Consider the following 72,089-nt stretch of genomic DNA (forward strand, 5'->3'; position numbering starts at 1 on the left):
GGTTTTAGTCTGTTGGGGCTGCTATAAGAAGCTACCCTAGACTGAGTGGCTTAAACAACAGACATCTATTTCTCACAGTTCTAGAGGCTGGAAGTCTGAGACCAGGGTGCCTGCATGGCTGAGTTCCAAAGCAAGCCCTCTTGCTGGCCTGGCCTCCATCCCTCTCTGTCCCCACACAGCAGAGAAGGAGACAGAGCATATATCTCTTACAACTCCCCTTATAAACGCACTAATCCTGTTCAGGAGGGCTCCAACTTTGTGCCCTAGCCTTTCCCCAAGGCTCCACCTCTAAGTACTATCACGTTGGAGGTATTCACACATCAATGTAGGGGCTGAGGAACAAACATAGTCTATAGCACTTAGGGTGGTAGCGGTGGGGATGGAAATGGGTGGCTGGATTTGGGATCTGGCTCGGAGGTTGAATCCATTGGGCTTGCTGAGGGTGGAACGTCATGACAGGATGGAGGAGAGGTCCAGGAGGACTCCCAGGACTTGGCTTTAGTTAGCTGAGTGGATAGTGGTTCCACCCTCTGACTGTGAGTTTCAGTGGGACTTCACTGGTGGTCCACCGGCTAAGACTCCACTCTGAATGCAGGGGACCTGGGTTTGATCCCTGGACAGGGAACTAGATCCCACATGCTGCAACTAAGAGTTCGCATACCACAACTAAAGATCCCGAATGCCGCAACAAAGATCAAAGACCCCATATGCTTCAACTAAGACCCAGTACAGCCAGATAAATAAATAAATACTTAAAAACAAACCACACACACAAAAAAAACTTGCATGCATGCACACAGGAGTGTGTACAGACACACAAGCACACTTAAGCATGGGCATGCACTTGCACCTGCACACATCTGTATGCATACACTACACACATAGGTGCACACTTGCAACTATACACACACACATCCACACACTCATGCACACACATAATCACACCCACACACATGTACACACACAAACCACTCTTTGTGGGCATTTCCCATCACTCGTATTACCATTTCAAGCACTCTATAGCCTTTTCTTACTTACTACGCTGGTCTTTCTCACTCCGCTAGAATAGGAGTACTTTAAGACCACAGACATCTGTCTCTCTTGCTTGCCGCTGTGCCCCCAAACCTAGAACAGTACCTGGGACACAGGAGGTGCTTAGCAAACATTTGGTGACCAAGTGAATGATGCCAAGGTGCTCAGCAAACACTTGGCAACGACGTGGTTGGTGCCATCAGAAGGGAAAGCTGGGACTTTTCGTCTCCCGTCCCCACCTGAGTCATGTCTCCAGATGCCTCTGGAAAGTGTGAGAGGCTCTGAGTGAGAGTGAGATGGGGCCAGCCTGGGGGTGGGGAGATGACAGGAAGGAGAGGAGGGCGTGTGGGGGAAAGGGGAGGGGCCGAGCCCCAGCTCTAAAGGCAGCCCCGGGACCCACGAGTGCCTGTCGGCAGTGTGAGAAGCCCAGGCGTGTTGGGCAATCGTGGTTTCCTCTCTCCTGGCCTGAAGGATTCAGCCAGGCCAGCCAGACCCCAAGCATCTTGGGGCCTCATCCACTCAGGCATGGAAGAGACAGTTGCAAGGCCCTCGGTGTTCGTGGTGGATGGACAGACAGACATCCCATTCAGGAGGCTGGGGCACAGCCGCAGGAGACAGCCCTGCAGTGCTGCCCAGCTGGGACTGGGCCTCATGCTGCTGTTGTTGGTGGCTGGACTGGCTGTCCAGGGCTGGTTCCTGCTGCAGCTGCACTGGCGCCTAGAGGAGATTGGTGCCCCGCTGCAGGTAAGCACCACTGGGGTGGGGGTGGGGATCTCCAAGCCAATGTCACTGAGCATCTGTACGTGTGTGTGTGCAAAGATGGAGGACAGACTAAGAGCAGTCCCAGGCAAGCTAATTCACCTCTGGGACCTCAGTTTCCTCATCCATGAAATGGGCATGATAATAAGAGTCTCCATAGGGAATAAAACAAAATATTGTGTGTGTGGCACAGGCAAAGTGAAGTGAAGTCACTCAGTCATATCCGACTCTTTGCAACCCCATGAACTGTAGCCTACCAGGTTCCTCCACCCCTGGGATTTTCCAGGCAAGAATACTGGAGTGGGTTGCCATTTCCTTCTCCAGGAGATCTTCCTGACCCAGGGATTGAACCCGGGTCTCCTGCATTGTAGGTAGACGCTTTACCGTCTGAGCCACCAGGGAAGCCATTCAATAAATGGGAACTGACTTTTTTTTAATTGAGATGTAATTGACATAGAACATTGTGTAAGTTTAAGATGTACAAACAACATATTGATTTGTATATAAATACTGCAATGGCATCACATAATTATAATTTCTTCTAGTGATGGGAACTAACAAAACCTAGGTGTTTAGGAGCAGACTTCTCAGGTGCCTCAGTGGTAAAGAATCTACCTGCCAATGCAAGAGACACAGGACATTCAATTTCGATCCCTGAGTCGGGAGGATCCCTTGGAGGAGGCAGTGGCAACCCACTCCAGTATTCTCACCTGGAGAATTCCATGGACAGAGGAGCCTGGTGGGCTGCAGTCCATGGGGTTGCAAAGAGTCAGACACAACTGAAGCGACTAAGCACACATACCTCTAGGAAGCTTAATGTTTTATAAAACAGTTGTGTTGTCTGTAGCCCCCAGAACCGCCATCCTGACATGGCTAGTTGTTTGTTTGTTTTTAAAATATTTATCTGATTCCTCAGTTTGACCACTTTTAAAAATATTTTAATTAAAAAAAATTTTTTGGCCACGTCGCACAGCACTGGGGTCAGACGTTCGCCCTTAAATTGGAAGTTCAGAGTCTTAACCGCTGGACCACCATGGAAGCCCCTGACCTAGCTAGTCATTATCAGCAGTACCCTGATCACCACTATCAGGGCTCTCACTAAGCCACTTGTCTCAGTCTGTGCGCATGTCTCTCTGCATCCGTTTCCTATGACCATGGATGTCTCTGCCACACCTGTAGGTCTGTATGTCCCATGCCATCCCCATGCAGTCTCGGCCTTTTTTGTTTCCGGGTCCTTTTCCTCCTCGTGGCTGGACCTGATGGCCACAGGCCCACTTGGACCTGTGCTGCTATCCCACACACGTGTACCAACACAGCTACTTCCTCACTCATCTACAGCCTGTGTATTGACGTTGTCTGTCTTTGTTACTGGGTCTCTGTATGCGCAGACCCAGGTGAATCTGTAAACCCTGCACCCGTGTATCTGCCTCCATGTGTGTCTTGTCAGTGTGTCCAGGTCTGTGTTCGTGTCTGTATTCATGTGTTTGCATTTATGTACAAGTGTCCAGCCATTCAGGTGACTGTGTGTCTTCTGTGGGTGTGTGTGCTAAGTTACTTCAGTCCTGTCCGACTCTGCAACCCCATAGACTGTAGCCTGCCAGGCTCCTCTGGCCCTGGAATTCTCCAGGCTAGAATACTGGAGTGGGTTGCCATTTTCTTCTCCAGGGATTAGCCATTGCCTTCTCCAGTGGGTTGCCATTTCCTGATCCAGGGATTGAGTTCCCTAGCACTTATGTAATAAACACTTCTATAGCGCTTGCTCTGTGCCAGGCATTGTAATACACTTTCCACATGGTAATTCAAACCAGGCGTTTTCCATGTGTCCATTTACAAGAGGGGAAAACTGAGGTACTGGCTGGTTAAGAGCCTGCTGGGTGGCAGGGAGTAGAGGCAGGGCATGCACGTGGCCTTGGAGTCAATGGAGGGCGATGTCTGTGCCCGTGGTCTGCGTGTGCCTCTTGGCCACGAGTCTGAGTGATACCAGGGCGTGGGCCCCACAGATCCTCACCATGGGACTGCTCTGTACTTTCAGGACAAAAGTGAGAAGCACTGGGAGGAGCTGCTGCAAGGTGAGTCAGGGTCCTGGTCCCCTCCCCCCCACCAGAAGGGGACGGTATGGTTCCCATGCTGCCCCCACCCCCTCACTCAGTCCATTGCCCAATGCAATTTGCACAACTGGCCCAAGCCCCACGGAAGCCCCTCCCCCAGGCCGGAGAAGCAGAAGTTTGGGTCACTCCGGAAAGGGTGAGGTTGACACCAGGAGGTGGACTAGATGACCCCTCTGGAGGCTGGCCCTTTACCCCCCACCACCACCTTCACCTCTGACCTCTGATTCTCTCTCTCCAGAGCAGAAGCCCAAGCAAGACAAACCAGCAGCACACCTCACAGGTGAGGGGGCCCTCAAGTCCTGGCAGGGGGTAAGAGGGTTCAGTGGGTCCTGGGGAGACCAGACAGACACCCCAATGGTGGCTGAGTACTCCTTTATTCATTAGTTCTTCAAAGCTGCCCAGAGCACAGACACTGCCTGAGTCCATGAATTTCTAATTTCATTTATTGAATAAACCCTTGTAGGGTGCTTACTCTCTGGCTCACACTGTGATGGGCTTTCCACCTCTTCATTCATTCGATCCTCAGCCAGGACTGTTCATAGCTCCATTTTCCAGAGAGGGAGACTGAGGCATACAGAGGTTATAAGGCTGCTGGGCCATGCTGTGTTTTGCTTAAATCCTTAGTTCTGCCACTTAACAATTTCTGACAGTTTGGGCGAATCGATTGCTCTGTGCCTCGGTTTCCCCACCTGCAAGAAGGGGGTGAAAGCGTTAAGATGGAGGATAAGCAAGTTATTTTGCCCCTTACTGTGCTTCAGTTTCCCTACCTGTAAAGTGAGGATAAAGTGAATGCATACATTTAAAGCCTAGCACAGAGCAAGGTGGCGCTCAGAGAGGGCTGGCGACTGGCCTGGGGTCCCACTGCAAGCAGGAGACGTGCGCTCACCAGCCCTGCTCTGTCTCCCTCCACAGGGGCCGACTTCAGCCTGACCAGCAGGGAAGGCCCGCTGCGGTGGGAGACGAAACTGGGCCTGGCCTTCTTGAGGGGACTTAGCTACCGGGATGGGGCCCTGGTGGTTGCCCAGGCCGGCTACTACTACATCTACTCCAAGGTGCAGCTGGGTGGTACGGGCTGCTCCCAGGGATTGACCGGCTGCCTGCCCATCACCCACGGGCTCTACAAGCGCACCGCCAGCTACCCCGAGGAGGTGGAGCTGCTGGTCAACCGGCGGTCGCGGTGCGGGAGAGCAGACGGCTCCCAGGTGTGGTGGGACAGCAGCTTCCTGGGCGGAGTGGTCCACCTGGACGTGGGGGACGAGGTGGTGGTACGCATGCCCGGCGAGCGCGTGATCCAAGTCCATGACGGCACACGCTCCTACTTCGGGGCCTTCATGGTGTGAAGGACGTGGTCGGGGCTAATCTAACGTGCGTCTTCGACAAGTAAGAGACCTCAGAGGATGCCTCTGGACACAGAAGAACACGAGCGGAGGTTTTTAGAGCGGGCCTGGGGGACACCCAAACTTGACAGGTGGAGAGCTCAGTGGGGACCAGCGAGGCCGAGAACCCAGCTGCACCAGGAACCAGCAGGCACCTCTGAAGGACCAAAGGAGACTGCAGGCTCTGCAGTGGACAGCACTGAGGGGGTCTGTTAGCCCCCAGGCAGGGGCTAAAGCTGGTCTTGATATTCAGGGAGGGGTGAGGGGTGGCTATTTATACTTCTGACTCAGATCAAAGGGACATGGTGATGGTGGTGGTGGTTGGCTAAGACAGGAAATTGTATTTATACTTTTGATTCAGATTAAAGTGGGACACTGGGGTCCGGGGAGTTGACTGAGAACAGAAAATTTCTTAACACCCTCTACCCTCTCACAAGTGTGGGTGGAGTCTGGGGGTTGGTGAGGATTTATCCTCAAGGATCACCCACCCTGGAGAGCCCAGCCCAGCCCAGCCCTACCCATGGTCATAGTCATGACCCAAGTTCCACCCATGGGGCTTGCGGCCACACCACAGCCTGGCCATGAAGCTACACTCAGAGAAGCAGGCGTAGGGACGTGCTGGGAGGTGTTCAACAACCAGCTGTCCCAGGAGGGGACACCCATTTCCTTGGTGTAAATATTCCCTCTGTGGTTGGTTTCTGGCTCCCAGTGTATATCATCCACAGGTTGGCTGACACCCAGCACCGCTGTTTCAGCACCCAAGCCAGAGGCTGGTGCACAGGCACTTAGAAAATGTTTCTAGAGAGAAAAAGAAAAAGAGAGAAAGAGAGAGTGAGAGAAGCAAGAGAGAGAAGGGAGGAAAAATTAAAGAAAGGTGGAAAGAAAGAAAAGGGGAAAGAAGAGAAAGATGGATAGATAAAGACAGAAAAGAAATAAAGGTGGAAAGGAAGGCAGGAACAAAGGGTGAAAGAAAGGTAGAAAGAAAGGGTGAAAGAAAAGAAAGATGGATTGATAGAGAAAGAAAGAAAAGGTAGAAATGAAGGAAGAGTGAAAGGAAAGAGAAAAGGCATAAAAAGTGAAAGAAAGAAACTGTCATCACAGCTACAGCATCCCAGAGAATCACAAGATCAGCCACTCCTTGACAACCATAGACACATACACACCAAACATCAGATTCTCACACAACCTGGAAGTCCTAGACAGCAGAGCAAAGCCTCAGTCACAGACACGCATCGCAACCACATACGACACAGTCACACACAAGTCATTGTCACAGCCTGTCACCCACACTGGGCCGTACAGTCACACCACGTATGACACACGGGATGCAATGCTTCTCGTGTCAGACTTCCACATGCTGCATCACGGTCACACCCATCATACACACTTGCAGCCTCACAATGACAAACACACATAGCCAGTTCTTCCCAGCCACCTCACATCCTGGGGTGAGGACCAGACTTAGTCTGTAGCCCTTGGACCACTGGCCTTGGAAATAAATGCTGAACATTGCAGCTGGTCTGTCTAGTTCTTAGGGGGGCAGGTGGCTCATGGAGGCCCAGGGACAGCTGGAATGACCCAAAGAGGTCACTTTTACAGCTGAGAACTCTGAACCCAGCTGACCCAACTCCATGCAGGAAGTTTAGCGGGGAAACCAGAGACCTGGTGCCCAGGTGTGCTTTAGCCTCAAATCCACAGTTCCTGAGAAAGCAGAGGCTACACACTTCAGTACCCTTCTTGCTGACATTCAGCACAGACTGGCACTCTACCCAGCCAGCTGGGAGCTTGGGGTAACAGGGCATCCAAGAGTGTGGGAAGGGACAGGTAATGATATGCTTACAGACCTGATGCTTTATGCAAATGAGCACGGACCCAGGAAGCAAGGTTTCCCTGGACCCTAGGAGCTCAGACCCCAGAGGAGAATGAATCACTCTTGTTATTGTTGACACAGTTGCCTGGTAAAGGGGTGAAGGGAACCGGCTTTGCTATCTGATGGTCTTGGGTTCCAAGTCTACTCTGTCATTTCCTGGCCATGTGACACAGGAGCAAACCCCGTCACCTCTCCATGCCCAGTTTCCTCATCTGTGAAATACTAGGTAACAAGGATTCTTACCTCCTGGGTTTATTATAAAGATGAAATCAGATGAGGGACTCCCCTGGTGGTCCAGTGGCTAAGACTCCGCAACTCCCAAAGCAGGAGGCCCCGGTTCAATCCCTGGTCAGGGAACTAGATCCCATATACCGCAACTGAGAGTTTGAATGCTGAAACTAAAGATCCCTCGTGCCACAACTAAGACCCAGTGCAGCAAAATAAATAATTTTTTTTTTCAAAAAGAAACAGTGAATTTTAAAATCAGATGAGGAAAAAAGCCACTTGGTATGGTGCCTGGTATGCAGGAAGAGATCCATAAGTACATGAGTGTCATTTAGAGATATTAAGGAGAGCATTTGTCAGGCATGTCCCCTGCACCAGGCATCTTGTGCAAGTCACATCTTTTTATTTTTTAAATGAAGGATAATTGTTTTACATAATTTTGTTGTTTTCTGTCAAACATCAACATGAATCAGCCATAGGTGGCGAGTCACATCTTTATCTGCACCTCTGGGCAGGAGTTGCTGTTGCCCCCACTTTCCAGATGCAGCAACCAAGGCTGGGTGCCTCCCCCACCCCACTCTGCCCACACCAAGGGCACCCAGCTTCATGCCTCTTTGGCTGGGCTGGTGGGAGGTGAAACAGCCCCAGGGGCCCAGCCTCCACCCATGCTGGAGTTTCCTTTACTCTCTTCGTGGTCGTTCTGTTTCCGTGGCTTTGATGAGAAGACCGGGGTGTGTGCGTGTGTGTCTGAGGGGGACTCATCAAAGTCACCAGCAGCCACCAACATCTGCCTGGGGATGGAACCTCTACAGAGTTGAGCCTCCTAAGATCACCTTTGGGAGGGGCTTTGATTTCAGATAAAGTGCGGGAGCAGGAAGCCCCCAGCCCAGGCCAGTGACCTATTTACAACTTCTTAGAAGTCTATCTACTTGATTTCCGCTACCACCACCGATATCTTTTCAGATTTCACCCTCTCCCCGCCCCATCATCTCTTTCTCAATACCCAAAGTCTCCTGTCTTCACTTGATACCACCCCACCCACCGCGCCTGCCCCCCCACCCCTGCCCTGGAACAGAAAACTCTTCTCCTTCTCCCCCTCTCTTGCCAGGATCCAGAGGTAATAGAAGGAAAAATCATAGCAATTAAATTGTTTCCTACTTTCCTGTGATGACACTATGCCCCTCCCTGCTGCGTTATTATGCCATACAAACAGAGATGCATCGTCTCCAAGAAACAGAACCTGCATGATTGGGGAAGAACCTGCATGCCATGTGGCCCAAACAAACAAACAGAAATAAAGTATCAAAACTTAAAAAAAATTTTTTTCCGATTCTTTTCAGTTATTACATAAGGTGATCTTACGTCTGTAGATGTAAGATCACATCTGATCACCGAGTGTGTTTTTTAAACAGCAATTAGTAGCCAGTGTTTAAAGGTTATGAAACTTTGCACATGGACAAATCGAGATTTCTGGGCAAGTTGGGGGCTGTGACGGCAACCCAGGTTGGGTAGCAGCTGTCCCCTGTGGAGAGGGTATCAGTTCATCAGTCTCCACCCCTCTCCATGGTCTTCCACTTGAAGACTGAGTGTCAGTTGCCTTTCATCATCACGTCTGCATGACTGTTTTTCTTAAAACAATAATGATCTTTAAGTATAGGTCATACTAATGCACGCACCGCATGCCAGGCACTGTGCTAAATGCATTGCTGTTGTTCACTCGCTAAGTCATTCATGTCTGACTCTTTGTGACCCCATGGGTTGCAGTGCGCCAGGCTTCCCTGTCCTTCACCATCTCCCAGAGTTTGCTCAAACTCATGTCCATTGAGTCAATGATGCTATCCAACCATCTAATCCTCTGTTGACCCCTTCTCTTTTTGCCTTCAGTCTTTCCCATCACCAGGGTCTTCCCCAGAGAGTCAGTTCACACAATTCGAAAGCATCAGTTATCTGGCATTCAGCCTTCTTTAATTCACAGTAACTCACTGAATTCTCACAATGACCCTATTGGTGGGGGGTGGGTACTGTTATAATACCCATTTGATAGATGGGGAAATCAAGGCACAGAGAGGTTAAATCATTTCTCCATCAAAGGTGGGAACGTATATGACAGCCTGAGATGACCATGAATTTCAAGAAAATTAAGAGTTCCTAGTTGTATTAGTTCCCTGTTGCTGCTTAAGGCAATACTAAATTGGTTATCTTACAGTTTTAGAAGTCAGAAGTCAGAAATGAGTCTTAAGGGACAAAATCAAGGCTGAGTCCCTTCGCTGTTCACTTGTAACTACCACAACATTGTTAATCGGCTACACTCCAAAACAAAATTAAAAGTTCAAAAAAAAAATAAAGAATTAGAAACATTAAAAAAAAAAGAATGAAGGAGGGATCTTCTCTGATTGTTTATTTTTAATTGAAGGGTAATTGCTTTACAGTATTGTGTTGGTTTCTACCAAACATCAGCATGAATCAGCCATAGATTACCTATGTCCCTCCCATCGTCTGATTCTTAAGCCGCGCACGCACACGGTGCCCAGCTTCTTCTGATCCACCCAGCCCCTGTTTGTGCCCCTATAGTCTCTCTAGAGTGGTGCACTCTCTGCTACTCCTGAGCCTTGCTCAGGAGGCTGGTATTCAGGCTGGGTTTAGGTACAGGAAACTCTTTGAGGCGCTCTGTGGCTTCAGCTGCCCAGAGACACCATTGAGTCATTTCCTCTCCGGGGACCTGCAGTCTCTCTGCAACAGGGAACAGGACTCCAGCCTCTTCTAGTTTTCAGTCCCCTTTCTCCAGAATTTCTCAGGGGGATGTAGCCTTTCCCCTTTCCAGGGTTGTTTTCTCCAAAAAGCAGAGCACAGGAACTGCCCAGCCTGTAATGGATGCTGAATTGTGTTCCCCCCAGAATTCATTTGTTGAAGTTCAAACCCCAGTATCTGCCAATGTAACTATATTTGGAGATGGCGCCTTATGGGAGAAAATTAAGGTGATTCGAGTGGGCCTTAATCCAATGTGACTGGTGTCCTTATAAGAAGATCTTTTTTGATCCACCTCCTGAAGTAAGGAAAATAAAAACAAAAATAAACAAATGGGACTTAATTAAACTTAAAAGCTTTTGCACAGCAAAGGAAACCATAATCAAGATGGAAAGACAACCCTCAGAAGAGGAGAAAATATTTGCAAATGAAGCAACTGACAAGGGATTAATCTCCAAAATAGACAAACAGCTCATGCAACTCAATATCAAGTAGACAAACAACTTTATCCAAAAAATTGGCAGAAAATATAAATAGACACTTCTCCCAAGAAGACAGATGGCCAAGAGGCACATGAAAAGATGTTCAGCTTCACTAATTATTGGTGGTGGTGTTCAGCCACTAAGTCGTGTCCAACACTTCGAGACCCCATGGACTGTAGCCCAGCAGGCTCCTCTGTCTATGGGATTTCCCAGGCAAGAATGGGAGTGAGTTGCTATTTCCTTCTCCAAGGGATCTTTCTGGATCAGGGATTGGATCCATGTCTCCTGCACTGGCAGATGGATTATTTACCACTGAGCCATCAGAGAAGGCCATCCATCGACAGAAGAATGGATAAAGAAGATGTGGCACATATATATAATGGACTATTACACAGCCATAAAAAGGAACCAAACTGTGCCATTTGCAGAGACGTGAATGAGCCTAGAGACTGTTGTACAAAGTGAAGTAAGTCTGAAAGACAAAAACAAATAGATATTAACACATATATGTGGAATCTAGAAAAATGGTACATATGAACCTATTAGCAAAGCAGAAATAGAGACACACACGTAGAAAACAGACATGGATGCCAAGGAGGGAAGGTGGGGTGAGATCAATTGTGAGACTGGGATTGACATATACTCACTACTATGTATAAAACAGGTAACTAGTGAGAACCTACTGTACCACACAGGGAACAATACTCAATGCTCTGTGTTGACCTAAATGGGAAAAAAATCTAAAAAAGAGTGAGATATGCATATGTATACCTGATTCACTTTGCTGCACACCTGAAACTAAGACAACATTGTAAAGCAACTATATGTCAATTGAAAAATAATTTAAGAGAAAGAAAAGATTAGGACACACATACACACAGAGGTAAGACCACGTGAGGACACAGAGTGGTCTCTGCAAACCTAGGAGCAAGGCTTCAGAAGGCAGCAGCACTGCTGACACCGTGAGCTTGGATTTCCAGCCTGCAGGACTGTGAGAAGATACACTTCTGTTGTTTAGGTCACTCCGGCTGTGGTCCTTTGTTAGGGCAGCCCCATGAACTAATATATCATCCTGACCCTCCCCACAACCCCATTACCTGGGAAGAGTTAAGATGTGCCAAGTGCTGGGCTTCCCCGGCGGCTCAGTGGATAAGAATCTGCCTGCCAATGCAAGGGACATAGGTTCATTCCCTGGTCCAGGAAGATTCCACATGCCCCGGAGCAACTAAGCCTGTGTGCCACAACCACTGAGCTTGTGCTCTAAGCCCGGGAGCCACGATTACTGAAAGCCCACGTGTCCCGAAGTCCATGCTGTGCAACAAGAGAGGCCACTGCAATGAGAAGCTCGTGCACTGCAATGGGGAAGTGGCCCCCACTCGCCACAACTAGAGAAAAGCCCCTGAAGCAACAAAGCATAGTCAAAAATAAATTAAAAAAAATTTTTAAGATATACCAAATGCTGAGTGGAGTGGCTCCTGGCACAACTAGGTGCTCAGGAAACACTGGCCATCGTTGTCGGGCTTCCCCGATGGCCCAGCAGTAAAAGAATCAGCCTGCAATGCAGGAGACACGCAGGAGATGAGAGTTCGGTCCCTGGGTTGGGAAGATTCCCTGGAGGAGGATGTGGCAACCCACTCAAATATTCCTGCCTGAAAATTTCAGTCAGGGGAGCCTGGCGGGCTACAGTCCATGGAGTCACAAAGAGTCAGACACAACTGAGTGAGCACATACATCGTTGCTGATGCTATTATTTATTTCTCCTGTCCCTTTCCCATTCAGGTAGTAGTTGACTTTGCATCTTCATTTCTTCACAAAAGAGATGGTGGAAAGCAGGAATCACCTACTAGTCTCCTCCTGGCATTGATCTCCAAAAAGCACAAAGTGATAAAGAGGTTTGAGGTTTGGCCAGAACTTGGTGGTTGGGGGGGGAGGTGTGGGAATGATTTTGAAGAGCCACCCCAGCTTCAGAGCTTCCCATGAGACCCACTGAAGTATCTGTCATCAGAGCCCAGCTCTTCCCTCTGCAGAGTCCCAATGCCCTCCCGCAAGCTGAGCCTGACAGCATTCTACAATTAATTAACCTCCAGCATGCAAATCTCCCTTGCAGGTTTGTTTTACAGAAACTCAAAATTGATGCTTTCTATCTGTAGTACTGGAGAAGAGTCTCAAGAGTCCCTTGGACAGCAAGGAGAGCAAACCAGTCAACCCTAGAGGAAACCAACCCTGAATATTCATTGGAAGGACTGATGCTGAAGGTGAAGCTCAACACTTTGGCCACCTGATGTGAAAAGCCAACTCACTGGAGAAGATCCTGATGTTGGGAAAGTCTGAGGGCAGGAGGAGAAGGAGGCGACAGAGGATGAGATGGTTGGATAGCATCACTGACTCAATGGACATGAGTTTGAGCAAACTCCAGGAGATGATGAAGGACAGAGAAGCCTGGTGTGCTGCAGTCCATGGGCTCTCAAAGAGTCAGACATGAATGACTTAGCGAGTGAACAACAACAACAAGCCATGGGGTCTCAAAGAGTTGGACACGACTGAGCTACTCAACAACAAATCTTTCCAGAGTGGTCTCAGCGGAGACAGACAGACCCTGCTCCTGCTACAAACTCATAGACATCCAAATAAAGTCTAATGAAATATTACAACATACAGGGACGTCCCTGGTGGTCCAGTGGCTAAGACTGAGCTCCCAAAGCAGAGGGCCCGGGTTTGATCCCTGGTCAGGGAATTGGATCCCACCTGTGGCAACTAAGACCCGGTGCAGCCAAATAAATAAATAAAAACAAATATTTTCAAAAATTTTAATATGTCACAATATATCAATGAACTTGAAGAAAGAAACATCCCTAGCTGCTCCTGGAAGAGAGAAATTAAAGCCAGAGTGACAATGCAGGGGCTGTTGCTCTATGGATTGAGGTGGGAGGGTTAGTCCGAAAAGTGGACTCTCAGGGTGAAGCAATGGGGATCTGGTATCCCTTGGGGACAGCTACGTGGCTCTGATGTGGCTCAGAGGCTGAGGAAAGGGAATTGGGACCCCTGCCCGGAAACTGAAGCCTAGAAAAGTAGTCCATTCTGATGAAGGGGGTCTAGAAAAAACTCGACCTATCATGGGAGGGGAGAAAAGTCACCCATGGGGGATGGAGACCTCAGACCTGCTGCACCTGTTAGTGCAGCTGGCGTCTCTATAGAAAGCGCAGGAACCAGAAGGCGAGCTCCGTGGGGGCAGGGAACGTGTCCGTCCTGTTCCTCTCTTTACCAGGACGTGACAGGTTCTCAAACCATCATGGCTGAGTAAATTGACTGACTTACTTTGACAGAATGTTACAGAAGTGACATTCCAGGAATTCCAGAACCTAGTCCGCAGGAAAGTGAAAAGTGAAAGTGAAGTCGCTCAGTCGTGTCCGACTCTTTGCGACCCCACAGACTGTAGCCTACCAGGCTCCTCTGTCCATGGGATTTTCCAGGCAAGAGTACTGGAGTGGACTGCCATTTCCTTCTCCAGGGATCTTCGCAACCCAGGGCTTGAACCCAGATCTCCCGCATTGTAGACAGACGCTGTACCATCTGAGCCACCAGGGAAGTATATAGGCCAGGACAAATCGAGAGGGTAGCATTGATATATATACACTACCATGTGTAGATTATACTAGACAGCTAGCGGGAAGCTGCTGTATCACACAGGGAGCTCAGCTCGGTGCTCTGTGGAAACCTAAAGGGGTAGGCGGGAGGCTCAAGAGGGAGGGGATAAAGGCACACTTGTAGCTGATTCACGTTGGTGTACAGCAGAAATGAACACAGTGTTGTAAAGCAACTATCCTCCAATTTTAAAACATATCCAGTGATAAACCATAATGGAAAAATATTTTAAAAAGAATGTATATATACATGTACAACCGAATCACTCTGCTGTATAACAAATGAACAACATAGTAAACTATATGTCAATAAAAAATAAATGAATTAGGGAAAAAAACTAAACAAAAAAAAGGAGGCCAAGCGGCTTGCAACGTTCGCCTTCTCGGAGACCTGAGTGGCCGTGTGAAGAAGTACAGTTGTCTGGTGAGAGACGATGGGTGGCTGGAGAGCCCTGGAGGATGAACGATGTGAGAGTAAGTCCTTATAGTTAACACCAGCCCCAGGTGAACTGCCCGGATCCGCAGAGCTGAAACTAACCATCCCTGTCAAGCCCTGTTGGGTCAATTTGCAGGGTTATGAGCAAATAAAACACTTGTTTTACACCACTAATTTTGGGGGACGTTATGCATCAGTAGGTAACTAGTAGACTGTGCAAGCTCTTTTCTATAACCATACAGATATGTAGGCAGACTGAGAAGCATAGATGGATAAATAGGCGGATGTTTCAATGGGTTGATAAATGATGAATGAATGGGTAAATGAGTGAAAGTGGATGGGTGGGTGGATAGATGGATGGATAGTTGAGTGGATGGATGTGCTGATGGATGGATAGATGGATGGTTGGATGGATAGTTGAGTGGATGGATGTGTTGAGGGATGGATGGATGGCTGATTGGATGGATAAATGAATGGATGGAAGGATGTGTGGATGGGCAGTAGATAGATGTGTGGGCAGACTGAATGTATGTATGGCTGGACGTACAAATAAAAGAGTGACCAAATGGATGATGAATAAATGTACACAAACATTATCTAAATCAAACTCTAACCTCAGTAAGAGCCTATTTTGGCAAACACTAATTCATTTCATGCAGGCATCCATTGTAGATGTACTCCAATCTTAGATCAAAAATCTGTATAAGTAGGAAGCCCCTCCAAAAAACCCCAGGGCTAATAATGTATGCTCCATGAGATCACAAACAGCTGGACATGACTCAGCACACACGCACACATTATGTATGCCAGATTTTATCTAGTTTAGAGGATGCAATAAGTTGTCACAGGTCTATCACCCTGATGGCTGGAAAGTCCTCTGAGAGCATCTTTCATGTCTCAGGAGGAAGCCAGGCAGATGATAAACTATTCCAAGGGCTGATGTGTCTATACCAATACTAGTACCACACTGCCTTCACTAATATGATGAGTACAATAAGCCCTGCTATCTGGGAAGACAGAGCTCTTCTTATTCTGCATCTTCAGGATTATCTTGGTTATGTACAGTACTTTACTCTGCTTGTCAAATTGCATGAAAAACAAAGTTGAGATTTTTATTAGAACTGCATTGAGACACATATATAGGTAGGACTGGCTTGTGTTGTGGTGTGGCAGAACCCAACGCAACATGGTAAAGCAATTATCCTCCAATTAAAAAAATTTTTTTTAATTTAAGAAAAGGACTTCATTGAATCTGGAGATCAAATTGGACAGTACAGATACCTTTGTAACACTGAATCATTCAATCAATGAACATGGTATAACTCTCTTTTTATTTAGGTCCTCTTGAATGTTTCTGAATAATAATAATATTCTCTATAAATATCGTGTACCATTTTATTTCTAAGTGGTTTACATGTGTTTGTGCTATAATAAATCTCATCTCTTTTTAAAATGATATCTTCTAACATCTGTTGCTGGTATATATCATGCAATAGATGTTTGTAATCATCACAATAACATCGAAGAAAAAGTCCCTAAAATGGGCATCCTTGTCTTATTTCCGATCTTTGAGTGAATGCTTTTTAATGGTTTTATCTTAGTGATGAATCTACTGTAGGGTTTTTTAGGTGGCCCTAATTAGATTAAGAAAGATCCCCTTCTGTTCCTAAGAGATCTTTTTAACACATAAATAAATGTTGAACTTTATTAAATGTTTTCTCTGCCTCTCTGAAAGTATCACATGATTTTTCCCCTTCAGACTGACAATGTGAATTCTGTTCCTCAGTGTTCTAATGTTAATCCAACCTTTTATTCCTGGAACAAATCCAATTTGATCATGATATATGTTTAATACATTACAGAATCAATTGATATTTTATAGAAGATTTTTGCATCTCTAAGTTTAAAAGGGAGATAGTCTGTGGGTTTTCTGACTCATATTATCCTTGTCAGGGTTTGGTATTAAGGCAGAGCTGGCCTCATGAAAGAAACTGGGTGTGTGTTTTTTTTTTCTCCCTGTATTCTGAACTAGTTTGTATATGGTTAGCATTATTAGTTCCACAGATAATAATAGTTGGACTGTTTTGTGAAAACTTCTGGATCTGGTGCCTTATTTGTGAGGAAGGTGTGGGTTTCTGGGTTTGGGTATGGGAAGGTTTGAAAGTTATTATTCAATGTCTTTAATGAGCTTTCCAGTCTTTGTTGCTGTTCAGTCGCTAAGTCATGTCTGATTCTTTGTGACCCCATGAACTACAGCACATCAGGCTTCTCTGTCCTTCACTATCTCCCATAGTTTGCTTAAACTCATGTCCATTCAGTTGGTGATGCCTTCCAACCATCTCATCCTCTGTCACTCCCTTCTCCTCCTGCCCTCAATCTTTCCCAGCATCAGGGTCTTTTCCAATGAGTCAGCTCTTCGCATTAAATGGCCAAAGTATTGGAGCTTCAGCTTCAGCATCAGTCCTTCCAATGACTACTCAGGGTTGATTTCCTTTAGATTGACTGGTTTGATCTCCTTGCAGTCCAAGGGATTCTCAAGAGTCTTCTCCAACACCACAGTTTGAAAGCATCAATTCTTTGGCACTCATCCTTCTTTACGGTCCAACTCTCACATCTGTACTTGGCTACTGGGAAAACCACAGCTTTGACTTTATGGACCTTTGTTGGCAAAGTGATGTCTCTGCTTTATTTCAATTCTTTAGATGTGTTTTTTAGTGATTTGGGTTAAGTTACATTTTTCTAGAAATGTGGATATTTTATCTATGTTTTCTCAGTGATGGGTGAATAGATGTTATATTGGTGAATAAAATTTTCATCATTCTCTATGTCTTAATGCTTCTTCAACCTCTGCAGCCTCAATAATTATGTCCCCTTTCTCAACCATAATACTTTCTAAATTTTTTTTTTGGCTGTGCTGGGTCTTTGTTACTGTGTGCAGGCTTTTCTTTCACTGCAAAGGGCAGAGGTTACTCTAGCTGTGGTGCACGGGGTTCTCACTGGAGTGGCTTCTCTTATGCCGGCTTCAGTAGCTGCAGCTCTCGGACTCTAGAGCACAGGCTCAGTAGTTGTGGCACTCGGGCTCCACTGCTCCGAGGCTTGTGGAGATCTTCCAGGACCAGGGATGGAACCTGTGTTTCCTGCGTTGGCAGGAGGATTCTTTACCACTGAGCCACCAAGGAAGCTTCTATGTTTTCTTAATGCTTCTTCAGCATCTGCAGTCTCTGTAATTAGGTCCTCTTTCTCATTGATAATATTTCTAATGTGAAGTTTACCATGTTTCTTCTTTTCAAAACACTAAATATTGGCTGTTTAAATTTTCTGAGGAATCGCCACACTGTTTTTCCATTGTGGTTACACCATTTTACATTCCAACTGGCTCCTCAAATATTTGTTGTGTATTTTTCAGAGGCTCTGTGCATGTTTCATGATCAAGTTTGTTTACTGTGTTGTTCAAATCTAGATCATTACTATTTTTAAACTGAAGTAGAATTGATTTACAATGTTTCCAGTATACAGCAAAGTGATTCAGTTACATATATATATAGATATTCTTTTTCAGATTCTTTTCCATTATAAGTAATTACAAGATACTGAATACAGTTTTCTGTGCTATAAATAGGTCCATGTTGATTATCTATTTTATATATAGTAGTGCATATCTGTTAATCCCTAATTTCCGATTTATCCCTCCCTCCCTTCCCCCTTTGGTAAGCATAAATTTGCTTTCTATGTGAGTCTATTTCTGTTCTGTAAATAAGTTCATTTGTATCATTTTTTAAAATTCCATGGGACTTCCCTGGTGGTCCAGTGGCTAAGACTTGGAGCTTCCAAAGCAGGAGGCCGGGGTTCAGTCCCTGATCAGGGAACTAGATCCCACATGCTACAAATAAGAGTTTGCACACTGCAACTAAAGATCCATGATCCCATGAGCCACAACTGAGACCCAGCACAGCCAAATAAACAAAACACACATATAAGTGATACGTGTGATATCTGTCTTTCTCTGACTTATTTCACTTAGTATGATCATCGCTAGGTCCACCCATGTTGGTGCAAATGGCATTATTTCACCTTTTTTACAGCCGAGTAATATTCTACTGTGCGTATGTACCACATCTTTATCCATTCATCTGTCGACATTTAGGTTGCTGCCTTGTCTTGGCTATGTCAGTGGTGCTGCTATGAACGTTGGAGTGCATGTATTTTTTTCAAGTTAGTTTTCATCTTCTGCGGTATATCCTCACTTTTTGTCTGGTTGGAGTACCAGTTGCTAAGAAGGATGCTGTAAAAATCTCCTACTTTGGTGATGTAGTTACCTAATGTAAGGTATTTTAGATACCCCGCCCTCCATTTCAGGTCTTCAAATTCTTTGGAGCATTTTACATCAATAGCACATTTCAATTCACAGTATATACATGTTTGAGTACTTCTGTCGATTTTTGCTTTATTTATTGTGACACTGTCATATTTTCATGACCAAGACTGAGTTATACCTAGTAAGGCTTCCTACATTAAAGTCTATGCAGTCCAGGATTTCCTTGGTGGTCCAGGGGTTACAGCTCCGTGCTTTCTCTGCAGGGGGGCAGATTCCATGCCTGGTTAAGGAACTAGGATTCCACATACTGCATTGCACAGCCAAAAAAAATAGTCTATGCCATCCAATAATAATAGACTTAAACTTTCTTTCTGGCTGTTGACACCCTTTATTGGCAACTTGTTACATTGTGTAAGTTTAAATGCAAGCAATATGTTTCTGGATTTTAATTTTTCTTAGCCAGCCAGAAAATATTTGTCTTTTAATTCAAGTATTATACAGACCCCCTGGAGGAGGGAATGGCGACCCACTCCAGTGTTCTTGTCTGGGAAATCCCATGGACAGAGGAGCCTGGCGGGCTACAGTCCAGAGAGTTGCAAAGAGCTGGGCATGTCAGCAGGCACACTCCCCCACACCATACTGGTGCTGTCCAACAGCAATGTAAAGTGTGCCATCTCTCTAATTTAAGTTTTTCTAGCAGCCACAATCAAAAGATGAACAAAATGGTGAAATTCATTTGAATAACATGTTTTATTTAACAACATATCCAAAATGTTATCACCTCAAAAAAAATCAATATAAGATAAGGAATATTTCACTTTTTCAAAAATCCCAGGTCTCTAAATTTTGGGGTGCATTTCACACTACAGCACACCTCAGTTCAGACCATCCCCATTTCAAATGCTCAGTTGTGACGTACGGCTTGTGGCACTGTATGGACTCATGTAGATTTAGACTATCTACATTAATTGCAGTTCCTAATGTGTTTGGATTTATTAGGTACTTTCTGGTGGCCCCTAAGTTGCTATATTTCTTTTTCTCACCTTCCTTGACTTGTTTGGAATTTTGGTCATTCCATTTTTCTCTGACACTTAATTTAGAAGTTACACATCCTATTTCTGTTCTTTTGGATATTTTCTGAGACATTTTATCTTTTAATTAATTTTTTATTGACATGTAGTTGATTTACATTGTTGCATTAGCTTCTGTAGACACTTTAATTTAGAAAGGCAATCTATCAAACGTCTGTCCTTATTCAGTCTTTATCTCCAAAAGCCTCCAAAATGCTCTGCCCGCTTCCACTCTCGCCCCCTACAGGCCATTCTCCATAGAGCAGCTAACATGAGATTTTTGGTAAACGTTTTTTTTTTAATATGTAAAATGTACAAAATCATGTAAAGACATCTGTTTAACCAAAAACATTTTAGGATTAAAAAAGTCTTTTTAAACTATTTCATAAATGAAAATTACTAATCAAAGGGAACAAAAGTCAACTCAAGTATCACAGAGAAGCAAAGAGTAAACAAATTGTAAATTCACCTTTTAAAAACATTGTTTAAACTCTTTAAAAAGTTGTTAAACATTTAAACAAATGTCCATCAACAGAAAGTGGATAAAGAAGATGTGGTACATATATACAGTGGAATATTACTCAGCCATTAAAAAGAATAAAATAATGCCATTTGCAGCAACAATGGATGGATCTAGAGATTAAAACACTGAGTGAATTAGGTCAGACAGAGAAAGAGAAATATCGCATGATATCATTTATACGTGGAATCTAAAAAGAAGAGATACACAAATGAACTTATTTACAAAACAGAAACAGACAGACTTAGAGAGCAAGCCTATGGTTACAGGGCGGGGATGAGGGGGTAGGTTTAGGGGGAGGCATAGTTAGGGATGGGGATGCGGGGGGAGGTTTAGGGGGAGGCATAGTTAGGGAGTTTGGGATTGACATGAACACACTGCTGTAATTAAAATGGATAACCAGCAAGGATCTACTGTAGAGCACAGAGAAATCTGCTCAATATTCTACAACCAAATTGGGAAAAGAATTTGAAAAAGAACAGATACTTGTATAACTGAACTGCTTTGCTGTACACCTGAAATTAACACACTGTTAATCAGCTAAATTCCAATCTACAATTAAAAGTTAAAAAACAATTGCATTTATTTAATTAACGTAGGACTAACATACAAAACAGCCGTACATGTTTAATGTGTATATTTCTATGAATTTGAAGATAAATACCCTTAAAACCATCACCATAAACAATGCTATAAACTTACCATCACCTCTAAATGCTTCTTTTCTGTATTTTTTGACAATTTAATATAAGATATACTCACGTAGAAAATGTTTAAGTATACAATACAGTATTTTTAACTATATGCATTATGCTGTGCATGCTGTTGCTTCAGTCGTGTCCAACTCTGTGACCCTATGGACTGGGGTCAGCCAGGTTCCTCTGTCCATGGGACTTCCAAGCAATAATACTGGAGTGAGTTGCCATACCTTCCTCCAGGGAGTCTTCCTGACCCAGGTAGCCAACCTGTGTCTCTTATGTCCCCTGCATTGGCAGGTGGGTTCTTTACCCCTAGTGCCACCTGGGAAGCCCTCATAATGCTATATAGTAGATCTTGGGACTTATTCATCTTCCATAACTGAAACACTATACCAGGTAAACAGTAACTCCCCATTCTCCCTCCCTGAATTCCTGGCACCCATAATTCTATATCCTGTCTATAAATTTGACTACAAATCCCTCACATAAGTGGAATCATACAGTATATGTCTTTCTGTGTCTGGCTTATTTCAAGTAACATTATGACCTCCAAACTCATCCATGTTGTAGCAAAGGGCAGAACTTCCTTCTTTCTTAAGCCTGGAAAAGACTCTACTGTGTGTGTGTGTGTATATATATATATATATATACATACATATATATGTAATATTTCCTTTATACATTTATTCATTGATGATCACATAGGTTGTTTCCATAGCTTTGCTATTGTAAATAACTCATCAATGAATGTAAAAGTACAAGTATCTCTTTGAGATCCTGACTCCAATTATTTTGAGTTTATATCCAGAAGCAGGACTGCTGGATGGTAAGGTAGTTCCAGTTTTAGTTTTATGAGGAGCCTCCATACTGTCTTCCATTTGGGCTGCACCATTCTGTATTCCCACCAACACACACACACTCCCTACCAAGCTATTGATTGGGATTTCACTGAATCTATAGATCAGTAGATGTTGATGTAGAATTAATGTTTTCATGGGGACTTCCCTGGCAGTCCAGTGGTTAAGATTTCGTGCTGCCAATGCAGGGGGCACAGGTTCAATACCTGGTCGGGAAACTAAGATCCCATGTGCCATGCAGCATGGCTAAAAAAAGAAAATGTTTTAACCATATTGTCTTCCAATCCATGATCACAGTATATTTTTCTGTTTGTTTAGATTTTAATTTTCTCAATAATGCTTTTTTATTTGCATTTGTGTTTATTCTGTGTAGAATTCTTGCACTGCTCTCATTAGAGTCAATCATAGGTATTTAATGTTTTTTGATATGATTGCAAATGGCATCATTTTCAAATGTCTTTTTCTAGAGTTGGTACCAGGAAACACAATTGGTTTTTGTGTTTTGATTTTATATCCAGTGACTTTGCTATATAAATTATATATTACATCTGTGCATAGATTTTTTTCAGTTTTTTACAGATACAATAATGTGATCTGCAGATGGTGACTTTTATTTCTTCCTTTACAATTCTTTTGCTATATTCTTTTGTCCTATTGTACTGACTAGGACCTCCGGTGCAATGTTAATAAGAAGTGGTGACGTGTGTGTGCATGCTAAGTCACTTCAGTCATGTCCGACTCTTTGCAACCCTATAAACTGTGGCCCACCAGGATCCTCTGTCCATGGGATTCTCCAGGCAAGAATACTGGAGTGGGTTGCCATTTCTACTTCAGGGGATCTTCCCGATCCAGGGATCAAACCCGCATCTCTTACATCTCTTGATTTGGCAGGCAGATTCTTTACCACTAGTGCCACCTGGTAAGCCAGAAATGGTGACAGGAATTCCAGTTTCACTACCCCACCCTTAAGTATGTTTTTGCTTTAGATATTTTGTTGATATTCTTTAGCAGAGTAAGGGTGCTATATGCTTTCTGTGGTGCTGGAGAAGACCCTGGAGAGCCCCTTGGACAGCAAGGAGATCAAACCAGTCAATCCTAAAGAAATCAACCCTGAATATTCATTGGAAGGACTGTTGGTGAAGCTGAAGCTCCAGTACTTTGGCCACCTGATGCAAAGAGCTGACTCACTGGAAAAGACCCTGACGCTAGGAAAGATTGAAGACAAAAGGAAAAGGGAATGGCAGAGATATCATCACCAACTCAGTGGACATGAATCTGAGCAAACTCCAAGAGATAGTGGAGGACAGGAGAGCCTGGCATGCTGCAGTACTTGAGGTCACAAAGAATCAGACAAGACTGAGCAACTGAACAACAATAATATATTTCTAGTTTGCTGCAAGTTTTTGTCATTAAAAATTGTTAAATTTATCAAATGCTTCCTTTGCATCACTTGAGATAATTTTATTTTTCCTTTATTATGTTCATATGATTAATTACAATAATCGATTTTTGAATGTTAAACCAAACTTGCATTCTTGGAAGAAACCAATTTGGTCATGATTTACTACTCTTTTTACATGTTACAAACACTTGCTCAAATTCATAAGAACTTTTGCATGTGAGTTCAAGAGTAAGATTGATCTCTAACTTTCCTGTCTCATACGTCTTTGCTGGGGCTTTATTTCAAGGTTATGCTGGTGTCACAAGATGAATTAAGAAAAGTTCTTTCTTATTCAAACACAGGGATAATGTGTGTAATATTGGTGCTATGTCTTCACTCTTAGCAGAAATCACAGTGAAGTCATCTGGGCTTGTAGTTTTCTTGGGGCCAGTTCTTAATTACAGAGACACTTTTTAAAATATGTGTAAGATTATTTACATTTTCTATTTCTTTTGTTGGTTTGTTTTTAGTTATGGCATGCAAACTCGTAGTTGCAGCATGTGGGAGATAGTTCCCTGACCAGGCATCAAACCCAGGTCTCCTGCATTGAAAGCATGGAATCTTAGCCACCGGATCACCAGGGAAGTCCGTGGGAGATAGTTCCCTGGCCAGGCATAAAACTCAGTCTCCTGCATTGAAAGCATGGAGTCTTAGCCACCGGATCACCAGGGAAGTCCGTGGGAGATAGTTCCCTGGCCAGGCATAAAACTCAGTCTCCTGCATTGAAAGCATGGAGTCTTAGCCACCGGATCACCAGGGAAGTCCCTCTATTTCTCTTTGTGCCCGTTTTAGTAAGTTGTTATTTCTCTACAAAGGTCTCTGCTGCTGCTGCTGCTGCTGCTGCTGCTGTGTCACGTCAGTCGTGTCCGACTCTGTGCGACCCCATGGACAGCAGCCCACCAGGCTCCCCCATCCCTGGGATTCTCCAGGCAAGAATTTTCAAAGTTATTAAAATAACGTTTTTAAAAAATCCTCATATTTAATGACTATAAGACATTATGTATGTATGTAAGACAACCCTTTATCTTTCCTAATACTGGTTATTGTGCTTTCTCTCTTTATTTACTCAATGTTGCCAGAAGATTATCCATTTTCTTTATCTTACCCAACAACTGGTTTTGTTGATTTTATGGATTATTTCTACTGCAGTTTTTTCCTACTTCATTAACATTTGTTCTTATCTTTACTATTTTCTCCTTTATATTTTCTTTGGACTTAATTTGGTCTTTTTTTTAAAAGCTTCCTTAAGGTGCTTTAAATTATAGTTAATTTTCAGTCCTTTTTTTCTAATGCATACATTTAAGGCTATAAATTTCCCCATAAGCAAAGCTTTAAACACATCCAAATTTTTCCATGTTACAATTTCAGTATCATTCAGTTCAAAATAATGCAGGACTTCCACTGTGATTTATTTATTTATTCTTTGGGTTGTTAAGGAATATATTTCTTAATTTCAAAATGTATAAGTGATAAAATTAAACAAAGAAACTATGGTTCATTCACAAGAAAAAAGATCTCAATAAAAACTTCCCTGAGGAAGTCTACACATTGGAATTACTAGTCAAAGACAAGAAATTTTGGATTTCTTGTCTTTGATATGAAAGAAATGCTTCTGTCTTGGATATGCTTAGGAAAACAAAGAACTAAAGTAAATCAGGAAGATGTACACAAACAAAAGGAAAATATCAATAAAAAGATAGAAATTATGAAAATGAACCAAGCAAAAATTCTGCACCTGTAAAACACAATAATTGAAATGAACATTTCAATAGAGAGGCTCAACAACAGATTTGAACAGGTAGGAGAAAGGATCAGCAAACGTGAAGATAAGGTAGCTGAAATTAGCAAGTCCAAGCATCAGGTATAGCAACATACACACCATAAACACAGTCCCATAAGAAAACAGAAAGTTACCCCCAAAAGACTGAAAGAAATAATGGCCAAAAAATTTCCTAAATCTGATGAAGTACATGAATACACAGATTCAGAAAGTTCAAAAAACTCTAAGCAGGATAAATTCAAAGATAGCACGTTACAGTCAAATTCCTGAAAGACATTATAGTCAAGTTGCAGAAAGACAAACTTCTGAAAACAGCAAGAAAGAAGCAATTATCATGTACCAAGCATCCTCATAACAGTTGCTAAGACTTCCCTGGTGGTCTAACGGTTAAGACCCTGCCTTTCAATGCAGGAGACACAGGTTCAATCCCCAGTCAGAGAACTAAGGTCCCACGTGCCTCAAAGCAACTAAGCCCACATACCACAAATACGGAGTCCACAACTAGAGAGAAATGTGTTCCTAGCAAGAAAGTTCTGAGGCAGCCAAATAAATAAAATTTTTTTAAAGATAAACAGCTGAAAGGAAAAACACCTTTCAACTAAGACTTCTTTACCCAGCAAACTATCCTTCAGAAAGAAAGGAGAAATTAAGATATTTCCAGATAAACAACAGCTGAGAAAATTCACTACCAGTAGCCCTGCCTTAAAAGAAATAAATGCTAAAGGAAGCTCTTGGAGCTGAACGAAGGCACATGAGATAGTAACTAGAAGCCATAAGAAGAAATAAACACCAGCAAAGGTAACTACGTAGGTAAAGGTAAAAGCCAATGTTATCATTTTGGTTCATTTGTTGTTGTTTAATAGCTAAGTCATGTCCGACTTTTTTTCATGGGACACCATGGACTGTAGCCCGCCAGGCTCCTCTGTCCGCGGAATTTCCCAGGCAAAAATACTAGAATGGGTTGTCATTTCCTTCTCCAGAGGATCTTCCTAACCCAGGGATCGAACCCAAGGCTCCTGCATTACAGGCGGATTCTTTACCACTCAGCCATCAGGGAAGCGCATTTTGGTTCAAACACACACACACACACACACACACACACACACCACACCACACCACACCACACCCACACACACCACACCACACACACACACACCACACCACACACACACACACCACACACACACACACCACACACACACACCACACACACAGACACACACACCACACACAGACACACACACACACACACACACAGACACACACACACACACACACACACACACACACACACACACACACACGTCGCTCAGTCGTGTCCGACTCTGTGACCCCATGGATTATAGCCCACCAGGCTCCTCGGTCCATGGGATTTTCCAGGCATGAATAGTGGAGTGGGTTGCCGTTTCCTTCTCCAGGCGGATTCTTTACCACTCAGCCACCAGGGAAGCGCATTTTGGTTCACAACTCCTCCTTTTCTTATATATATTATTTAAAAGGCAAATGCACAAAACAATCATCAAAAACCTATTTTAAAGGGAGCACAAAGTATAAAGATGCAGTCCACGACACTAACAATATAAAGAGGAGAGACACGCCTGAGACTAGGCCTGCTCTCCAGGCTGCGCACCGCGAAGGCCCCACTTGGCACTGCAGCCATGCCTCACAGCCGCCAACGTGACCTGCATCCACACCGCGTCGCCAGCTCCAGCGACAGCTCCCACGTGCCCAGACCCAGGCCGCAGCTGCTCTGCCAGCACCTTAAGCATCAGCGACCACCGCAGCCTCGTGGAGTCCGTAGGCACCGACTGAAGCCGCCGCCATTCTGACCCGCTGCAGCTTTCTCGCCAACTTTGATGGACAGTGAGGTCGGTCTGCGGCCACCAATCAGGGGTGTGTTGAGGGAGTCAACCAATGGTCGGCGTCTGGAGGAAGGGCCACTAGGCTGGAAGGACAGAACCGCAGGAGAGCACACAGGTAAATCAAATAAATGCCCCCAAGCTGGGAATGAATGGATGAAACAAAAGGGGAAAAAATAAATGACAAAGGGAGATTAAAAAAAAACTCCCTCTTGGAAATTCCCCGGCAGTCCCATCATTAGCACTCTGAACTTCCATTGCAAAGGCCACAGGTTCAATCTCTGGTTAGGGAACTAACATCCCACAAGCTAGGTGGGACATCGCCAAAAAAAAACCTCCCTGTTTCCAGGAACCTCAAATTTTGGTGTGAATGCAAATCACCTAGAGAATGTAAGCGTTCATCTTTACGTCGCGTTACCTAGTAGGCTTCTCTGAGGCTAGGAAATATTAGCAAATACTAAAATAAATAGTAGCGATGCTGAGCCCTTGTTTATTGAGAATGATGGAGAATTGAGTAGAGAGGTAAGGCTAGAAAGAGCGACAGAGACAGCCAGTAAAATTGCCCTTTCTTTTATTACTATTTTTGTTTACTATACTTTAATAACATTATAAAATAATTTTTAAATTGATAAGATATATCAAACTTCCCTGGTGGTCCAGTGGTTAAGGCTCTGCACTCCCAGTGCAGGGACACTGCTTCAGTCCCTGGTCCAGAGAGATCCCACGTGCCTGAAGGGCAGCTAAGCCCATGGCCACAACTACTGAATCCCAAAGGCCATAGAGCCTGTGCTTGACAACAAGAGAAGGGCCCTCAAAGAGAAGCCAAGGTAAGTCAACTAGAGAGAAGCTACCGCTCTCCGCAACTAGAGAAACCCCACGGACAGTAATGAAGACCCAGCACAGCCATAAATGGATAAATACAATTTTAAAAGTTAGTAAGATATATTACTATAATTCTTCACAAAAGAAATGTTCATTGTAGAAAATTTAGAAAAGGAAATCTAGTATGAGAAAAAAAAAATGGTGAAAATCACAGAGATATCTATCCACTGTTAATGTTTGAATGTATTAGCATCCAGTCTTTAAAATATATTCAGGTGTGTATATATTTTTATACACAAATTGTTTGTATATTGCTTTCACTTAATAATAATAATATATATATTTTCATATCAACAAAAGAGAGGGGTAGTGACAGGAATGTATAGGAGCAAAATGTTTTGATACTATTGAAAATGTTAGTACTAGTAAAACTAAGTTGTTTTACGCTTGCTGTGTTAATTGCAATGCCCAAGACAACCACTAAGAGAATAATTTTTGAAAACAAAAGAAAGAGGAAAAAGAAGGGCAATAAAAAATGGTACACTTCAAAAAGTCAGTAATACCAAAACCAGGCAGTAATGGAGAAAAGGAGGAACAAAACATACACAGAAAACAGCCAAATTGTAGAAGGAAATTCTTACATATCAATAATTGTTTTAAAAGCAACCAACGCAGGGGGCCTAGGTCCCATTCTTAGTCAGAGAACTAAACCATTTTTAGTCAGAAAACTGGGAACCACATGCTGTAACTAAGAATTCACATGCTGCAACTAAAAAAAAAAAAAAAAATTCCCATATGCCACCACTAAGACCTGGCACAGCCAAATAAAGAAATAATAAAATAAAAAGTAAATGGATTAAACTTTCTTAAAAGGCAGAGGTTGGGATATTGAATAAAGAAACACTGTTCATCTGTCCACACGAAGAGTTACTTTAGCTACAAAGACACAGAGAGGTTGAGTGTAAAAAGATAGAAAAAAGATGTTTCATCTAAATAGTACCAAAGGAGGGCTGGAGAGGCTATATTATTGTCAGACAAAATAGACTTTAAAGTTAAAAAAAATTACAAAGCACAAAGAATGTTACATATTGGTGAAGGTTCAATGTGGTAAGAAGATATGACAATTATAAGCACATGCATACCTAACAAAAACAAGACCAAGAGTTAACTGTGGCTCAGATCATGAACTCCTTATTGCAAAATTCAGACTTAAATTGAAGAAAGTAGGGAAAACCACTAGACCATTCAAGTATGACCTGAATCAAATCCCTTAGTTCCACACAGTGGAACTGACACATAGATTCAAGGGATTAGATCTGATAGAGTGCCTGAAGAACTATGGACAGAGGTTCGTGACATTGTACAGGAGGCAGTTATCAAGACCATCCCCAAGAAAAAGAAATGCAAAAAGGCAAAATGGTTGTCTGAGGAGGTCTTACAAATAGCTGAGAAAAGAAGAGAAGCTAAAGGCAAAGGAGAAAAGGAAAGATATACCCATTTGAATGCAGAGTTCCAAAGAATAGCCAGGAGAGACAAGAAAGCCTTCTTCAGTGAACAATGTAAAGAAATAGAGGAAACCAATAGAATGGGAAAGACTGGAGATCTCTTCAAGAAAATTAGAGATGCCAAGGGAACATTTCATGCAAAGATGGGCACAACACAGGACAGAAATGGTATGGCCCTAACAGAAGCAGGAAATATTAAGAAGAGATGGCAAGAATACACAGAACTATACAAAAAAGATCTTTACAACCCAGATAATCACCATGGTGTGATCACTCACCTAGAGCCAGACATCCTGAAATGCAAAGTCAAGTGGGCCTTAGGAAGCATCACTACAAATAAAGCTAGTGGAGGTGATGGCATTCCAGTTGAGCCATTTCAAATCCTAAAAGACGATGCTGTTAAAGTACTGCATGCAGTATGCCAGCAAATCTGGAAAACTCAGCAGTGGCCACAGGACTGGAAAAGGTCAATTTTCATCTCAACCCCAAAGAAAGGAAATGCCAAAGAATGTTCAAACTACCGCACAATTGCACTCATCTCACACGCTGGCAAAGGAATGCTCAAAATTCTCCAAGCCAGGCTTTAACAGTATATGAACCGTGAACTTCCAGATATTCAAGTTGGGTTTAGAAAAGGCTGAGGAGCCAGAGCTCAAAGAGTCAGACACAACTGAGCAACACACAAAAACACACACACGTTATTGATTTTGCAAAAATAAAAAGGGTTATAAGAGAATACTATGGATAGTTCTGGGCTTCCCAGGCAGTGCTAGTGGTAAAGTGCCCCTTTGCCAACACAGGAGACATAGGAGACATGGGTTTGATCCCTGGGTCAGGAAGATCCCCTGGAGGAGGGCATGGCAACCTGCTCCAGTATTCTTGCCTGGAGGATCCCATGGACAGAGGAGCCTGGTGGGCTATAGTCCATAGGCTCACAAAGAGTTGGACATGACTGAGGTAACTTGGCACTCATGAATAGCTCTATGCCAACAAACTTAATAACCTAGATGAAATGGACAGATGCTTAGAAATACACAATCTACCAAAACTGACTCAAAATGAAATAGAAAATCTGAATAGACCTATAATAAAGAAGGAGATTTAATCACTAGTCAAAAATCTCCCAACAAAGAAAAGCCCAGATTGGATGATTTCAGTGGTGAATTTTATCAAACATTTAATGAAAAATTAACACCCATCTCTCCCAAACTTTTCCCCAAAAAAATACTGAAAAGGAGGGAACACTTTCAAACTCATTTCGAGGGAGTCCAGGTTTGGTTCCTCGTTAGGGAACAAGACCCAACGTGTGGCAACTAAAGATCCCGCATGCCACAGCACATGACGTAAGATCCTGAAAACCACAACTAAGCCTGGTGCAGCCAAACGAACAAAAATAAAATAATTAAATATTTTTAAATAAAAATAGAAAATAGTAGCAAACCATATAGAATATCGGTAGCATATTGAAAGGTGCTTCCTGGGTGGCTCCGTGGTAAAGAATTCACCTACGATGCAAGGGACGCAGGTTGTATCCTTGGGTGGCAAAGATCCCCTGGAGAAGGAAATGGCAACCCACTCCAGTATTCTTGCTTGGGAAACCCCAAGGACAGAGGAGTCTGGTGGGCTACAGTCCATGGGGTTGCAAAGAGTTAGATACAACTTAGCGACTAAATAACAACAGCAGGCATATTAAAAGGATTACACAATATGACCAAGAGAGATTCATTTTCAGAGTGGAAGAATGGTGTGGCCTATAAAAATCAATCAGTGCAACACACCACATTTTTTTAAATAAAGGAAAAAGACACATTATCACCCCCATTGATGCAGAAAAAACTTTTGACAAAATCCAACACCCTTTCATGATAGGGAATACAAGAGGACATCCTTAACATGATAAAGGCCACATATGAAAAGCTCACAGCTAATATCATACTTATTGATGAATGACTGAAAGCTTTTCCTGTAAGATCAGGAATAAGACAATTACAATTTACCAGTTCTATTCAACATAGTACTGCAAGTTCTAGCCAGAACAGGTAGGTAAGAAAATGATATAAAAACCATCCAAATTGAAAAAGATGTAAAATTATCTCCATTTACAAGTGACAAAATTTTATATTTAGAAAAACCTTTAAAATCCATTTTAAAAAGTCAGAGGTAATAAAATGAATTCAGCAAATTGAAGGATATAAGATCAACATGTACATTGGTTGTATTTCTATATAATAGCAATTTACCATCCAAAAAGGAAATTTAAAAATCAATTCCACTTATGACAGTATCAAAAAGAATGAAATATTTAGGAATAAATCTAACCAAGGGGAAGAAAACTGGAAGCTATAAAACACTGTTGAAGAAAATTAAAGAAGACCTAAATAAATGGAAATACATCCCATGTTCATGGATGGGAATTTTTAAATTGTTAAGGTAGCAATAGTACCCAAAATGATCTGTATATTCTGTGCAATCCCTGTCAAAAATTTGTGCAGGCATAGAAAATTGGAATTCATATGGAATCTCAAGGAACTCCAAATATCCAAAACTATCTTGAAAAAGAGCTGTAGGATTCACATGTTCTGATTTTTAAATGTACCACAAAGCTACTGTAAGTAAAGCAGTGGGGATACTGACATAAGGATAGACATATAGACCAAAGAAATAGAAGAGTTAAAAACTAGAAATAAACTCTCCTATATATGATCAACTGATTTTAGATAAGGATGCCAAGACCATTGAATGGGGAAAGAGCAGGCTTTCCAACAAATGGCACTGGGAAGACGGAATATCCACATGCAAAAGAATTAAGTTGGACTGTTAACTTACAGCATATCCAAAAATTAGTTCAAAATGGATCAAATACCTAAACTTAATTAAAACTATAAAAATCTTAGAAGGAAGCAAAGGGGGAAATATTTGTGGCATTAGATTTGGCCATGGTTTCTTCTTTTCCTTTTTAATGACTTTACTAACATATAATTCACATATCTTTGGGCACTTCCTTATGTTGGGGCCCTGGTTTGAGAAGCAGTCAATGACTGGTCACATTCAAAAATTCTTTATTAAACTTGCTATTCAGAGGGTGGAGGTCACGCACATCTCTAGTCAGGTTCTTGTAGTTTGGTTATTCTTGGTTTACACAAAATCTGGAAGGAAACTGAAGCACTGGGAACATGGAAAGAAGCTACACCTACATAACATGGCAATGAAGCAATCCTAGCTACCCACTCCAGTGTGGACAGATGTCAAAAAAACGTGGCTGAGCAAAAGTTTTGGGGTCAAGGTTGCCCTCTTCACATTGTACTTGTTGCCCAGGCACCTTCCTTGTAAAGAGGTCTGACAACGACTCCTGATAAGCACAGTCATCCATACATCAGGGGGCGGGGGAAATCTTAAAGGCTTCTCTCCACTCCCGCTCAATAATCATACTTTCCTACTTCTGTCCCTTACCTTTCCCTCCTCCATATCTTGGGCCCATAGAAGGCACCAACCTTTTGTTTAGGGTTCCCATAGTCATGAGATGACCCCCAGATTTGTGCTGTTCCAGCTGACTCTTGACCGGCACACCATTCCTGGAGAACCTAGAACAGAAGAAGGTCAGTGCTTTCTGTTTCTTGTCTGCTTTGTCTCGCCGCATAAATCGTTAAGCCTTAACTGTCACTTTCATTTTAACTCATCTTAATGGGCTCCTTGGCATGAAGTGATGGGGCCGGATGCCATGATATTAGTTTTTTGAATGCTGAGTTTTAAACCGGTTTTTTCACTCTCCTCTTTCACCTTCCTCAAGAGGCTCTTTAGTTCTTCTTCGCTTTCTGCCATTAGGGTAGTGTCATCTGCATATGGGGGGAAAACGAAAATAGTGATGGACTTTATTTTCTTGAGCTCCAAAATCACTGTGGATGGTGACTGGAGCCATGAAACAGACTCTTGCTCCTTGGAAGAAAAACTATGACAAACCTAAACAGCATATTAAAAGGCAGAGACATCACTCTGCCGACAAAGGTCATATAGTCAAAGCTATGGTTTTTCCAGTAGTCATGTATGGATGTAAGAGTTGGACCATAAGGAAGGCTGAGTGCTGAAGAATTAATGCTTTCAAACTGTGGTGCTGGAGAATACTCTTGAGAGTCCCTTGGATTGCAGGAAGATCAAACCAGTCAATCCTAAAGGAAATCAACCCTGAATGTTCATTAGAAGGACTGATGCTGAAGTTGAAGCCCCAAAACTTTGGCCACCTGGTGTGAACAGCCGACCCATTGGAAAACACCCTGATGCTGGGAAAGAATGAAGGCCGGAAGACAAGGAGGCAACAGAGGATACATGGTTGGATGGCATCACTGACTCAGTGGACAGGAGTTTGAGCAAACTCTGGGAGATACTGAAGGACAGGGAAGCCTGGCGTACGGCAGTCCATGGGGTCGCAAAGAGTTGGAAATGACTGAGTGACTGAACACCATCGCCACCACCAACAAATGGGTTACTTGGACAGCACCTGGCAGCTCAGCTCTCTCCACCTCATTTGAACTGTTGAATCGGACTTGTGCTTTTCAATCACTTTCTTGTAACCTGGTTGAATGCCAAACATCACATATAAAAAAATTAGGCAAAGTATGAGTCCCTGGAAGATGTAACCACTCATCTCCAGAGAGGATTGTTTTTTCCTTTTTTTTTTTTTTTAAAGCAGCTAAACTAGAGCCCCTAGCTTTTCCAGATCTCTTTAATTCATCGAGAAAGAAAGAGAAGTCACTCAGTCGTGTCCGACTCCTTGCGACCCCATGGACTGTAGCTGACCAGGCTCCTCCGTCCATGGGATTTTTCAGATAAGATTACTGGAGTGGGTTGCCATTTCCTTCTCCAGGGAATCTTCCCAATCCAGGGATTGAACTTGGGTCTCCTGCACTGCAGGCAGACTCTTTACCACCTGAGCCACCAGGGAAGCCCTTTAATTCACCCAGGGATTGAGTTAATCTGACCCTGGAGCCATTAATCCCTGTGAGAACTGAGTTTTGCTCACTCTACTAAATGCCTCAGGGGTTCCCCAGGGCCCCTTCTCCTCGGTGGACCTAAACTCATTTTTTTGTCTCTCCAGTTTCCGAAGTATGTCGAAAGCTCCACTTACTTCCCCCGCCTGTGGGTCATCCCTTTCATAACGTATTGATCAACCCCCATGTGAAAAGCAGGTGCAAACCTCTGAATCTCACACGACATTTTGGCTCTGCAACTTTTCTCAGTCTTGCTGGTTCTCCCAATGTATCCAAACAGATTCTTTTTAACTATGTTATTTAGGTTTTCCAGCTGCTCGGATGGGTGGGGTAGGGAGGGGGAGTAGGGGAGACCACAGGCTCCAAACTTTGAAAACAGAATGTGCCATTTAAAAAAAAATCACAAAAACCATCACAATATTGTAAAGTAATTATCCTCCAATTAAAATGAATTAATTAATTTAAAAAATAAAAATCATCTAAGAATAAAAAAAAAGAAAAGAAAAAAAAGAGCTGCAGGAAGAAAGGTTAGAACCCCACACCTCAGTATATTAACTCCCAAACTAGAAGCTCAGAATTTCCCCTAAAAATTCTTTCTCAGATTTGCTTTGGGGTCCACAGGGAAGGAAGAGTCTTACAGTCACAAGTCAACTTTAAATGACTATTACATTTGAAAAAGATCGAAATGTACCTTTTTTGGGGGGGAAAGGGGAAGCCTCAGTGTTCATTCAGAAAAACCAAAGGAATTCCACATGCATTTTGTGTCCTAGTGAATTGTGTAAACTTTATTTTTGCTGAAGATTGTATGTTTAATCAATCTTATGTTCTCATACCACTTCTTGAGAAGTTCAATTTGAAAATGTATCATTTCCTTCCTAACGAAGGGCAAGTGCTTAGTTAAATAAAAAACTGGTGACATTTTTCAAACCAAAAAAAAAAGGAAAAACCAAAGGTTATGTGACACTGAAAATGAAAATATGGGTGATGAAATTATAGCAACAGAGTAACGTATTATTCCTCTGTTACTTAAAATTCAAGTTTGAGATATGTAACATGAAATTCTATTGATTGTGGAAAGACTATGTCATTGTACTCTCCCTGTGGTTATGGAAATTAATACATTTATAGCTGCATATTGATTGAGCTACAAATATGCCTTTGCAACCTTTCCTTACTTTATCATTTCCCAGGGACTGCTATTAACAAAGTACCACAAACTCAAAGGCTTAAAACAACAGAGATTTGTCCACTGACAGTTTTAGAGGCCAAAAGTCAAAGATCAACATGTTGGCAGGACCGTGAAGATTGTAGAAGAGGTTGTTTCCAAGTTTCTCCTAACTACTGGTGGCCATCCGTGGCATTCTTTCGTTTGCAGCTGCATCTCCTATGTTTCTCCTTTAACCTCACACTACTACCGCCCTCAACGACATTTCTCATGCCGGGAGTGTGGGTTTCCCCCGACACCACGCAATTCTCAGACACCAGCTGGCCGTCTTACAATTCAACTCAATTCTGACACTTTCTATCCAGGTCAGAACTCACAGGTTAAGTGAACTCAGACCACAAGATGCCAGTTTTTTAATATTTATTTTTATTTATTTGGCTACGCTGGGTGTTAGTTACGGCATGTCTTTGTTTCGGCAGGCAGGATGTTTTAGATCAGGCGGGTGGGATCTAGTTCAAACCCGGGTCGCCCTGCATTGGGAGCACAGAGTCTTAGCCCACCCCAGGGAAGTCCCTCAGCAGTTCCTAAGTCCAGGTTATCATTTGTGCTCCTGACTGCGGGCTATAGCTCAGAGGTTCTGACAACCCTTTCCTTGGTTTCAATTAATTTGCTAGAGTGGCTCACAGAATGCGGAAGGATATTTTAGTTGCCATATAAGGAAGATATTTTACTTCAGATTATGGGTTTATGACAAAGGGCTATAGCTCAGGAACAGCCAGAAGGAAGGGATGCACCAGGCAAGGTGTGGCAAAAGAGCATGGAGCTCTTTCCAAGCACACCACTCTTCCCAGTGTCCACATGTTCACCAACCCAGAAGTTCTTTGAACTCCAGCTTTTTGGGTTTTATGGGGGCTGCATTACTTAAACATGACTGTTTCAGTTGTTGGCCACTGGCCACTGATTCAGCCTCCAGCCCCTCTCTCCCTCTCAAAGATCAGGGGGTGGGATTCAAAGTTCCAACCTCCAAATTATGTAGTTGGGTTCCCTGGCAAACAGTCGCCTTCACTAGGGGCTTTCCAAAAGTCATCTCATTAATAACTAAAGACACCTACATCAAACTCCTCATTTAGGAAATTCCAAGGGATTTTAGGAGTGGTGTACAGGAACGGGGGATGAAAACCAAAGTATATATATTTCTATTATGAATCAGAATATCACAATCTGTTTCTCTTCTCTTCTTATAAGAATACCATCCAGGTTGGATTGAAAGCCCATTCTAAAGACTGCATCTTACATTTTTCATTATAACAGCAAGAACACTGTTTCCAAATAAAGTATTCACAAGGACCAGGGGTTAGGACCAGAACATATCTTTTTTTAGGGACACAATTTAACCTATTATGAAGTGAAGTGAAAGTGAAAGTCACTCAGTCATGTCCGACTCTTTGCGACTCCATGGACTATATAGTCCATGGAATTCTCCAGGCCAGAATACTGGAGTGGGTAGCCTTTCCCTTCTCCAGGGGATCTTCCCAACCCAGGGATCGAACCCAGGTTCTTACAGTCACCATCAATTTAAGAGACTCTTGAAGGAGGTAGACAAGGTGAGGAATGAAGAAACAGAAGTACAAAGACGGTTGTGGGGAATTCCGTGATTTTACTGCCAAAGGCCCGTGTTCAATCCCAGTGGGGCAACTAAGATCCCACCAGCTGTGGGGTGCAACCAAAAAAAGATGGCTATGCGTCTCACCATCAGATTCCGCCGTTGGTGTTCTAAACCGTCATAGCAGTGCTGAGGCTGTTTGTCTCCTTTCCTGTTTTTCTTTTGTTACTCTTCAATGCCACAGGGTAATCCCCTTTTCCCTTCTAAATGGCAATTTACACAGTTCAAGGAGTTCTGCCTCTTCAGTATTATCTGTGACTTCAGGCAAAGTCAGATTCCACACATTTAGGGGCAATTTTGATACAGTTGTGGCTTCTCATCCCCAGGTCAGTACAGAGAGGACCTGAAATTACATTTGTGCATCCATTTGCATTGTCCACGATTTGGGAGCTAATGGAAAGCGGTTTTAAGGAGTCTCTTGGGGGTGCCAGTGATCCTCGGCATCTTGCCCTAGGTATTGGGGACATAACTGTCTTCAATTTGTGAAAATGAGTCAAACCTGTATACTTATGGTATATGCACTTTCCTGTATGTATGTTATGCTTCGATAAAAACTTTCTGCAACTTCATTGACATATGATTGGTATATAACGCTGCATAAGCTTAAGATGGACAAGGTGATGAATTGATACACACATACATTGCCGAATGATTACTACAATAAGGTTAGTTAACACATCTATCACCTCACATAATTACAATTTTTGTTTGTGTGGTGAGAATATTTCAGATCTACCCTCTTAGCAGCTTTTAAGTATATAATTATAGTATTGATAATGACTATCACCACACTGTTCATTAGACCCCCACAACTTACTCATAACTAGATGTTTGTTTCATTTGACAAACATCTTTTCATTTTCAGCTCATCTTTTCATTTCCTCCACCTCTCAACCCCTGGTAACCCCCATTCTGCTCTCTGTTTTTCTGAGTTTGATTAGTTTAGACGGCAGTTAACACTTTTGTTTTTGGTTGTAGTAGAGTAACAGGGATCAGATTTACCCACCTGCCTTAAACAAGTAAGATTGTTTAAGATTATTTCCATGATCACTGAGAAGAGATAAAAGGGATTAAGTAAAGACTTCTTAAAAGATAAAGAAGATTAAAAAAAAGATAAAAGGGATTAGTAAAGACACGACTTAGTAACTCAGACCGTAAAGCGTCTACCTGCAATGCAGGAGACCCGGGTTCGATTCCTGGGTCGGGAAGATCCCCTGGAGAAGGAAATGGCGATCCACTCCAGCACTCTTTCCTGGAAAATCCCATGGACAGAGGAGACTGATAGGCTTCAGTCCATGGGGTCGCAAAGAGTCGGACATGACTGAGCGACTTCACTTTTCACTTTCATTTTCAAAGACTTCTTAACCACAGGAGTTTCCTGGAAGGCCAGTGGTTAGGACTTTACATTTTCACTGCTGAGGTCCCGGGTTCAGTCCTTGGTCAGGGAACTAAGATCCTGCAAGCTACATGGTATGGCAAAAAAAACCCCACTTCTGAATAAGGACATGAACCATAAAAGACTGATCTAATGAACTACTTTGGCCACCTGATGCAAAGAGTTGACTCCTTGGAAAAGACTCTGATGCTGGGAGGGATTGGGGGCAGGAGGAGAAGGGGACGACAGAGGACGAGATGGCTGGATGGCATCACCGACTCAATGGACGTGAGTCTGAGTGAACTCCGGGAGTTGGTGATGGACAGGGAGGCCTGGCATGTTGCAATTCATGGTGTCACAAAGAGTTGTACACGACTGAGTGACTGAACTGAACTGAATGAACTTCACAAAAATTAAAAATGTGTGTTCTTCTAAATACACAATTAAGAAAATAAAAACTCAATCATAGAAAGAATTTATTTTATATCATGCATCTAGAGATGGATTTTAAAAATTATTTTATTTATTAAACTATAATTGACTTACAATATATTGTGTTAGTTCCGGGTGTACAGCTTCAGATTCTTTTCTATTATATTGAATAAATTTTTGTAAGATATTGAATATAGTTCCATGTGCTATGCAGTAAATCCTTGTTGTGATCATCTTTTAATTATTAAACAGTAACTCCTTTTTATTTTATTGAAGGCAACACCAAAGAAGAATTTCAGAGACTTGAAATGTATTATTGCTTTAGTAGAGTTCCCTCCTTAATGGAATCCGTTGGAACCAATATATCTGGGTAAAGATTCAATTTTGATCCTACTCACTTTAAATATGACATTTTATTATTGGTAGTGGTCAAATTTCCAAATGCAATTAATTGAATGAATTAATTCATGCAACAGATATTTCTTGAGAATCAGGCACTCTTTCAGTTATTAGGGATATGATAGTGGAAAAATACTCCAAGATTCTTGCTTTCATGGAGCTTACATTCTGGTGAAGGGAGACAGAACAATAAACATAATAAATAAGTAAATGATGTAGTATGTTAGAAAGTTAAATCCTATAGAAAAAGAAGTAAGTCAGGGTTAAAGGCATTGGAACTGCAGAGTGGTAGGTATAGTACTTTTAAATAGAATGGTCATGGCAGATCCCAGAGATGGATTTGAACCCAGAATATATTTTACAAATTCTTACAACTCAGTAATTAGAAGACAAAACCTCAGTTGAAAAAAAAAAAAACTATCAAGAAATTGGATATAAATTGTCCCAAAATGAGATACCCATATGAAAAGGTGCTTAATATCACCAGTCCTCAGGGAAGTGCAAATTAAAATACAATAAATTGGGACTTCCCTGGTGGTCCAGTGGCTAAGACTCCACCCTCCCAATGCAGGGGGCCCAGGTTCGATCCCTGGGCAGGGAATTAAATCCTACATGCCCTGACAAAGAGTTCGCATGCCCCAACTAAAAAAGATCTCACATGCTGCAAAGAAGATCAAAGATCCCAAGTGCTGCAACTAAGACCTGGAGCAGCCAAATAAATTATTTTTTGCAAACTACAATAAATTACCACAAGAAGGACTAAAACTAACCTTACAAACCATAGCAAGTATCATGGGGATGTGGAGGAAACAGAACTCTCATTTGCTGGTGATGAGATGATTGAAATATGGGATGGACACTTGGGGAAAGTTTCTTACAGAGTTAAACATACACCTACCATATGACCTGCAATCCACTCCTAGGAATTTTCCTAGAGAAATGATAACACAGGCCCTGATAAAGACTTATACACGGTATTCATACCATCGTTGTTCATAATAGCCCCATAACTTCACTGGAGGTCCAGTGGTTAAGATTTTACGCTCCTGGGGCTTCCCTGGTGGTCTAGTGGTTAGGCATCCACCTGCCATTGCAGGGGACACTGGTTCGATCCCTGGTCCAAGAAGATCCCACATGCCCATGTGCCATAACTACTGACCCCATGTGCCACAACCACTGAGCCCGCATTCCACAACAGAGAAGCTGCCTCAATGAGAAGCCCACGCACCACAGTGAAGAGTAGCCCCTGCTCACCATAACTAGAGAAAGCCTGTGTACGGCCATGAAGACCCAGTGCAGCCAAAATTAAAAATAAATTAAAAGAAAAAAAAGATTTCATGCTCCCAATGCAGGGGATATGGGTTCAACTTCTGGTCTGGGAACTAAGAGCCCATGAGTCATGCAGCCATAAATAAATAAACAAATAAAACAGTTTTTTTTTTTTTTTTAACAATCTAATGGCCCCAAACTGAAAACAACACAAATACCCATCAGCTGATGAATGCACAAAAAAAAGGGAAGCACATCAACACAAAATATTGAAACACGTAACATGGTGGACACATCAAAAACATGAAGCTAAGAGAACTGTGTCAAGCATGAACGATTACATACTGCATGATTCTCCTTATGCAAAATTCTTAGAAAGGTAACACTACGGGAGCAGAAGGTAGATTGGTGGCTGCCTAGGGATGGAGTCTAGAGGATAACCGCAACAGGGTCAAGAGATAACTTTGGGGGCTACATAAATGTTCCAGAGTTTGATTGTGGTGCTGTTGTATGATCCTACACATTTTTAAAATATGTATTTATTTATTTGGCTGCACCAGGTCTTAGTTCTGGCACACAGGATCTTCGATCTTCACTACAGCACTTGGGTTCTTTAGTTGAGGTATATGGGCTCTATTTGGCTGACCAGGGATTGAGCCCGGGGTCTCTTGCATTGGGAGCATGGCATCTTAGCCACTGGACCACCAGGAAAGTCCCTGACCTTCCACATTTGATAAAACTCATCACACTCTACACTTAAAATGGATGGATTTTTATTGTATATAAATTATCTCTCTATTAAAAATAAACCTTCACATTGATGGTAGCAAAAAGTGAAAATAAAGAATACTGATGAGTTCACTGAGCGGTTAAACATTGTCAGCAGGGTCTTATTCTGTAATGAAATTACTACTCAGTTGACCTTTGAACAACCTGGAGGTTAGGAGCACTGACCCTCCACTCAGTCAAAACTCTGAATATAATTTATAGTCAGCCTTTGGTACAGATGGTTCCTGCATAACTGTGGTTCTCTGTACACTTGGTTCCACATCCACAGATTGAATCAACCTTTCTCTGATCCCATTGTATTTATATCAGAGAGGCAGCAGTGAGCAGTGGCTTGAATCAAAAACTTTGTTCCCTTCCCAAGAATTGAACCTGGGTAGCCTGGATGAAAACCAGAAATCCTGACCACTAGACCAGCAAGGGTAGAGACTAGAAGCAAAAATTTCCCTGGCTCTTTCCTCTATTTCAAAGTAAGAATTTTTCAAGGAGGCAAAAACTGTAAAAACAGGTGCAAAGGTTTTTTTATTAGAGACAGTACCGCAAATGGGAAAGCTTGCAGACAAACAGGTTATTTCAGACAGAAACAAGGTAGAGATGCACAACTGGAGAGAAAGGATGTGGGCGCCCCTCTAATGAGGAGGGGTGCAGTAAAGAGATGGCTAAGTTATTTACATAACACAGTTCTGGGTCTTTGTTTTGTTGTTGTTCAGTCGCCAAGTCGTGTCTGACTCCACGACCCCATGGACTGCGGCATGCCAGGCCTCCCTATCCCCCACCATCTCCCAGAGTTTGCCCAAGTTCTTATCCATTGCTTCGGTGATGCCAGCCAACCATCTCATCCTCTGTGGCCCCCTTCTCCTCCTGCCCTCAATCTTTCCCAGCATCAGGGTCTTTTCCAATGAGTCGACTGTTTGCATCAGATGGCCAAAGTACTGAAGCTTCAGCTTCAGCATCAGTCCTTCCAATAAGTATTTAAGGTTGATTTCCTTTAAGTTTGACTGATTTGATCTCCTTGCAGTCCAAGGGACTCCCAAGAGTCTTCTTCAGCACCACAGTTTGAGAGCATCAATTTCTCAGCACTCTGCCTTATTTATGGTCCAACTCTCACATCCATACATGACTACTGGAAAAACTATGGCCTTGAGTATACAGACCTTTGTCAAGAAAGTCTTTGATTTTTAACACACTGTCTAGGTTTGTCATAGCTTTCCTGCCAAGAGTCAATTGTCTTCTGATTTCATGGGTCTTTGTTTACCTTTGGCCATTATCTGGTTTTGTTTCCTATAACTGACCTGTCCCAGGACCCTCCCCAACATGCATGTGAAACTTTTTTCCAAGATCAATTCCAGCCCAGCCTATGGGGGTTCTTGGCATCATCTATTATGGGTGCCCTTTTTGACCCCTTTGGAGCCTTTCTGCGCATGTGCAGTGTTTCCCTTGCCCCCAGGATCGGAAAATGTGACCTCTTGATATTTTATTCCAACAGGGTTTAGCCCCTGTCTGTGGCTGCCATGACTTTTAAAATGTCCACAGGCTGGCAAGTCCAGCTATTGTACCCTGCTCCAGTTGCTATTTCCATCTTGAAGTAAAAACAAGAGGCTAGTTTAAAAATATCTAGCCTAGAGCCTGCCTACGCACTTCCTCAGGAGATGCAAACAGGAGGCTAGTTGGAAATGCCAAGTATGGAACCCATCTGTCTCCACTCTCATTCTGCACATAGCATTTGCAATTGAAAAAGTCTGCACTCATGCATGAGTGGATGCATGAAGTTCAAACCCAAGCAGTTCAAAGGTCAACTGCACTTTTCTCCAAAAAAGTAACCACCGTTAGTCAACTTTCCCTCTCCTTGCCTTTGAAGATCACGCCCAAGAGGGTGACCCTTCAAATTCACATCTCTCTCACTTACCCTCGTTTCAGTCACACAAATGGCATACTAGTGGGTTCAGGTTCTTCAGGAAACCGACTAGCTTTGCACACACTCAGAACACTAAATGTGAGGTCATATATATATTTTTTAAATGAGTACAATCTTTGTCAGTCATACCTCAACAAATCTGGGAGTTTAGTCTTTAGGAATTGAAAAATCACTTTAGTTTCTATTACTCAAGTCTCAGCTTCAGCTTTCTGGCACTCTGCCTACAGAAATGACCTCAGCAATTTCTTCCCATTTTGCATACAGATGCCACTTCTCCCATGAAGAAGTGGGGTCTATACCCCATCTCCCTGGATCTGGGTTGACCTTTTTGATTGACTCTGACCAAAAAAATACAATGGCAGTGACATAGTGCCTATCCCAGTTCTCGGTCCTAGAAAACTGGCAGCTTCCACTTTTTGCCTTCTTGGGTTCCAGCCACCATGTTAAAGAAATTTGGGAGAATTGGGAAGGACAGTTTGTCAGTTTCTTACAAAGCTAGACATACTCATATCATATAATCTGGTAATCACATTCCTTGGAATTTGTCCAGAGGAATTGAAAACTCGCGTTCACATGGAAACCTGCACACAGGGACATACAGGGACTTTCCTGGCAGTCCAGTGGTTAGGACTCCTCACTTACACTGTCAGAGTATGGGTTTGATCCTTGGTAGGGGGGCTAAACTTCCGCAAGTTGCTCGGCACAGCCAGTAAGAAGTAGTGATGATGTAATTATAGCTGCCACTACTCTCTTACTACAGCTAGCCTTGTGCTAAATACTTTACAAATATTAACTCTTTTAGTCTATATAACAAGTCTATGAGATGGATGGCATTATTACCTTCAAGGAACTGAAGCACAGAGAGATTAAGTAATTTGCCCAAGGCCACAGAACTGGTAAGTGATCAAGTCAGAACTCAAATTTAGGCTCTGGGTTCAGAACTAAGGAAAGAAAAGTAAGATGAGTCATTAGTACAGGGTCAGACCCAATCTTTATTTGGAGTGAAAGCAGTCAAAAAGTACAAACTTCTTGTTATAAAAATAATCATGGGGATATAATAGAAAACACGGTGACAGTAGTTAAGAAAGAAGGTGAAAGTGTTAGTCCCTCAGTTGAGTTCTATTCTTTGCAACCCCATGGATTGTAGCCTGCCTGGCCCCTCTGTCCATCGGATTTCCCAGGCAAGAATACTGGAGTGGGTTGCCATTTCCTCCTCCAGGGGATCTTCCCGACCCAGGGATCAAATCCAGGTCTCCTACATTGCAGGCAGATTCTTTACCATCTGAGCCATCAAGGAAGAAAACTGTATCATATATTTGAAAGTTTCTAAGAGAGTAAGATCTTAAAAGTTCTGGTCACAAGTAAAAAAAAATGTAAAAATTTAAACATATTGTTCATGTATATTTTTTGCCCTAATTTTTTATTTTAAAAAATAATATACTAGAATATTATTTATATTGATCATTGGATTTGGGAGTGGTTTAATCACTATGTCATGTCCGACTCTTGCAACCCCATGGACTGTGACCTGCCAGGCTCCTCTGTCCATGGGATTCTCCAGACAAGAATACTGGAGTGGATTGCCATTTCCTTCTCCAGGGGATCTTCCCGACCAAAGAATCGAACCCGGGTCTCCTGCATTGCAGGCAGATTCTTTACTGTATCCCCTTAAATTTTATCCCTGAGTGCCTGCCTCATTGATTTCATTCTGTGAGGCTGGCTGGCTTTAGAATCTAAAGTTTTTAAATTTATTTCTTTAACTGGTTGACCAGACAGCGTGTGGGATCTTAGTTCCCTGACCGGGGATTGAACCCCTACTCCTACCCCTACATTGGAAGTTAATCCTGGATCACCAGGGAAGTCCCAGAATCTGAGCTTTTGGACTCTGGGTTGTACAATCTCAACTCTCCCTAGTGGTTCTGAAGCAGGAGGCAGATGGGCCCTGGACTGAGCAGCTGGAGTTCATCCCCTGTAGACAGAAACTCCGTAACAGCGGGAGCAAGAGAGGAGCTGAGCCCTGCTCAGATAAGAGATAAAAGACCACACATTCCTCAGTCTCAAAGTCGAGGAGATCTTCCCAACTATACATGTGCAGAAAGGCTCCTTGGAGGTCAAAAGAGAGTGGGCGCCACCTTACTGTAAGTGATGTCAACCTTCCCATAGGCCTCTTTGCTAGAATCCATCTTAGCTAAGAGACACGTATGCACACGGGAGGAACCTGAGATACACCCAACACAGGCTCAGAACCAGGCAAAGCAAGATGATCGGCCAAGAGTTTCCCTGGCTGTCCAGTGGCTAAGACACGAGTTTTCACTGCTATGGGCCCAGGTTCGATCCCTGGTCAGACAACTAAGATACCACAAGCCAAGCAGTGGGGACAAAAAAAGAAAAAAGGCAACAAAAAAGAGTGCCCTTGGAAACCCAGAAGAAATATCCCATAAAAGTGACTTGAGCTGCCACGAGGGCGTGACTCTCTCTCTGAGCCCACCCTTGTGTCTATGCACAGGTACCCTTTTTCCTCCTAATAAACACTTCACTCGTTTCACTACTTTCTGTCTCTATGTGGAAATTCATTTCTGCACAGCTGACGGGCCAGGACCTTGTCACCGGCCTCTGGTCCCCGGTGGGCTGGTGGCTAGGATTCAGTGCTCCCGCTGCCCCAGCCTGACTTCAGTCTCTGGCCCGGAACTGAAATCCATCTTCAAGCCACTGCAGGCCAAATGCCCTGGAGATGATGATGTGAAGTGTTTAGTTCCTCAGTAGTGTCTGACTCTTTTACAGCCCCATGGGCTGTAGCCCACCAGGCTCCTCTGTCCATGGGATTTTCTAGGCAAGAATACTGGAATAGGATTGCCTTTTCCTTCTCCAGGGGATCTTCCCGACCCAGGGATCAAATCCAGGTCTCCTGCATTGCAGACAGATTCTTTATCATCTGAGTCGCGAGGGAAGCCCCCATGAGATCTTATTTGGTGCCAAAACCCAGGGATTCTAAGTGAACCATAAACTTCACCCAGCTTTGGCTTGAGGCCTCTGGCCTTCACTCCTGCCCTCTTTCTCTTGCTCTCTGCTTCACTTTCTTTTCAAGCCCCACTCCTCAAGCCTTCAGGTCCTGACCCCCATATGGCATTTTCCATTGTGGCCAACTCCAGTTCCTCCAGGAGTTCCCCTTTACTCAAGACCTTGGCAGTCCATACACTGCAATGGACAGCCTACTGAGCTGGCCAGTTTTAAGCAGACCATGATGCTCCCCTTCAAGAACAGTTCTGGTGAACTTCCCTGGTGGTGCAGTGCATAAGAATCCGCCTGCCAGTGTGGGGGACATGGGTTCAATCCCTGACCCAGGAAAATCCCACATGCCAGGAAGCAACTAAGCCCATGCGCCATGGCTTTTGAGCCCCTGCTCTGGAATCTGGGAACCACAATGACTGAAGTCCATGTGTATAGAGTCTGTGCTCTAAAATAAGAGAAGCCACTGCAATAAGAAAACCCCAAACCACAATAAAGAGTAGCCCTCGCTCGCCGCAACTAGAGAAAACCCATGCACAGCAAGGAAGACCCTGTGCAGTTACAAATACAGAAAGGAATAAGTAAAAGACCACATTAAAAAAAAATACCCCTGGCAACACAAACATCCTCTATCGAGGACTAACCCCCCCTCACCTCCACGTGCAAAGTATCAGGGAAGTCTATCAGGGATCAATGGGAGAGTATAGGATGCTCAAAATACCATCAGACACAGAATTCAAAGGAAATTCAGAGGATACTCTGAGTCTCCTTCAGGTGCCTCCTAGGAATGTTTCTGGGATGCTGGACTTCATTTCTAGGAGCACCGTTAAGCCAGATGGACGGAGAAAGGGAAAACTTAGGTCCTGCTGTAACACTGTTCTTCAGTTGCCAAGTCATGTCCAACTCCCTGCAACTCCATGGACTGGACCACTCCAAGCTACTCTGACTCCCGGAGTCTGCTCAGATTCATGTCCATTAAGTCAGTGATGCTATCCAACCATCTCATCCTCTGTTGTCCCCTTCTCCTTTTGCCTTCAATCTTTCCTAGCATCAGGGTCTTTTCAGATGAGTTGACTCTTCACATCAGGTGGCCATAGGATTGGAGCTTCAGCTTCAATTCCTTTAGGAATGCCTGGTTTGATCTCCTTGCTGTCCAAGGGACTCTCAGGGGTCTTCTCCAGCACAATTCAAAAGCATCAATTCTTTGGCACTCAGCCTTCTTTATGGACCAACTGTCACATCCATACATGACCACTGGAAAGACCATAGCTCTGACTATACGGATCTTTGTCAGCAAAGTGATGTCTCTGCTTTTTAATACTCTGTCTAGGTTTCTCATAGCTTTCCTTCCAAGGAGCAAACATCTTTTAATTTTATGGCTTCAGTCACTATCTGCAGTGATTTTGGAACTCAAGAAAAGAAAATCTATCACTGCTTCCACTTTTTCCCCTTCTATTTCTCACAAAGAGATAGGACTAGATGCCATGACCTTAGTTTTTTTCAGTGTTGAATTTCAAGCCAGCTCTTTCACTCCCCTCTTTCACCTTCATCAAAAGGCTCATCCTCTTTGGTGTCTGCCATTGGAGTGGTATGATCTGCATAACTGAGGTTGTTGATATTTCTCCCGGCAATCTTGATCCTAGCTTGTGATTCATCCAGCCTGGCATTTCTCATGATGTACTCTGCATATAATAAGCAAGGTGACAATATACAGTCTTGTCTTACTCTTTTCCCAATTTTGAACCAGTCCATTGTTCCATGTCCGGTTCTAACTACTGCTTCTTGATCTGCATACAGGTTTCTCAGAAGACGGGTAAGGTGGTCTGTTATTCCTATCTCTTTAAGAATTTTCCATAGTTTATTGTGATCCACACAGTCAAAGGCTTTAGTGTAGTCAATAAAGCAGAAGTAGATGCTTTTCTGGAACTCTCATGTTTCCTCCATGATCCAGCGAATGTTGGCAATTTGATCTCTGGTTCCTCTGCCTCTTTGAAACCCAGCTTGTACATCTGGAAGTTCTTTGTAACACTGACTGGCCTTTATTTCAATCTGAAAATGTATCTCTTACAAGTGGATCTTTACTGCCACAGGATGGGGAAATGGATTGGGCTCCCCTTATGCCTAAGACTTTCTTCTATATTCAAAAGCCTGAGGAATTAGAAAAACTCTCCTGACCTTCTAAACAATCCCCTTCTAATTCCTCCCAACTCTTAGCAGATAGGCAAGCTGCTCCCTCTCTTGAAGGTTCCCTTATTCCTTCGGATTCTTCTGATCAAACTAAGACCCCCACCTCCCCAGAGGGACAATCCCTGCTGGGATAACATTTTATCAGCCAGTCTGCCCCTCTTATCAGGGACAATTTGGGCACTCTCCGGTCTAAATTTTAGCTACGAAACTATGACCTCAGGAAAACAAAGATGATTTTTGACAGCATGGCCACTGTATTCTTTAGACTCTGGAGAAAATTGGTTAACAAAAAAACTTTTTTTAAATTGAAAAATTGGTTTAAATCTGTGTTTTCCAACTACAAGAAAACTTTCCCCCCAAAGTCATAGGCCTTACAGTAATTTGGTAAATTATAACCGTGTAAGCAGAACTGAAACATTTATTTTTTCTATCTGCTCCCTCCAGAGACTGAAAACTCTTACCTTTCCAAGTAGCTTTGCCAGATAAATTAGGAAGGCTACTGCAAAAACAGGTACAGAAATCCCAGGGTATTTCCTGGACCTTGAAAAGGGAGGAATTGTCTACATCCATTACACAAAATCTCTAATAAGCCCTTGGCATGATTTTTCTAGCCCTGAGAGATCTTTTTCTTTCTTTCTTTATTTTTTATTGAGACTCCTTATAAAAGTTTCAGTGAAGCAAGAAAGCCTATATGATCAGTTATAGTTATATAAATCATCAGGCCAAGTTTATTGAGACCAGACTTATTTTGCAAATCAATTAGTCTTCATTTGGCTATATTTGGTAGAAATTAGGGTAATTAAAAAAAAAAAAGAAATTAGGGTAATTTTAGAGAGAAAAAGATAATGTTTCAATGACTATTAAATGCCAGTTTTGCTAATATAGGTCTGCATTTACTAAGACTCACTTCCTGGATAGTTCGTTGCTGTTAATGTTATATTAACGTAAAGTTTAATTGAATTATTAAAAGACACTCTAAGTTTGTTTCTGAAGCTTATCTCAGTAATCAATTTTAGATGAAGATCAGATGCCCCACAAACTGCAGCCAGGGATTATTGATATATCGGAAAAGACATAATTTAAAGAACTACCTCCAACCTGGGTAGAAGGATCCTTATTAGGTACTCTTAACAAGCTCATGCACAGTAAAACTGAAAGGAACTGACTCCTGGATTAATTTCTACTCACAAAGCGGCCCCGCACCGGACTGGCCTATAGAGAGGTCTGCTAACCTCAAAATCACCTTAAAACAACATTCAAACAGAGGACAAACTACACTCACACCAGGATGATAAAAAGACATCAGAAGTAGGTAGTTTACTAAGATACTGGACCTGACTTATGTGATCATTTATGGTGTTTTTCTGGCTTCTTGGACCTTTGCCTATGAATCAAATGTTTTTCTATCCACAGGTACCATCCTACATTCATTTTAAAAATCAATCCAATTATTGTGTTTGTGGTCAATCACCTTTATCTAGTCCTTCTAGGTTACTTTGGTGGATTTTTCTACTCCAAGGCTCTAATAGGTTGGCCCTTAGAAAATTTATTTAAAAGAAAATTATAGTAATGTTCAGGTCATTATTGATATTACTAGGTGGGATTCCCCTCACCTGGCCAGTTAATAAGCCCTGCTCCAATCCATATTTACTGGTGTAAATATGGATTTTCCTCTATTAACTCAAGCTCAATCAGAGCAACAAGCAAAATTTCACTCAGGGGATAAAATCTCCCACAATTATGGAATATATTTATGTAGTCAACACCAGGCTCCTCTAAGCTGGGAGTAATTAAATCATCAGTTCAGTTTAGTTCAGTCGCTCAGTCGTGTCCGACTCTTTGCGACCCCATGGACTGCAGCACCAACTCCTAGAGCTTGCTCAAACTCATCTCCATTGAGTCAGTGATGCCATCAACCATCTCATCCTCTGTTGTCCCCTTCTGCTCCTGCCTTCAATCTTTCCCAGCATCAGAGTCTTTTCAAATGAGTTAGTTCTTCGAATCAGGTGGCTAAAGTATTGGAGTTTTAGCATCAGTCCTTCCAGTGAATATTCAGGACTGATTTCCTTTAAGAATGACTGGTTGGGTCTCCTTGCAGTCCAAGGGACTCTCAAGAGTCTTCTACAACACCACAGTTCAAAAGCATCAATTCTTCGGTGCTCAGCTTTCTTTATAGTCCAACTCTCACATCTATACATGAAAAACTGGAAAAACCATAGCTTTGACTAGATGGACCTTTGTCAGCAAAATAATGTCTCTGCTTTTTAATATGCTGTCTAGGGTTGGTCTTAGCTTTTCTTCCAAGGATCAAGCATCTTTTAATTTCATGGCAGCAGTCACCATCTACAGTGATTTTGGAGCCCCAGAAAATAAAGTCTGTCACTGTTTCCATTGTTTCCCCATATATTTGTCATGGAGTGATGGGACCAGATGCCATGATCTTCATTTTTTGAATGTTGAGTTTTAAGCCGGCTTTTTCACTCTCCTCTTTCACTTTCATCAAGAGGCTCTTTAGTTCCTCTTCACTTTCTGCCATAAGGGTGTTGTCATCTGCATATCTGAGATTATTGATATTTCTCCCAGCAATTTTGATTCTAGCTTGCACTTCATCCAGCCCAGCATTTTGCATGATGTACTCTGTATATAAGTTAAATAAGCAGGTGACAATACACAGCCTTGATGTACTCTTTCCCCAGTTTGGAACCAGTCTGTCGTTCCATGTTTGGTTCCAACTGTTGCTTCTTGATCTGCATATAGGTTTTGTCAGGAGAAGGGTAGAGTGGTCTGGTATTCCCATCTCTTGAAGAATTTTCCACAGTTTGTTGTGATCTACACAAAGACGCTTACTCCTTGGAAGGAACATTATGACCAACCTAGATAGCATATTACAAAGCAGAGACATTACTTTGTCAACAAAGGTCTGTCTCATCAAGGATATGGTTTTTCCAGTAGTCATGTATGGATGTGAGAGTTGGACTATAAAGAAAGCTGAACACCAAAGAATTGATGCCTTTGAACTGTAATGTTGGAGAAGACTCTTGAGAGTCCCTTGGACTGCAAGGAGATCCAACCAGTCCATCCTAAAGGAGATCAGTCCTGAGTGTTCATTGGAAGGACTGATGTTGAAGCTGAAACTCCAGTACTTTGGCCACCTGATGCGAAGAGCTGACTCATTTGAAAAGACTCTGATGCTGGGAAAGATTGAAGGCAGGAGGAGAAGGGGACGACAGAGGATGAGATGGCTGGATGGCATCACCAACTCCATGGACAGGAGTTAGTGATGGACAGGAGAGCCTGGGGTGCTGTGATCCATGGGGTCGAGAAGAGTTGGACACAACTGAGCGACTGAACTGAACTGAACGCAATCAAAGGCTTTGGCATAATCAATAAAGCAGAAGTAAATGTTTTTCTGGAATTCTCTTGCTTTTTCTATGATCCAACTGTGGCCAGAGGACTGGAAAATGTCAGTTTTCATTCCAACCTCAAATTAAATCATACTAAGGATAATCAGTATAGTAACACTAGGAAACTGGGCTGAGTGCCTTCTGGAGCGTACCAGTACATAATTCCCCCAAAAGATGAGAATTAATATAGCATAGACCAAGTCAGATGGTCTCACTAGGCAGCACCTAATGAAAGTCCTTGACTAAATTCTTACTTAGGACTTTACTAATACTGCTGCGGCTGCTGCTGCTAAGTCGCTTCAGTCGTGTCCGACTCTGTGCGACCCCATAGATGGCAGCCCACCAGGCTCCCCGGTCCCTGGGATTCTCCAGGCAAGAACACTGGAGTGGGTTGCCATTTCCTTCTCCAATGCATGAAAGTGAAAAGTGAAAGTGAAGTCGATCAGTCGTGTCTGACTCTTCGAGACCCCATGGACTGCAGCCTACCAGGCTCCTCCATCCATGGGATTTTCCAGGCAAGAGTACTGGAGTGGGGTGCCATTGCCTTCTCCAAATACTAGCTGTGGTATTTATAATTTGCTTATTTTTACAAAATTGTTTCTTGCATTACCAAGTGTGAAACTGAGTCTCTGAAAAAATGATCACATACAGTTCCTTGTAAGATCAATGATAGTAATAGTGTAACTCTCTATAGGGGAAGAAGCAATAAGAGGAAATGTTTTCCTGGACCATAAGAGGCTAATAAGGCAGATGGTCAAGAGAATTTTTTGCTACTTATAAGGCCAAGTCCAGTAATAGCACATTAAGTGGACTATCAGCAAAATTTTTGCCCGACCTGGGAATAAGAATTCCTAGCACCGTGAATAAAAATAACCAGGAAATGCTCCCCAAACTGTGGTCAAATTTATGACCATGAAAGGACCCTGCAGTCTGGAAACTGGCCCTTACTGTCTTCATCTACCTCTACAAAAATTAAATCGTGGCCACTGCAGCTGATGAACTTCAACACCCTCTGAAAGGAGTTCAGGGTGGAGATCAAGAATGAGGCACTCTGCAGTCTGGGAAAAACTGGCAGAGCAGGCCTTCAGATGTTAGATATCTTCAGGAGAAGATTTTATGAGCCCAAAGTCTTATATCTTCTCAATACCTAGAGAAACACTGGCATCATTTTTTAAATTAATTTTTATTGGAGTATAGTTGCTTTACAATGTTGTGTTAGTTTCTGCTGCTGCTAAGTCGCTTCAGTCGTGTCCAACTCTGTGCGACCCCGTAGACAGCAGCCCACCAGGCTCCCCCGTCCCTGGGATTCTCCAGGCAAGAACACTGGAGTGGGTTGCCATTTCCTTCTCCAATGCATGAAAGTGAAAAGTGAAAGTGAAGTCGCTCAGTCGTGTCCGACTCTTCGAGACACCATGGACTGCAGCCTATCAGGCTCCTCTGCCCATGGGATTTTCCAGGCAAGAGTACTGGAGTGGGGTGCCAGTACCTTGTCCAGTGTTAGTTTCTACTGTACAGCAAATGAATCAGCCATACATATGCATGTATACCCTCCCTTTGGGAGATCTTACCATCATGGCTCAGCTGGTAAAGAAACTGCCTGCAATGTGGGAGACCTAGGTTCAATCCCTGGGTTGGGAAGATCCCCTGGAGAAGGAAAATGCTACCCACTCCAGTATTGTGGCCTGGAAAATTCCATAGAATTTTCCATGTAGTCCCTGGGGAATGGAATTCCGTGTAGTCCCTGGGGTGGCCAAGAGTCGGACATGACGGAGCGACTTTCACTTTCCACTCATGTCACCACACCTCATTAAGTAGAGTTCTCTGTGTTATACAGTATGTTCTCACTAATTATCTATTTTATACATAGTATCTATAGCGTATATGTGTTAATTGCAATCTCCCAATTCTTCCCACCCCATCCTTGCCCACTTTGTATTAGAAACACTGACATCATTAACGATGACATCTACTTTGGCTATTAAGGAGAAATTTATAATAAAAAGTCAAAATGGAGTAGCTATGGTTCAGACATCTAAGGAAATAACTAGGTGACAACGTGGATGAGATTTCGGACAAGTCCTTGTATTGCTAAGAACTTAAGCTTTCTGAGGTGTGTCAGATGCCAGCAACCACTCTCAAAACGATGCCTTCTGGCAGTGGGTGACTGCAACCTTACTTTTTAAAGGTCTTCTCTTACAAGAGAACTAATACATTGTTAGACAATGAAATTGCTTTAGATCTTATGTTAATAAGAAGAGAAAACACACTGTATAGTGACCAATAACTCCTGTTAGGTATGTATTCCTACCACATCAAAAGCTAAAACCTACTTAGATCAAACTAGACAACTAGCCACCTGGCTACAAGTCTCCCCAAAGTGCCAGGTCTGGTTTGGATCTTAAAGAGACCTTCGCCCTTCATCCTCCCGAAAATGATTTCTTGTGGGTTCATGTCTTTCAGGGAGGAACTTGAGGCAGGAGATGGATGAGCCCCAGCTTGAGCAACTGGAGTTTGTTCCCTGTGGACAGGAATTCCTTAACAGCAGAAGCAAGAGACAGCCTTGGGCTCTGCCTAGATAAGAGATAAAAGACCACATATTCCTCATTCTGAAAGTCCAGAAGATCTTCCCAACTACACAAGAGACAGAAAGTCTCTTTGAAGGTCAAAGGGAGAGGGCACCACTTCATAGTAAGTGATACCAGCCTACCTATAGGCCTCTTTGCTGGAATTCATCTTGGCTAAGAGAAATATCAGTAACCTCAGATATGCAGATGACACCACCCTTATGGCAGAAAGTGAAGAGGAACTAAAAGCCTCTTGATGAAACTGAAAGAGGAGAGTGAAAAGGTTGGATTAAAGCTCAACATTCAGAAAACAAAGATCATGGCATCCGGTCCCATCACTTCATGGGAAATAGATGGGGAAACAGTGGAAACAGTGTCAGACTTTATTTTTTGGGGCTCCAAAATCACTGCAGATGGTGACTGCAGCCATGAAATTAAAAGACGCTTACTCCTTGGAAGGAAAGTTATGACCAACCTAGATAGCATATTCAAAAGCAGAGACATTACTTTGCCAACAAAGGTTCATCTAGTCAAGGCTATGGTTTTTCCTGTGGTCATGTATGGATGTGAGAGTTGGACTGTGAAGAAGGCTGAGTGCTGAAGAATTGATGCTTTTGAACTGTGGTATTGGAGAAGACTCTTGAGAGTCCCTTGGACTGCAAGGAGATCCAACCAGTCCATTCTGAAGGAGATCAGCCCTGGGATTTCTTTGGAAGGAATGATGCAAAAGCTGAAACTCCAGTACTTTGGCCACCTCATGCAAAGAGTTGACTCATTGGAAAAGCCTCTGATGCTGGGAGGGATTGGGGGGCAGGAGGAGAAGGGGACGACAGAGGATGAGATGGCTGGATGGCATCACTGACTCGATGGACGTGAGTCTGAGTGAACTCCGGGAGTTGGTGATGGACAGGGAGGCCTGGCGTGCTGCGATTCATGGGGTCGCAAAGAGTCGGACACGACTGAGCGACTGAAATGAACTGAATTGAACTGAACCGAAGAGATGCACGCACACAGGAGATGACCCTGAGATAAAACACACATGGACTCAGAAGAGGCAAAGCAAGATGACTGGCCGGGGACTTCCTTGGTGGTCCAGTGGTTAAGACACAGGTTTTCACTACCATGGACATGGGTTCAATCCCTGGTTGGGGAACTAAGAACCCACCTCCCCACCAAAAAAAAGCTGGCCAAAGGAAACTTGGAAGACATGCCCTATAAAAAGGAAACCCAGAAGAACTGCTTCATAAGAGTGACTCACACTACCAGGAGGTAATATACAGCTGACTGGCTGGGGCCTTGTCACTGGCCACTAGTCCCTGGCAATCTGGTGGTTAGGAGTCAACGCTCTCATTGCTCCAGCCTGACGTCTATCTCTGGCCAGGAACTGAAATCCTGCTTCAAGTCACTACAGGCTGAGGCCACTGGAGATCAGTTCGTAGGATGGAGACGTGGACAGGGAGAACCAGGTGCTAAGATTGAGGGGTCCTGAGGTCCCATTTCCCAGGTGAAATCTCAGAAGTGAGAAGATATGTAGTTAAAGGGGAGCTGTAAGCTGAGAGGCCTCGGTCTCCCTCCTTACTGTTTAGGACCCTGGCAAAGACAGCACCAAGCTGCATAGCCCTAGGGCAACCTGGAGACATTCACAGCAGAGGGGCAACAAAGTTGGACAAACAGGACCGCTGAGATGGCTCCTTCAAGCTGCGCTTGGTTCCCAGGGGCGAGCTGACTTCCTGCATCCAGATTCCCAGCCCCACCCCTGGGGCCTCTCCCCTCAATTCCCTCCCCTGCACTGTGCTGCTCAAAAGTCGTGAGGAAGGGGAAATTTAGCTGGCAAGGGGAAGGGAGCCCATCACATCCCCTCCCTGCAGCCTCTTCTAGCTTGCAGGTGGAGGAAGCTCTGGTTTCAATACTTCCTCAAACACCCCCAAACCACCCCAAGCAGAATTTCATAGTCCAGAGAGCAATCGATCGATGGAGCCCCTTAGGGCCCCCAGCCAGTAATCCAGAGTGGTGGGAAAACCCAGACAAGTGATGTAAATGTGCGAAGAAAACCCAGGCACAACACACCCTCAGCTCTTTGTTATGTGGATTAAGCTGATACATCTCTGAACCTGCATCCCTGAAAAATGGGAACCACTGCTGCTGCTGCTGCTGCTAAGTCGCTTCAGTCGTGTCCGACTCTGTGCGACCCCATAGACGGCAGCCCACCAGGCTCCCCGGTCCCTGGGATTCTCCAGGCAAGAACACTGGGGTGGGTTGCCATTTCCTTCTCCAATGCATGAAAGTGAAAAGTGAAAGTGAAGTCACTCAGTCGTGTCCGACTCTTCGAGACCCCATGGACTGCAGCCTACCAGGCTCCTCCGCCCATGGGATTTTCCAGGCAAGAGTATTGGAGTGGGGTGCCATTGCCTTCTCCACAGCATCATCCAATTCCCAGGGCTCGGGTAAAAATTCCAAAAGGTCACACCTGAATGTATGGAGCTCAAATCTGATGCTTTGTTGACAACCTAGAGGGGTGGAATGCGGTGGGAGGTGGAAGGGAGGTTCAAGAAGGAGGGGACATATGTATACCTATGGCTGATTCATGTTGATGTATGGCAGAGAACAACACAATATTGTAAAGTAATTATCCTCCAATTGAAATTAAATAAATTTTTAATTAATGCTTTAAATCGTAATTGGAGGATGATAGCTTTACAATATTGTGGTAGTTTTTGCCATACATCTGCATGAATCAGCCACGTGTACACGTGCACTTCCCCCCATCCTGAGCCCCCCTCCCTCCTCCCTTCCCACCCTATCCCTCGGGGTTGTCCCAGAGCACCGCTTTGGGTGCCCTGCTTCATGCATCAAACTTGCACTGGTCACCTATTTTACATATGGCAATATACATGTTTCAGTGCTTTTCTCTCATATCATCCCACCCTTGCCTCTCCCACATAGTCCAAAAGTCTGTTCTTCACATCTGTGTCTCTTTTGCTGTCTTGCATATAGGGTCATCGTTACTGTCTTTCTAAATTCCATATATATGTGTTAATACACTGTATTAGCATTTCTCTTTCTGACTTACTCCACTCTGTATAATAGGCTCCAGTCTCATCCACCTCATTAGAACTGACTCAAATGTGGTCTTTTTATAGCTGAGTAATATTCCATTGTATATATATACAACAGCTACCTTATCCATTGGTCTGCCAAAGGACATCTAAACTGCTTCCATGTCCTAGCTATTATAAGCAGTGCTGCAATGAACATTGGGGTCCATGTGTCTCTTTCAATTCTGGTTTCCTCAGTGTGTGTGCCCAAAGTGCAATTCTATTTCCAGTTTTTTAAGGAATCTCCACACTGTTCTCCATGGTGGCTGTACTAGTTTGTATTCCCACCAACAGTGTAGGAGGGTTCCCTTTTCTCCATACCCTCTCCAGCATTTATCGTTTGAAGACTTTTTCATAGTAGCTGTTCTTACCAGCGTGAGACTTTTTCATGACAGCCATTCTCACCAGCGTGAGATGTTATCTCATTGTGGTTTTGATTTGTATTTCTCTAATAATTAGTGATGCTGAGCATCTTTTCATGTGTCTATTAGCCATCTGTATGTCTTCTTTGGAGAAATGTCTGTTTAGTTTTTTGGTCCACTTTTTGATTGGGTTGTTAGTTTTTCTGGTATTGAGCTGCTTGTATATTTTGGAGATTCTTTGTCAGTTTTTTTGTTTGCTATTATTTTCTCCCATTCTGAAGACTGCCTTTTCACCTTGCTTATAGTTTCCTTCATTGTGCAAAAGCTTTTAAGTTTAATTAGGTCCCATTTGTTTATTTTTGTTTTTATTTCCATTACTCTGGGATGTGGGCCTTAGAGGATCTTGCTGTGATTTATGTCAGAGAGTGTTCTGCCTATGTTTTCTTCTAAGAATTTTAGAGTTTCTGGTCTTGCATTTAGATCTTTAATCCATTTTGAGTTTATAAAAATAAATAAATTTTTAAAAATTTAAAATAAAAAGGTCATACCTGCCCAGTTCTTAGTATGGGAATAAGCCCTGGACGGGCTTCCCTGGTGGCTCAGATGGTAAAGAATCTGCCTGCAATGCGGGAAACCTGGATTCAATCCCTGGATCGGGAAAATCCCCTGGAAGAGAGCATGGCAACCCACTCCAGTATTCTTGCCTGGAGAATCCCCATGGACAAAGGAGCCTGACAGGCTACAGACCATGGGGTCACAAAGAGTCAGACACAACTGAGCAACTAAGCACAGCACAAGAGCCGGATAATGAATGAATCTTTGGGTTGCTTTTTTTTTTAATTGGAAGATAATTATTTTACAATATTGTGTTAGTCTCTGCCACACATCAACATAAAGCAGCCATAGGTATACAGATGTCCCCTTCCTCTTGAACCAAGAAAGATGGTACTGATGAATCTATTTGCAAGGCAGCAGTGGAGACACAGACATAGAGAACAGACTTTTGGACGCAGTAGGGGAGGGAGAGGGTGGGATAAATTGAGAGAGTAGCAGGGAAACATATACATGACCATATGTGATGTATGTCATTAGTGAGAATTCGCTGTGTGACACAGGGAGCTGACCTAGTGCTCTGTGATAACCTGGGGGGGCGGATGGGGTGGCAGCACGGAGGGACTTTGTTACCATGACATCTGCCACACTGAATTCATGTGTGTACATCTGTGTTTGCGACCTGTGCAAGTGCGCTCACAGAATGAAATCCTTGAAGTGAAACTGATGGATATCAGGGGAGGTACATTCTGGGATCTTGACTGATTTGCCAAAAACCTGTCCTTTCGAAAGGCTGGATCCATTTCAAATCCCAGCATGCATTATAGATGCTCCTCACCTACAGGCTTGCAGCACCATGAGTCTTCAAATTCATCCAAACGTTCTGATCATTTACCAAATTATGATCAGTGCAAAAGAAAAGATGCATTCCACGTGCTTATAGTTTTTAGTTATTTGGAACAGAGAGAGTATCATGCTTCATGTTCTATTGTATTTCTTTTTATAACCTGATTATTCATAGGCGTTTCATTTTCTAGAAAGTATTAATCACTTCTTACTGACTTAACTTCTGATTTATATCTTTTTTGTGTGTTTTGGCTGTTCTGGATTTTTGCTGATGCATGCTGGCTTTTCTGTACTCTTCTGTAACGAAGAGTAGCATGAGGGCTACTCTTCCTTACACTGCATGGGCTTCTCATTGCGGTGGCTTCTCTTGGCTCTAGGCATGCCAGCTTCAGGAGTTGCGGCTCACGGGCTCTAGAGCACTGGCTCAGTAGTTGTGGCACATGGGCTTAGTTGTTTCCAGGCATGTGGGATCTTCCCGGCCTGGGGATGGAAGCCGTGTCTTCTGCATTGGCAGGTGGATTCTTTACCACTGAGCCACCACGGAAGTCCTAAGTGATTTATATCTTAAGGAGAACAGTTTTGTCTACCTTTGGCCTTACAAACCATTTTTAATTTCTCTATCTTGCTGTTTGCGTATGTGTATGTGTTTAACTTCAAAGGTATTTTTAATGGAGGCATTATTAATTTACATGTGAAACTTAAGAACATTTCTCTCTTATATCTTCTTAGTTTTATTTTTTTCTAATAGACTTCACTGCACCCAGGTGAATTTTTGTGAATGTATCACAGTTTCAGTACTTTCATAAAAGTGGGGTCCAGCCACTTGCAGCTCAAAAACCAATAAAGATTCAAGTTTGTTGGAAAGAAAAGTTTACTTTATTTTGGATGCTGGCAATGGTTCGGGGAGAGGCAGGGGAGAGGGTGGACTCCTGTCCAAAAGCCAACTCCCCGCTACCCTGCTGCTGCTGCTGCTGCTGCTAAGTCACTTCAGTTGTATCCGACTCTGTGCGACCCCATAGATGGCAGCCCACCAGGCTCCCCCGTCCCTGGGATTCTGCAGGCAAGAACTGTGGAGTGGGTTACCATTTCCTTCTCCAATGCATGAAAGTGAAAAGTGAAAGTGAAGTCTCTCAGTCGTGTCCAACTCCTATCGACCCCATGGACTGCAACCCACCAGGCTCCTCCATCCATGGCAAGAGTACTGGAGTGGGGTGCCATCACCTTCTCCGCCCTACCCTACTAACCTGGCCAAAATCAGTGGGCAAGAGCTTTTATACATGGATGGAGGGGGCTACCTGCAGAAACAGCTTCAATAGTCATCTTGAAATTGGTCATTGGTGGTTTGACCAATATCTTCTTGATTGCTTTAAGTACAGTTAATCTTCAGTTCCAGAGTTAGTTTGTTCCCATTTCCTTGAGACCAGTTCCTGGAATTGTAGCAGCTTATGTCAGGACTCCAGTCTGCTCATCATGTACTTAAATTCTTCCACCTGGTGGGAGTTTCAATATCTACAAGACAGCTCACAGTTTATGGTTCAGATTATTATCTACAGCCCTCAAGGAGGACCTAAAGGCCCTTCACCATGCTTAATGACTAAACTATTATTATTTAGTCTTGTTGAACTGTTTTCCTTTGTTTCTACATTTTCTCACTTGTCTGGTTAAACTTACTCTTTGGCTAAAGTTTTTCTACAAATGCGGTCAGAGATTGTGGGGTGGAAGGACCATAGCGCCCTGCTCCATTCCACTCCCACGGCTTTTTCTTTTTTTTTTTTAACACTTAAATCTGTGATCTTCACCTTGGCCGTGAAAGAGAGAGGATGTGCATTTTATTGCCAGGAGAAGCTGACCTCGTCTCTCTGTGTTGATCAGCCACCTGAACTTTGTGAATTGTTGTCTAGGGGCCTTTTGCTACCTTTCTAATCAGCATTTCCTGGAGGGGAAATAGCAAAGTTAAAAGTTAGCCTTTACTGAGCATTTGCTGTAAGCCCATGGTGCTTACAGCATGCTAAGGGCCTTGCATATATCTCTCTTTAAAACGTTATCACAGCCCATTTTATTTTATTTTTTTAATTTTTATTTTCATACATTTTTAAAGATTACTTTCCATTGGCAACTGCAATATTTGCAATTGCAAAATATTTTTAAGTGTTTTTTTTTTTAAGATTTACTTATTTATCTGGCTATGGTCAGTCTTTGTTTCTATGCGATGGCTTTCTGTAGTTGAGCTGAGTGGGGTTACTCTATAGTTGAGATACGGGGGCTCAGGGTGGTGACTTCTTTTATTCTGTAGCACAGGCTCTGGGCACATGGGCTTCAGTATTTGCAGCAGTGGGCTCCGAAGTTGGGGCGCACAGGCTTAGTTGCTCCTCAGCATGAGCGATCCTCCCAGACCAGGGCCTGAACATGTCTCTGGCATTGTAAGGACAAGTGTTACCACTGGACCAGCAGTAAGCCCCTTAACGTGTGTCTTTTGTTTTTTAAGATTTATTTGTTTTTGGCTGTGCTGGGTCTTCGTTGCTGTGCGAGGCCTTTCTCTAGTTGCCGCAAGCAGGGACCACGCTCTAGTTGCAGCATATAAGCTTCTCATTGCAGTGGCTTCTCTTGTTGTGGAGCACGGGCTCTGCAGCTCAAGGGCTTCAGCATTTGCGGCTCCGGAGCTCAAAAGTGCAGGCTCAGTAGTTGAGGCGCGCGGGCTTAGTTGCTTTGCAGCCTGTGGCATCTTCCTGGATAAGGGATTGAACCTGTGTACCCTGCATTGACGGGCAGACTCTTTACCACTGAGCCACCAGGGAAGCCCCTGTTTATTTTTTAATAGTAGCATTTTTTTTTTTAATTTTGGCTGTGCTGGGTCTTTGGTGTGGCACTTGGCCTTTCTCCAGCTGTGTCATGCTGGGGGCTTCTCTTGTTGCTGAGCTTGGGCTCCAAAGTGTGTTCAGGCTCAGCAGCTGCAATGCACCAGTTTAGTTATCCCCCGGCATGTGGCATCTTAGTTCCCTGACCAGGGATCGAACCCACGTCCCCTGCATTGGAAGGCGGATTCTTAACCATTGGACCACCAGGGAAGTCCCTAGTTATTAAAAAAATATTGTCTCTATTCCCCGTGGTGTACATCTCTGAGCCCATTTTACACCTGACAGTTTGAACCTTCCCCTCCCCCATCCCTATATTGCCCACCTGCCCACACACACTGGTAACTACTAGTTTGTTCTATAGGTGAGTCTGTTTCTTGTACCTTATTGTCACTAGTTTGTCATATTTCACAGCCCATTTTGTAGATGGAAACATTGAACTTAAACTGATGAGGGTGTGAATTTCCCAAAGACTAATATGGGACAGTCCGGAGACTGGAATCCAGGTGTGCTGAGGAACTCCAGATTCTACATGCTTAACTGCACTCAGCAGAAATTATTTTTGACTATGAATGGCTTTCAGCTTGATGGAGGTGGGGCAAGGACTCCAGATGGGCTGCAAAATACCATCAAAGGTCTGCAGTGGGGACCATGACAGGATGTGGATGAGAAGGTCCTAGAGATGGAGTTAGCCAGTGACGCTAGACTTGAACTCAGCGAGGAGGTACAGAGGAGGGACTTCCCTGGGGGTTCAGTGGTTAAGACTTCATCTTCCAATGCAAAGGGTGCTTGTTGGATCCCTGGCTGGGGAGCTAAGATTCCATATGCCTCATGGCTGAAAAACCAAACAATATTGTATCAAATTCAGTAAAGACTTTAAAAATGGTCCACATCAGGACTTCCCTGGTGGTCCAGCGGTTAAGAATCTATCTGCCAAAGCAAGGGACACAGGTTTGATCCCTGGTCCAGGAAGATTCCACATCCCCCAGAGTAACAAAGCCAGTGCACCACAATTACTGAACCCACATACCACAACTACTGAAGCGCACGCACCCTACAGGCTATGCTCCGCAACAAGAGAAGCCACTGCAATGAGAAGCCCCGCACGTCACAGTGAGAAAGTAGCCCCGCAACAAGAGAAAGCCTGTGTGCAGCAATGAAGACCCAGCACAGCCAAAAAATTAAGAATAAAATTATTTTTTAACAGTTTTTTTATGGGAGCTTCCCTAGCTGCCCAGTGGTTAAGACTTCACGCTCCCAATGCAGGGGGGCCAGGTTCAATCCCTGGTCAGGGAACTAGATCCCACATGCCACACCTGCATGTCGCAGCAGTCTAATAGATAAATAAAAAACTCAGCAAGACTGGCTTTTAAAAAATAGGATTTTTTTTAAAAATCTAAAAATTTTTTTCTAAAAATAAATGGTCCACAGCAAAAAACGTCTTAAAAAAAAAAAAAAGAACAAAGCAAGGGTTTCATCTAGTATGAAAGAAGGCTGGGGACAGTTCCAAAGATCAAGCCCCCAGGCCAAGGAGAGCTTGAGGTCCCTTTGAAGGTGCTGCTAGCTAAACCCCTAAGTCTTGGAAAACCAGGGCTTTCAAAAAGGAAATTCCTTTTGCAGTTGGGGGGTCTCAGTGGGTATACAATCCCTGGACCCCAGGAATTCTGGACACTTTTGACTCCCATCTTTATTCCACCTGCCCCCCCCATACCACCAAACGCTGCTGGCTTCAGCTGAAATCTATTCTGTATCCACCTTCTACCCCCACTCCCCCTGTCCCTACAACCCCCATCCCCCCATCCCAGGCCAGGCTACTATAACTTCTCACTCTGGGATGAAATTTTCAAGTCTCAGTGTCTACAAGTAAAGCCTCTAAGACTGCAGTCATGTACACTTGGTGACAGATTGTGACAGATTTTGTGCTACTAGTGGGGGTGAGTGCCTTGATTCACTGATACTAACTAGTATTGTCACAATCCTATAAGCCTAGGTGTTCTTCCTTCATCTTGTAGCTACAGGATTGTTACTGGTTTCCTGAGGCTGCCATATCCAAGGACCAGCAACCAGTGGCTTGAAACAACAGAACTGTACTCTTTCACAGTTCTGGAGGTTGGAGATCTGAAAATCAAGGCATCTGATGCTTTCAAAGGCTTTAGGGGAGAATCTTTCCTGGCCTATTCATGCCTTCTGGGGTTTGCGGGCAATCCTTGGGTTTTTTGGTGTGTATTGCATCAGTCTAATGTCGGCCTCCAACTTCCGTCTGTGTCTCCGTGTGTCCTCCCCTTTTCTTTACAACGTATGGACTACAAGAGCCCCCTCATCCTTACCTCTGCAAAGACCCTCTTCCCAAACGAGGTCACGTGCTGAAGTTCTGGGAGGACATATTCAAGCCACTACAGTCATCAAGAACAGATGCCCTCTGGGGCTCCCCTGGTTGTCCAGTGGTTAAGAATCTGCCTTGCAATGCAGAGAACAGAGGTTCGATCCCCAGTTCAGGAACTAAGATCCCACATGCCACAGAGCAGGTAAACGGTGAGCCACAAGTACTGAAGCCTGTGTGCCCTAGACCCTGTGCCATGCAACAGGAGAAGCCCACACACCACAGCTAGAGAAACCCGTGCGTAGCAACAAAGACCCAGCACAGCCAAAACAAAATTAAAAAAAAAAAAAGAAAGAAAGACAGCAGGTGTCCTTCAAGGCCACAGAGCAACAGAACCGAAAGGCTCTGTGGCATGTTGACAAAACCTGGCCCCGCCTCTGCTTCTCCTCTCTTCCTATTGGGCAGGTTGGTCACGTGACCTCCATTAGGGTCCAGGGTGCACAGGCTTCAGTACTTGTGGCTCACCGTTTACCTGCTCTGTGGCATGTGGGATCTTAGTTCCTGAACTGGGGATTGAACCTCTGTTCTCTGCATTGCAAGGCAGATTCTTAACCACTGCACCACCAGGGGAGCCCCAGAGGGCATCTGTTCCTGATGACTGTAGTGGGACCCGTGGTCCCACCACGGGTGCCAGGGAGGCTGGGAAGATGGAGAGGAGCACAGAGATATTTGGGGACCCCTCTTTGATGGCACTAGTGATACAGAACCTGCCTGCCATGCAGGAGACGTAAGTGACTAAGGTTTGATCCCTGGTTTGGGAAGATCCTCTGGGGGAGGAAATGGCAACCCACTCCAGTGTTCTTGCCTGGAGAATCCCATGTACAGAGAAGCCTGGTGGGCTACAGTCCATGGGATAGCAAAGAGTCAGACACAACTGAAGCAACTTAGCACCTCCATCCCTGGGGCTTCCCAGGTGGCTCAGCAGTAAAGAATCTGCCTGCCAATGTAGGAGACAAGGATTCAATCCCCGGGTCAGAAAGATCCCCTGGAGTAGGAAATGGCAACCTACTCCAGTGTTCTTGCCTGGGAAATCCCATGGACAGAGGAACCTGGTGGGCTGTAGTCCATGGGGCCCCAAAGGGTCAGACTCGACTTAGCCCCTGAGCACCTTCCTCCCTGAGTGTTGTGGCTGTATCCCAGAACTCAGCAGAGTATCTGGTCCGTAGTGGTGTTCAGTGAAGGTCTGTTGAATAAACAAATGAGTGCCAGAAAGGTGGGGAGGGTGGTGTTAGTTGCTAAGTCGTGTCCGACTCTTTTACAACCCCGCGGACTATAGCTCCCCCAGCCTCCTCTGTCCATGGGATTCTCCAGGCAAGAATACTGGAGTGGGTAGCCATTCCCTTACTCAGGGGATCTTCCAGACCCAGGGGTCGAACTCAGATCTCCTGCATTACAAGCAGATTCTTTACCATCTGAGCCACCACAGAAGCCTGGGGAGGGTGGGGAGCCATATAAATAAAATCAAGGAGCACCCTGGTCCACTTACTCTGCAGACTGGGGACCAACAGCAGCTGGAGGGGACTTCCCTCCATGGTAGAACGAGCCTGGTCCCTCCCTTTGACGGACATCCCCAGGGAGGGGCATGGTTGGTCCCTGGCAGGTTCAGACAGGCTGAGAGGGCCCCGTGGCTGTGAGAAAGCTGAAGCTTCCTTCCCCCTTCCTGCCTGCCCTCTGCGCACCCTCCCTGCTGCCACACAGCTGATGAAGTGCTCGTGGAGGACCATGATGGCACCAGAGGAGGCTGCAAGCTGCCAGGTGCCCCGCTGGCCCTGGGCATCCATCCTGAGGGTGACTATCTCAGTGCTTCTTAGCACAGGCACATGCTACCTCGTCTGCAACCTGTGCTTCAGCCAGCAGCAGCAGCTGGATTCAACCAGGGTGAGTCTAAAAGGGTATAGGATAAGAGAGAGGGGGAGAGACAGGAGTATGCTACCTGGGAACCTCTGGGTGGGGACTGGACCCTGGGGTGGGGGGCGAGGGGCAACAAGTGGGGAAAAAAAGCAAAGGGGTGTTGAGCAAGAGAACAGACTAACAGACTTATGACCAAAAAAAGAAAAGAAAACAAAAATCAGAATGAGACGGATATAAATCTGCCAGGGGGACTTCCCTGGTGGTCCAGGGGTTAAGATTACGTGCTTCCAATCCCGGTTGTGTAGGTTCGACCCCTGGTTAGGGAGTTAAGGTCCCACAGGCCCCCCCAGAGTGGTAGCAACAGCAAGAAAATCCGCCAGGAAGAAACATGCGGTAGAAAGGAACAGAGAGAGAGAGACGAGAGCACGGGGTAACAAGCAGGGGCAAGTCTGCCTGCCAGGGGTCTCCAGCTCAGGATAGTCAGCTCTGCCCGGGAGGTAAACCCCGGGTGGAGATCCCAGGCTGGAGGGTGCATCTGAGAAAGATACATTTCACATGGGCCTGGAAAATGACTCGTCTTTGGGGTTCCCCCAGCAGGCTGACTCAGAGGCTGCTGGGGGCTTCACGGAGTTGGGGAAGGGCAGTTCTGGGACCTCCAAGGATGGGGGGAGCCCTGGACACCCACCACAGGTGCCGACTTTGGAGGTTACATTAGGTTTTGCAGGCAAGAAAGGCAGATGTGCGAGGCGACCTGGGTTACATCCTGTAAACTAAGTTCTTCTGAAGGTCTTCTCTTTGTGCTCAGGGCTGGTTCGAATCTACTTCCTCTTTATGAGCTCTTCACAAAGGCTCCAAGTCAGCCCCATGGAATGAGGGGTGGATAAGAAGGATGCACTGAGAAAAAAGTGCTCTTGACTCGAGGGATCACTCCAGACCCCTGACGCTTAGGTGCTTAGCTCTGTTTTCTTTTCTTCCAGTGGGACTTAGCAGAGCTCCAGCTGAATCATACAGGTAACCCGGGATATGCGTGTGTGTCGGAGAAAGAGAAAAGAAGGTGGGTGGGGGCGAGAGAGAGAAAGAGAAAATGAGAAGGGATGAGAAAAAGAAAGAAAGACCAGGCGATACAGCAGTCTGTTTCTGGGTGCCTGCTTCCTTTCTGAGCATTTTATTTTCTCCCATGGGAGAGCTCAAACCGACTCAACTAAGCCAATAGCCACGACTAACATGCCTTCGTTCATGTCACAAATGTTAATTCGGCAGCTACCATGAGGCAGGCTCCATTCTGGGTGCCCGTATTGCCAACATAACAGAAATCCCTGCCCTGTCGGGGCTTCCCTGCTACCAAAGGGATCAGAAAATAAATAAATGAACAAGTTAAATACGTAGCATGCCAAGTAGAGTGAAACACGCACCTGGTACTTTTTGGGGAATATTAAGTACGGGAGGAGGATCGGGCATGTCAGGGTTGGGCGTGCCCTTGAAAATGTGGTCACCAGGGAGGGTGTCCCAGCGAAGAGGGCTTTAGAGCAAGGACGTAAAGGAATGTGAGGGAGGGTGCCTTTTGGCAGTCCCCTCCCAGCCCCTCTCTAACCCTCTTCCTCTTTGGGTCTCTCCCACACTCATCCCCAGGGGTTTGGGTGTGTTCATTCCATTTTGTAACAAATGGAAACCCTACTCATCTTTCTCTGGGGGCTTTCTGATCGGGCTGCTATGACAGAAGAACAGCAAGGCTGACATAAACAAGATATCTCTCTCTCATGGTGCCAGGGGCTGTGAAATCCAAGGTCAAGGCACCAGCAGGTCTGGCTGTCTGGTGAATGCCCTCTTCCTGGTTCATAAACAACCGGTCATCTTTTTGCTGTATTTTTATATGGCGGAAAGGGGAGGAGAGGAAAGAGAACTCTCTGGGCTCTTGCTCTCTCTACCTCTTGCTCTCTCTCCCTATCTTTCTAAATTGAGACAGAGTTGACATATAACATTGCATCCATTTCAGGCATACAACATAGGTCTATATTTGTATATATTACAAACTGATCACCACAATGTCTTGCTAACACCCATCACCACACACAGTTACAATTCTTTTTTTCTTGTCATGAAACTTGTAAGACCTACGCTCTTCAGTTCTGTTCAGTTGCTCAATCGTGTCCGACTCTTTGCAACCCCATGAACAGCAGCAAGCCAGGCCTCCCTGTCCATCACCAACTCCCGGAGTCCACCCAAACCCACGTCCATTGTGTTGGTGATGCCATCCAACCATCTCATCCTCTGTCGTCCCCTTCTCCTCCTGCCCCCAATCTTTCTCAGCATGAGCCGCTTCCAAATATACAACACAGTATACTTAACTCTAGTTAGTACGCTCTACATTACATCGCCAGTACTTAGTTTATAACTTTTTCATAAGTTTTTGCGTCCGACCACCTTCACCTATTTTACCCACCCACTCCCCGCCTCTGGCAGCCACTGATCTGTTCTTTGTATCTGTAGCCATGTGTTTGGGATTCGTTTTAGGTTGCACATAAAGGAAGTCAGACAGTATTTGTCTTTCTCTGTCTGACTTATTTCACTTTAGCATAATGACCTCTAGGTCTACGCATGTTGTCACAACTGGCAGAATTTCTTTCTTTTTGTGGCTGAATTAGATAGATAGATGGGCTTCCCTTGTGACTCAGCTGGTAAAGAATCCACCTGCAATTCTGGAGACCTGGGTTCAATCCCTGGGTTGGGAAGATCCCCTGGAGAAGGGAAAGGCTACCCATTTCAGTATTCTGGCCTGGAGAATTCCATGGGCTGTATAGTCCGTGGGATCGCAAAGAGTCGGACTAGGCAACTTTCACTTTCACTTTAGATAGATATAGATGTGTGTTTATAATATCACATGTATAATACATAGTAATATATATATCACATCTATATCCATTTTAGGTATATGTGTAATATACATTTATATATACACACACACAGACATAAAATACATACATGCTGTGCTGTGCTTAGTTGCTCAGTTGTGTCTGACTCTTTGTGACCCCATGGACTGTAGCCCCCAAGTCTCCTCTGCCCATGGAATTCTCCTGGCAAGAATACTGGAGTGGGTAGCCAGTTCCTTTCTCCAGCGGGTCTTCCCAACCCAGGGATTGAACCCAAGTCTCCCAAATTGATGGATTCTTTACCTTCTGAGCTACCAGGGAAGCCCAAGAATATTGGAGTGGGTAGCCTATCCCTTTTCCAGGGGATCTTCCCAACCCAGGAATTGAACCGGGATCTCCTGCATTGCAGGTGGATTCTTTACCAGCTGAGCTACCAGGGAAGCCCCATAATACATACATATGTATATGTATACACATAGGTATGGGGCTCCCCAGGTGGCTCAGTGGGTAAAGAACCTGCCTGCACTGCAGGAGAAGCAGAAGACTCAGGTTGAAGTCTCAATCCCTGGACTGAGAAGATCCCCTGGAAAGGGCATGGCTACCATCCCAGTGTTCTTGCCTGGAGAATCTCATGGACAGAGGAGCCTGGTGGGCTACAGTCCACGGTGTCGCAAAGAGTCAGACATGACTGAAGTGGCTGAGCACACACAGGCATACTGTGTATATGTACACACGTATGGATGGATATGGGCTTCCCTGGTGGCTCAGTCAGTAAAGAATCTACCTGAAATGAAGGAAACCACCACCTGTCAATGCAGGAGACACGGGTTCAATCCCTGGATCAGGATGATACCCTGGAGAAGGAAATGGTAACCCACTCCAGTATTCTTGCCTGGGAAATCCCATGGACAGAGGAGCCTGCCTGGCTACAGCCTGTGGGGTTGCAAAGAGTAGGACACGACTTAGCGACTAGGCCACCACCACCTTGTATAGATGTATGTGTGTGTGTATATGTGTGTATGTATATATTACATCTTCTTCATCCATTCATCCATCAGTGGATATGGGGTCTCTTTTACAAGGTCTCCACCTTCTTGCTCTAAACACTTCTGAACACCCCACCTTCTAATACCATCCCCTTGGAGGTTAGGCTTCAACATTCGAGTTTGGGGCATTCCCTCTATAGCACTCAGTTTCCCTATATCTCCATCCTTCCACCCCTCCCTCACAACCCTCCCAGGGTCGCGGCAGGACCCCAGGCTGCCCTGGCAGGGGAGCCCCGCCCTGGGACGCTCCTTCTTGCATGGGCCAAAGCTGGACGACAACGGGCAGCTGCAGATCCAACGTGATGGCATTTATAGGCTGCACATCCAGGTGACATTAGCCAACTGCTCCTCCTCCACGTGGACCGCCGAGCCCCAGAGAGCTACGCTGACGGTAGCCATCTGCTCCCCTGCCGCGCACAGCATCAGCCTGCTACGCCTCAGCTTCCACCGCGGAGGCTGCTGGGTCGCCTCCCAGCGCCTCACCTTCCTGGCTCGCGGGGACATTCTCTGCACCAACCTTACTCTGCCTCTGTTGCCTTCCAGAAACGCTGATGAGACTTTTTTTGGGATTCAGTGGGTGCACCCTTGACCCTGGCACTTCCTAGCCCAGGTTTTTAAATACACTTTTTTTTTCTCTTTCTTTCTTTTCTTGCTCTCTTTCTCTTTCTCTTTCCTTTTCTTTCTTTTTCTTTATCTTTGTTTCTTTCTTTCCTTGCTTACTTTTCTTTCTCTTTTCTTTTGCTTTGTTTCTTTTTCTCTTTCTACCTTTCCTTTTCCTTCTCTTTCTTTTTTTTTTAGCCCCCACTTTATAGCATGTGAGATCTTAGTTCCCCAGCCAAATATGGAATTCACACCCCTTGCATTTGAAGGGCAGAGTTTTAACCCCTAGACTGTCTTGAGAGTGCATTGTTAAAGCATAGGAATATAATTGATATTTCTATATTGATTTGGGGGCTTGGGAGCTTTTTTTTTTTTAATTAATATTAAAATATTTTTCTAAAAGCTCTTCCTTTCCAAGTATGATACTTTTTTTTTCCCCTCATACAACATGTGGGTCACTTCACACTTGTATCTTTAGGATAAATTTCTAGAAGTGGAATGGCTGGGTCCAAGACGGTGTGTTTATAATTTTGATATTTATTAACAAATTGGCCTCCATAGGTGTTGAGTCAATTTAGATTTTTAGTCTACTGTGTGTGAGCGTGGCTGCTCCATGGGATATGAAAGAAAGCTTTTTCTTTGTCTTATTTCTAGTAAAAGGGAAGCCTGACTGCCCTCCATACTTAAGTGTCACTTAAGTCATTTATATTTTCTTTTCTGTAAAAGCATGCATAGACACTCTTTTTTTAAAATTGAGGTGAAATTCACATAACATAAAATTAGCCCTCTTAAAGTGTACATTCACGTAACTATATTCAACATCTTGTAGTAAAACAAAATGGAGAAGAATATGACTCTCCAAACACCACAGGTTGTCATTTCTCTAGCCTGTGGTGAGTACATGAGAAGAACTTAACGAGGAAAAGAGTTAGCGGTGACTCATAAGTTAA

At 43.9% G+C, this 72,089-nt stretch overlaps 2 protein-coding genes and 1 long non-coding RNA gene across 3 annotated transcripts; 2 read left to right on the plus strand and 1 right to left on the minus strand.

The window, feature by feature from the left end:
- The first annotated feature begins 1,427 nt into the window (after positions 1–1,427).
- TNFSF14 (TNF superfamily member 14) lies at positions 1,428–9,742 on the plus strand. The gene is made up of 4 exons (XM_019964331.2): positions 1,428–1,776; positions 3,824–3,860; positions 4,138–4,179; positions 4,812–9,742. Exons 1-4 carry the CDS (start codon positions 1,558–1,560, stop codon positions 5,237–5,239), a joined length of 726 nt encoding a protein of 241 aa, XP_019819890.1. The 5' UTR covers positions 1,428–1,557; the 3' UTR covers positions 5,240–9,742.
- A 13-nt stretch (positions 9,743–9,755) lies between these two features.
- Positions 9,756–34,304, minus strand: LOC139184089 (uncharacterized). The gene is made up of 4 exons (XR_011567544.1): positions 33,033–34,304; positions 27,116–27,300; positions 11,695–11,758; positions 9,756–10,413 (listed from the first exon to the last, which is right to left on the minus strand). It is a non-coding gene; the product is annotated as an uncharacterized lncRNA (long non-coding RNA).
- A 31,947-nt stretch (positions 34,305–66,251) lies between these two features.
- CD70 (CD70 molecule) lies at positions 66,252–71,544 on the plus strand. The gene is made up of 3 exons (XM_019963598.2): positions 66,252–66,653; positions 67,604–67,637; positions 70,734–71,544. Exons 1-3 carry the CDS (start codon positions 66,306–66,308, stop codon positions 71,126–71,128), a joined length of 777 nt encoding a protein of 258 aa, XP_019819157.1. The 5' UTR covers positions 66,252–66,305; the 3' UTR covers positions 71,129–71,544.
- The last annotated feature ends 545 nt before the right edge of the window (positions 71,545–72,089 follow it).

The sequence above is a fragment of the Bos indicus genome, chromosome 7 (genome assembly GCF_029378745.1).
Source record: "Bos indicus isolate NIAB-ARS_2022 breed Sahiwal x Tharparkar chromosome 7, NIAB-ARS_B.indTharparkar_mat_pri_1.0, whole genome shotgun sequence".
NCBI lineage: Eukaryota > Metazoa > Chordata > Mammalia > Artiodactyla > Bovidae > Bos > Bos indicus.

Bases quoted from the DNA above. Each gene is read 5' to 3' on its own strand.
- TNFSF14 (XM_019964331.2), top strand. From the start codon at position 1,558: ATGGAAGAGACAGTTGCAAGGCCCTCGGTGTTCGTGGTGGATGGACAG. The intron at 1,777-3,823 runs GTAAGCACCACT...CTGTACTTTCAG, and splicing joins AGATTGGTGCCCCGCTGCAG to GACAAAAGTGAGAAGCACTG. The intron at 4,180-4,811 runs GTGAGGGGGCCC...CTCCCTCCACAG, and splicing joins ACCAGCAGCACACCTCACAG to GGGCCGACTTCAGCCTGACC.
- CD70 (XM_019963598.2), top strand. From the start codon at position 66,306: ATGGTAGAACGAGCCTGGTCCCTCCCTTTGACGGACATCCCCAGGGAG. The intron at 66,654-67,603 runs GTGAGTCTAAAA...CTTTTCTTCCAG, and splicing joins AGCAGCTGGATTCAACCAGG to TGGGACTTAGCAGAGCTCCA. The intron at 67,638-70,733 runs GTAACCCGGGAT...CAACCCTCCCAG, and splicing joins GCTCCAGCTGAATCATACAG to GGTCGCGGCAGGACCCCAGG.